Genomic DNA, 72,089 nt, shown 5'->3' on the forward strand with positions numbered 1-72,089 from the left:
CTAGAGATCCAGAAACACCAAACACACCACAGACTACAAACTAGAGATCCAGAAACACCACATACTAAACTAGAGATCCAGAAACACCACAGACTACAAACTAGAGATCCAGAAACACCACAGACTACAAACTAGAGATCCAGAAACACCACATACTAAACTAGAGATCCAGAAACACCACAGACTACAAACTAGAGATCCAGAAACACCACAGACTACAAACTAGAGATCCAGAGACACCACATACTACAAACTAGAGAACCAGAAACACCACAGACTACAAACTAGAGATCCAGAAACACCACAGACTACAAACTAGAGATCCAGAAACACCACAGACTACAAACTAGAGATCCAGAAACACCACAGACTACAAACTAAAGATCCAGAAACACCACAGACTACAAACTAGAGATCCAGAAACACCAGAGACACCAGATTACAAACTAGAGATCCAGAAACACCACAGACTACAAACTAGAGATCCAGAAACACCACAGACTAAACTAGAGATCCAGAAACACCACAGACTACAAACTAGCGATCCAGAAACACCACAGACTACAAACTAGAGATCCAGAGACACCACAGACTACAAACTAGAGATCCAGAAACACCACAGACTACAAACTAGAGATCCAGAAACACCAGACTACAAACTAAAGATCCAGAAACACCAGAGACACCACAGACTACAAACTGGAGATCCAGAGACACCACAGACTACAACTAAGAGATCCAGAAACACCACAGACTACAAACTAGAGATCCAGAAACACCACAGACTACACACTAGAGATCCAGAAACACCACTGACTACAAACTAAAGATCCAGAAACACCACAGACTACAAACTAGAGATCCAGAAACACCACAGACTACAAACTAAAGATCCAGAAACACCACAGACTGCAAACTAAAGATCCAGAAACACCACAGACTACAAACTAAAGATCCAGAAACACCACAGACTACAAACTAGAGATCCAGAAACACCACAGACTACAAACTAAAGATCCAGAAACACCACAGACTACAAACTAGAGATCCAGAAACACCACAGACTACAAACTAGAGATCCAGAAACACCACAGACTACAAACTAGAGATCCAGAAACACCACAGACTACAAACTAGAGATCCAGAAACACCACAGACTACAAACTAGAGATCCAGAAACACCACATACTAAACTAGAGATCCAGAAACACCACAGACTACAAACTAGAGATCCAGAAACACCACAGACTACAAACTAGAGATCCAGAGACACCACATACTACAAACTAGAGAACCAGAAACACCACAGACTACAAACTAGAGATCCAGAAACACCACAGACTACAAACTAGAGATCCAGAAACACCACAGACTACAAACTAGAGATCCAGAAACACCACAGACTACAAACTAAAGATCCAGAAACACCACAGACTACAAACTAGAGATCCAGAAACACCAGAGACACCAGATTACAAACTAGAGATCCAGAAACACCACAGACTACAAACTAGAGATCCAGAAACACCACAGACTAAACTAGAGATCCAGAAACACCACAGACTACAAACTAGCGATCCAGAAACACCACAGACTACAAACTAGAGATCCAGAGACACCACAGACTACAAACTAGAGATCCAGAAACACCACAGACTACAAACTAGAGATCCAGAAACACCAGACTACAAACTAAAGATCCAGAAACACCAGAGACACCACAGACTACAAACTGGAGATCCAGAGACACCACAGACTACAACTAAGAGATCCAGAAACACCACAGACTACAAACTAGAGATCCAGAAACACCACAGACTACACACTAGAGATCCAGAAACACCACTGACTACAAACTAAAGATCCAGAAACACCACAGACTACAAACTAGAGATCCAGAAACACCACAGACTACAAACTAAAGATCCAGAAACACCACAGACTGCAAACTAAAGATCCAGAAACACCACAGACTACAAACTAAAGATCCAGAAACACCACAGACTACAAACTAGAGATCCAGAAACACCACAGACTACAAACTAAAGATCCAGAAACACCACAGACTACAAACTAGAGATCCAGAAACACCACAGACTACAAACTAGAGATCCAGAAACACCACAGACTACAAACTAGAAATCCAGAAACACCACAGACTACAAACTAGAGATCCAGAAACACCACAGACTACAAACTAGAGATCCAGAAACACCAAATACTAAACTAGAGATCCAGAAACACCACAGACTAAACTAGCGATCCAGAAACACCACAGACTAAACTAGAGATCCAGAAACACCAAACACACCACATACTACAAACTAGAGTTCAAGAAACACCAGAGACAACACAGACTACAAACTAGAGATCCATAAACACCACAGACTACAAACTAGAGATCCAGAGACACCACATACTACAAACTAGAGATCCAGAAACACCACAGACTACAAACTAGAGATCCAGAAACACCACAGACTACACACTAGAGATCCAGAAACACCACAGACTACAAACTAAACATCCAGAAACACCACAGACTGCAAACTAAAGATCCATAAACACCACAGACTACAAACTAAAGATCCAGAAACACCACAGACTACAAACTAGAGATCCAGAAACACCACAGACTACAAACTAGAGATCCAGAAACACCACATACTAAACTAGAGATCCAGAAACCCCACAGACTAAACTAGCGATCCAGAAACACCACAGACTAAACTAGAGATCCAGAAACACCAAACACACCACATACTACAAACTAGAGTTCAAGAAACACCACAGACTACAAACTAGAGATCCAGAAACACCACAGACTACAAACTAGAGATCCAGAAACACCACAGACTACAAACTAAAGATCCAGAAACACCACAGACTACAAACTAGAGATCCAGAAACACCACAGACTACAAACTAGAGACCCAGAAACACCACAGACTACAAACTAGAGATCCAGAAACACCACATACTAAACTAGAGATCCAGAAACACCACAGACTAAACTAGCGATCCAGAAACACCACAGACTAAACTAGAGATCCAGAAACACCAAACACACCACAGACTACAAACTAGAGATCCAGAAACACCACATACTAAACTAGAGATCCAGAAACACCACAGACTACAAACTAGAGATCCAGAAACACCACAGACTACAAACTAGAGATCCAGAAACACCACATACTAAACTAGAGATCCAGAAACACCACAGACTACAAACTAGAGATCCAGAAACACCACAGACTACAAACTAGAGATCCAGAAACACCACAGACTACAAACTAGAGATCCAGAAACACCACAGACTACAAACTAGAGATCCAGAAACACCACAGACTACAAACTAAAGATCCAGAAACACCACAGACTACAAACTAGAGATCCAGAAACACCAGAGACACCAGACTACAAACTAGAGATCCAGAAACACCACAGACTACAAACTAGAGATCCAGAAACACCACAGACTAAACTAGAGATCCAGAAACACCACAGACTACAAACTAGAGATCCAGAAACACCACAGACTACAAACTAGAGATCCAGAAACACCACATACTAAACTAGAGATCCAGAAACACCACAGACTACAAACTAGAGATCCAGAAACACCACAGACTACAAACTAGAGATCCAGAAACACCACAGACTACAAACTAGAGATCCAGAAACACCACAGACTACAAACTAGAGATCCAGAAACACCACAGACTACAAACTAAAGATCCAGAAACACCACAGACTACAAACTAGAGATCCAGAAACACCAGAGACACCAGACTACAAACTAGAGATCCAGAAACACCAGACTACAAACTAGAGATCCAGAAACACCACAGACTAAACTAGAGATCCAGAAACACCACAGACTACAAACTAGAGATCCAGAAACACCACAGACTACAAACTAGAGATCCAGAAACACCACAGACTAAACTAGAGATCCAGAAACACCACAGACTACAAACTAGAGATCCAGAAACACCACAGACTACAAACTAGAGATCCAGAAACACCATAGACTGCTAACTAGAGATCCAGAAACACCACAGACTACAAACTAGAGATCCAGAAACACCACAGACTACAAACTAGAGATCCAGAAACACCACAGACTACAAACTAGAGATCCAGAAACAGCAGAGACTACAAACTAGAGATCCAGAAACACCACAGACTACAAACTAGAGATCCAGAAACACCACAGACTACAAACTGGAGATCCAGAAACACCAGTGACACCACATACTACAAACTAGAGATCCAGAAACACCAGAGACACCACAGAATACAAACTAGAGATCCAGAAACACCACAGACTTCAAACTAAAGATCCAGAAACACCACAGACTACAAACTAGAGATCCAGAAACACCACAGACTAATAACTAGAGATCCAGAAACACCACAGACTACAAACTAGAGATCCAGAAACACCACAGACTACAAACTAGAGATCCAGAAACACCACAGACTACAAACTAGAGATCCAGAAACACATCAGACTACAAACTAGAGATCCAGAAACACCACAGACTACAAACTAAAGATCCAGAAACACCAGAGACACCACAGACTACAAACTGGAGATCCAGAGACACCACAGACTACAACTAAGAGATCCAGAGACACCACAGACTACAAACTAGAGATCCAGAAACACCACAGACTACAAACTAGAGATCCAGAAACACCACAGACTACAAACTAGAGATCCAGAAACACCACAGACTACAAACTAGAGATCCAGAAACACCACAGACTACAAACTAGAGATCCAGAAACACCAGACTACAAACTAGAGATCCAGAAACAGCAGAGACTACAAACTAGAGATCCAGAAACACCACAGACTACAAACTAGAGATCCAGAAACACCACAGACTACAAACTGGAGATCCAGAAACACCAGAGACACCACATACTACAAACTAGAGATCCAGAAACACCAGAGACACCACAGAATACAAACTAGAGATCCAGAAACACCACAGACTTCAAACTAAAGATCCAGAAACACCACAGACTACAAACTAGAGATCCAGAAACACCAAAGACTAATAACTAGAGATCCAGAAACACCACAGACTACAAACTAGAGATCCAGAAACACCACAGACTACAAACTAGAGATCCAGAAACACCACAGACTACAAACTAGAGATCCAGAAACACATCAGACTACAAACTAGAGATCCAGAAACACCACAGACTACAAACTAAAGATCCAGAAACACCAGAGACACCACAGACTACAAACTGGAGATCCAGAGACACCACAGACTACAACTAAGAGATCCAGAGACACCACAGACTACAAACTAGAGATCCAGAAACACCACAGACTACAAACTAGAGATCCAGAAACACCACAGACTACAGACTAGAGATCCAGAAACACCACAGACTACAAACTAGAGATCCAGAGACACCACATACTACAAACTAGAGATCCAGAAACACCACAGACTACAAACTAGAGATCCAGAAACACCACAGACTACAAACTAGAGATCCAGAGACACCACAGACTACAAACTAGAGATCCAGAGACACCACATACTACAAACTAGAGATCCAGAAACACCACAGACTACAAACTAGAGATCCAGAAACACCACAGACTACACACTAGAGATCCAGAAACACCACTGACTACAAACTAAAGATCCAGAAACACCACAGACTACAAACTAGAGATCCAGAAACACCACAGACTACAAACTAAAGATCCAGAAACACCACAGACTACAAACTAGAGATCCAGAAACACCACAGACTACAAACTAAAGATCCAGAAACACCACAGACTACAAACTAGAGATCCAGAAACACCACAGACTACAAACTAAAGATCCAGAAACACCACAGACTACAAACTAGAGATCCAGAAACACCACAGACTACAAACTAGAGATCCAGAAACACCACAGACTACAAACTAGAAATCCAGAAACACCACAGACTAAACTAGAGATCCAGAAACACCAAACACACCACATACTACAAACTAGAGTTCAAGAAACACCAGAGACAACACAGACTACAAACTAGAGATCCATAAACACCACAGACTACAAACTAGAGATCCAGAAACACCACTGACTACAAACTAGAGATCCACAGACACCAGAAACACCACAGACTACAAACTAGAGATCCAGAAACACCACAGACTACAAACTAAAGATCCAGAAACACCACAGACTAGAGATCCAGAAACACCACAGACTACAAACTAGAGATCCAGAAACAGCAGAGACTACAAACTAGAGATCCAGAAACAGCAGAGACTACAAACTAGAGATCCAGAAACAGCAGAGACTACAAACTAGAGATCCAGAAACACCACAGACTACAAACTGGAGATCCAGAAACACCAGAGACACCACAGACTACAAACTAGAGATCCAGAAACACCAGAGACACCACAGACTACAAACTGGAGATCCAGAAACACCACAGACTACAAACTAGAAATCCAGAAACACCACAGACTACAAACTAGAGATCCAGAAACACCACAGACTACAAACTAAAGATCCAGAAACACCAGAGACACCACAGACTACAAACTGGAGATCCAGAGACACCACAGACTACAACTAAGAGATCCAGAGACACCACAGACTACAAACTAGAGATCCAGAAACACCACAGACTACAAACTAGAGATCCAGAAACACCACAGACTACAAACTAGAGTTCCAGAAACAGCAGAGACTACAAACTAGAGATCCAGAAACAGCAGAGACTACAAACTAGAGATCCAGAAACACCACAGACTACAAACTGGAGATCCAGAAACACCAGAGACACCACAGACTACAAACTAGAGATCCAGAAACACCAGAGACACCACAGACTACAAACTGGAGATCCAGAAACACCACAGACTACAAACTAGAAATCCAGAAACACCACAGACTACAAACTAGAGATCCAGAAACACCACAGACTACAAACTAAAGATCCAGAAACACCAGAGACACCACAGACTACAAACTGGAGATCCAGAGACACCACAGACTACAACTAAGAGATCCAGAGACACCACAGACTACAAACTAGAGATCCAGAAACACCACAGACTACAAACTAGAGATCCAGAAACACCACAGACTACAAACTAGAGATCCAGAAACACCACAGACTACAAACTAGAGATCCAGAGACACCACATACTACAAACTAGAGATCCAGAAACACCACAGACTACAAACTATAGATCCAGAAACACCACAGACTACAAACTAGAGATCCAGAAACACCACAGACTACAAACTAGAGATCCAGAGACACCACATACTACAAACTAGAGATCCAGAAACACCACAGACTACACACTAGAGATCCAAAAACACCACTGACTACAAACTAAAGATCCAGAAACACCACAGACTACAAACTAGAGATCCAGAAACACCAAATACTAAACTAGAGATCCAGAAACACCACAGACTAAACTAGCGATCCAGAAACACCACAGACTAAACTAGAGATCCAGAAACACCAAACACACCACATACTACAAACTAGAGTTCAAGAAACACCAGAGACAACACAGACTACAAACTAGAGATCCATAAACACCACAGACTACAAACTAGAGATCCAGAAACACCACAGACTACTAACTAGAGATCCAGAAACACCACAGACTACAAACTAGAGATCCAGAAACACCACAGACTACAAACTAAAGATCCAGAAACACCACAGACTACAAACTAGAGATCCAGAAACACCAGAGACACCAGACTACAAACTAGAGATCCAGAAACACCACAGACTACAAACTAGAGATCCAGAAACACCACAGACTAAACTAGAGATCCAGAAACACCACAGACTACAAACTAGAGATCCAGAAACACCACAGACTACAAACTAGAGATCCAGAAACACCACAGACTACAAACTAGAGATCCAGAAACACCACAGACTACAAACTAGAGATCCAGAAACACCACAGACTACAAACTAGAGATCCAGAAACACCACAGACTACAAACTAGAGATCCAGAAACACCACAGACTACAAACTAGAGATCCAGAAACACCACAGACTACAAACTAGAGATCCAGAGACACCACATACTACAAACTAGAGATCCAGAAACACCACAGACTACAAACTAGAGATCCAGAAACACCACAGACTACACACTAGAGATCCAGAAACACCACTGACTACAAACTAAAGATCCAGAAACACCACAGACTACAAACTAGAGATCCAGAAACACCACAGACTACAAACTAAAGATCCAGAAACACCACAGACTGCAAACTAAATATCCAGAAACACCACAGACTACAAACTAAAGATCCAGAAACACCACAGACTACAAACTAGAGATCCAGAAACACCACAGACTACAAACTAAAGATCCAGAAACACCACAGACTACAAACTAGAGATCCAGAAACACCACAGACTACAAACTAGAGATCCAGAAACACCACAGACTACAAACTAGAAATCCAGAAACACCACAGACTACAAACTAGAGATCCAGAAACACCACAGACTACAAACTAGAAATCCAGAAACACCACATACTAAACTAGAGATCCAGAAACACCACAGACTAAACTAGCGATCCAGAAACACCACAGACTAAACTAGAGATCCAGAAACACCAAACACACCACAGACTACAAACTAGAGATCCAGAAACACCACATACTAAACTAGAGATCCAGAAACACCACAGACTACAAACTAGAGATCCAGAAACACCACAGACTACAAACTAGAGATCCAGAAACACCACAGACTACAAACTAGAGATCCAGAAACACCACATACTAAACTAGAGATCCAGAAACACCACAGACTAAACTAGCGATCCAGAAACACCACAGACTACAAACTAGAGATCCATAAACACCACAGACTACAAACTAGAGATCCAGAAACACCACAGACTACAAACTAGAGATCCAGAAACACCACAGACTACAAACTAGAGATCCAGAAACACCACAGACTACAAACTAAAGATCCAGAAACACCACAGACTACAAACTAGAGATCCAGAAACACCAGAGACACCAGACTACAAACTAGAGATCCAGAAACACCACAGACTACAAACTAGAGATCCAGAAACACCACAGACTAAACTAGAGATCCAGAAACACCACAGACTACAAACTAGAGATCCAGAAACACCACAGACTACAAACTAGAGATCCAGAAACACCATAGACTGCAAACTAGAGATCCAGAAACACCACAGACTACAAACTAGAGATCCAGAAACACCACAGACTACAAACTAGAGATCCAGAGACACCACATACTACAAACTAGAGATCCAGAAACACCACAGACTACAAACTAGAGATCCAGAAACACCACAGACTACAAACTAGAGATCCAGAAACAGCAGAGACTACAGACTAGAGATCCAGAAACAGCACAGACTACAGACTAGAGATCCAGAGACTAAAGCAACAACACACCCTATTCCCTACTTGGTCAAAACCCAAAGGATCCTGTCCACCCTCTTTGCTAGAGGGTTAATTTCAGGATTAACTGTAGACAGTAATATTTCATACCTTGGTATCCCAGTCTCTGTGCTACATGGTTCAGTAATAGTAGATAACTGTAGACAGTAATATTAGTAATATACCTTGGCGTCCCAGTCTTTATTTAGGTAGTATATACAGGTGACACATCGCCCGTCTCCGTTCGGGTTGTCCACGTGGCGTACGTATCCGGTCCCGTTGCCTGGGTAACATGCCACCATCGCCTAGACAACAGAACAGAAACAGAGGAAAAGATTAGTCCTGACTCTCCTAAGTATACGTGATAACAGAACTACTCATAACAACATTAAATAGACTAACTCTCATGATTAGCCTAGGAGGAGAAGATTAGTCCTGACTCTCCTAAGAATGTGATCAATTAACTAAATCTCATGATTAGACCTAGGAAGGAGACCCCCACAAACAACCGCTATGGATGTTACACCCTCCGTTATTGATGTTACAGTCTAAAATAGACATTCAAATCTGAAAGATTTCTTGATCAAACTCTATCATAACACATTTGTTGTAATTTGGAATGTTTTAAAAATGTCAGCAGAAGTCATAGTACTTTAGGATTGCATAATTACAGGTAGCCTGAATAGTATACAAGGCCAGTCACCGTGTTAAATACTGTTGAAGTAATACGGCTACAGGTTCACCTGCCTCACCTACAGTGGCTTGCGAAAGTATTCACCCCCCTTGGCATTTTTCCTATTTTGTTGCCTTACAACCTGGAATTAAATTGATTTTGGGGGGTTTGTATCATTTGATTTACACAACATGCCTACCACTTTGAAGATGCAAAATATTTTTTGGTGTGAAACAAACAAGAAATAACACAAAAAAACAGAAAACTTGAGTGTGCATAACTATTCACCCCCCCCCCCCCCCCAAAGTCAATACTTTGTAGAGCCACATTTTGCAGCAATTACAGCTGCAAGTCTCTTGGGGTATGTCTCTATAAGCTTGGCACATCTAGCCACTGGGATATTTGCCCATTCTTCATGGCAAAACTGCTCCAGCTCCTTCAACTTGGATGGGTTCCGCTGGTGTACAGCAATCTTTAAGTCATACCACAGATTCTCAATTGGATTGAGGTCTGGGCTTTGACTAAGCCATTCCAAGACATTTAAATGTTTCCCCTTAAACCACTCAAGTGTTGCTTTAGCAGTATGCTTAGGGTCATTGTCCTGCTGGAAGGTGAACCTCCGTCCCAGTCTCAAATCTCTAGAAGACTGAAACAGGTTTCCCTCAAAAATGTCCCTGTATTTAGTGCCGTCCATCATTCCTTAAATTCTGACCAGTTTCCCAGTCCCTGCCGATTAGAAACATCCCCACAGCATGATACTGCACCACCATGCTTCACTGTGGGGATGGTGTTCTCGGGGTGATGTTAGGTGTTGGGTTTGCACCAGACATAGCGTTTTCCTTGATGGCCAAAAAGCTCAATTTTAGTCTCATCTGACCAGAGTACCTTCTTCCATATGTTTGGGGAGTCTCCCACATTCTTTTTTTCTTTAAGCAATGGCTTTTTTCTGGCCACTCTTCCGTAAAGCCCAGCTCTGTGGAGTGTACGGCTTAAAGTGGTCCTATGGACAGATACTCCAATCTCCAAAGTGGAGCTTTGCAGCTCCTTCAGGGTTATCTTTGGTCTCTTTGTTGCCTTTCTGATTAATGCCCTCCTTGCCTGGTCCGTGAGTTTTGGTGGGCGGCTGTCACGCCCTGACTCAAGGGACTCGTATTGGTTGAGTCAGGGTGTGTATTTTCTGTGTTGTGTGTTTGCTATGTTGGATTTTCTATGTTTAAGATATAGAGTGTGTAGATCTATGTTGGCCGGGGTGGTTCCCAATCAGAGGCAGCTGTAGCTTGTTGTCTCTGATTGGGGACCATACTTAGGCAGCCTTTTGGCACCTGTTAGTTGTGGGATCTTGTTCCGTGTTAGGTATGTTATTTTGTCTACCTTGGACTTCACGTTTCGTTTGTTGTTTTGTCGTGTGTTCAGTACGGAAATAAATATGAATACATATCACGCTGCGCCTTGGTCCGTCTCATCCGTTAACGATCGTGACAGAAGATCCCACCAACCTAGGACCAAGCAGCGGGTTCAGGAGCAAACGCCGGGAATTCAACGGGAGGTTACATTAGTTGATGTCCTCCTCGGTTGGGGGAGAATTTCGGAGGAAGAGGCCGTCCGTTACCGGAGGGCGATGAATGAGGATGAGAGTAGGAGAGGAGAAACGGCGGCAACAGTACCGACGACGGAGACCCGAGAGGCAACCCCAAGAATTTTTTTTGGGGGGGCACAAGGTGTGGACGACGAGGCAGCAGGAGGCAGCGACGTGGCGAATCTGCAGGTTAGGAGAGGAGGCCACCAGGTTACGGGGGCTATTGGTCCAGAGGGAGCAGGAGTTATTTGGTCAGAGGGAGGAGCTACAGGAGGCGATAAGGGAGAAGGAGAGTGTAGAGGCACGGCGAGAGGAGCTGGTTAGGCAGCAGAAGGAGCGGGGGTTTATAAGGGAACCCAGTTCCGCTCCTCGCACCAAGCAAGTGGTGCGTGTCGCCAGTCCGGTCCGGCCCGTTCCTGATCCCCGCACTAAGACAGTGGTGCGTGTTCCCAGTACGGCCCGACCCGTTCCTGCTCCCCGCACTAAGCCAGTGGTGTGTGTTCCCAGTCCGGCACGGCCCGTGCCTGGTTCGGCACCGGTCAGCTGCTCCACTCCGGAGCCAGAGCAGTCCGCTCCACCGGTGCCCAGTTCAGGTCCGGTCAGCTGCTCCACTCCGGAGCCAGAGCAATCCGCTCCACCGGGGTCAAGTCCAGCTCCGGTCAGCGGCTCCACTCCGGAGCCAGAGCAGTCCGCTCCACCGGTGCCTGATCCAGCTCCGGTCAGCGGCTCCACTCCGGAGCCAGAGCAGTTCGATCCACCGTCGTCAGGTCCAGGGGGGGGGGGTACTGTCATGCCCTGACTCAAGGGACTCGTATTGGTTGAGTCAGGGTGTGTATTTTCTGTGTTGTGTGTTTGCTATGTTGGATTTTCTATGTTTAAGATCTAGATTGTGTAGATCTATGTTGGCCGGGGTGGTTCCCAATCAGAGGCAGCTGTAGCTCGTTGTCTCTGATTGGGGACCATACATAGGCAGCCTTTTGGCACCTGTTAGTTGTGGGATCTTGTTCCGTGTGAGGTATGTTATTTTGTCTACCTTGGACTTCACGTTTCGTTTGTTGTTTTGTCGTGTGTTCAGTACGGAAATAAATATGAATACATATCACGCTGCGCCTTGGTCCTTCTCATCCGTTAACGATCGTGACAGCGGCCCTCTCTTGGCAGGTTTGTTGTCGTGCCATATTCTTTCCATTTTTTAATAATGGATTTAATGGTGCTCCGTGGGATGTTCAAATTTTCAGATATTTTTTCAGAACCCAAACCTGATCTGTACTTCTCCACAACTTTGTCCCACCCCTGTTTGGATAGTTCCTTGGTCTTCATGGCGCCGCTTGCTTGGTGGTGCCCCTTGCTTAGTGGTGTTGCAGACACTGGGGCCTCTCAGAACAGGTGTATATATACACTGAGATCATGTGACAGATCATGTGACACTTAGATTGCACACAGGTGGACTTTATTTAACTAATTATGTGACTTCTGAAGGTAATTGGTTGCACCTGATCTTATTTAGGGGCTTCATAGCAAAGGTGGTGAATACATATGCAGTCACGACTTCCTCCAAAGCTTCCTCCTCTCCTTGTTCGGGCAGGCTTCGGCGTTCGTCGTCACCGGCCTTCTAGCCACTGCCGCTCCTCATCTCATCATTCCATTTGTTTTGTCTTGTTTTTTCACACACCTGGTTCATATTCCCCTCATCAGTACCTGTATAAGTGTTCCCTCTGCCCCCCTTGTCTTTGTGTGTGATTATTTATTGTGGAGGTGACGATAGCGCGGTGGATCGTTATATATTTGTATCGCTGGGATATTCACCCGTGTGCTTTGTTTTCTCCAGTGCGCCGTTATACCGCACTGTAGTGTTTTAGGCATTTCTGCGTACCGCTGTATTTGCCGAATAAACAATTTATTCGGCATTCAGTGTCACTCTTGTGGCAAGAGAGGACATTCTGCTGCACGCTGTCGTCAGAGTTCCTCTGGGTCTGGAGGCGGCATGCAGGTCACTCTCGCATCGCCCCAGGTAGCGCAAACCCACACTCGTTCAGAACCCTCTGCTGTGCACTTCACCATACACGTCAACTTCCCTGATTACACGGTAGTTCCCCAGTTTAAGGCGCTGGTCGATTCAGGCACAGCTGGGAACTTTATGGACAGGTCTTTAGCTAATAGTCTATGTATTACATTGGTTCCCCTATCCATTCCATTGCCCATCAAAGCACTTGACAGTCGACCATTAGGGTCAGGTTTTGTTAGGGAGGTTACAGCACCAGTCACGATGATTACGCAGGAGACCCATAGAGAGCAAATCACCTTTTATATTATTGAGTCCCCTGATTTCCCTGTTGTGTTGGGTCTTCCCTGGCTCGCACTACACGACCCCACCTTTTCATGGCCGCAGAGGGTTCTCACGGGGTGGTCGCGAGAGTGTCAGGGTAGGTGTCTAGCTGTTTCCGTTGGTGCAACCACGGTGGAAGGTCCAGACACTACCTCCACTGTGCGCATTCCCCCCAAATACCTCGACTTGGTGCAAGCGTTTTCCAAAACGCAGGTGACCAAATTACCACCCCAATCAGGTGGGGGATAAACCTCCAGTTAGACGCTGTGAAACAGGCTGTCAGGCTGAAACAGAGGCTATGGAGAAATACGTCTCCGAGTCCCTGCGCTAGGGGCTCATACATCCCTCCACTTCGCCCGCCTCCTCGAGTTTCTTTTTCGTGAAGAAGAAAGACGGAGGTCTGCGCCCTTGCATTGATTACTGTGCACTTAATGAAACTACCATTCACTATTCACTATAGTTAACCTCTACCCCTCATCTCCTCTGTTAACGAATCAATGCATGGGGCGCGCTTCTTCATGAAATTAGATCTCCGGAGTGCGTACAACCTGGTGCGTGTCCGGGAGGGGGATGAGTGGAAGACAGCATTCAGCACAACCACGGGGCATTATGAATACCTGGTGATGCCCTACGGTTTGATGAATGCTCCATCAGTCTTCCAGTCCTTTGTGAACGAGGTGTTTCAGGACATGCTTGGTCGCGGTGTGGTGGTCTACATCGATGACATTCTGGTGTACTCCGCTACGCGCACCGAGCATGTGTCCCTGGTTCGCAGAGTGCTGGGCCGACTGTTGGAACATGACCTATATGCCAAGGCAGAAAAGTGTCTGTTCTTTTAACAGTCCGTCTCCTTCCTCGGATACCGCATTACCACCTCAGGTGTGGAGATGGAGGGAGACTGCATTTCAGCCGTGAGTAATTGGCAGACTCCAACCACGGTAAAGGAGGAGCAGCACTTTATTGGCTTTGCCAATTACTATCGGAGGTTTATCCAGGGCTTTGGCAAGGTCGCAGCTCCCATCACCTCTCTTTTGAAGGGTGCACTGCTGAGGCTGACAGGGCTTTTAACCTGAGGGCTCTGTACACCTCAGCCCCGGTACTGGCCCATCCCGATCCATCATTGCCGTTCGTAGTGGAGGTGGATGCGTCCGAGGTAGGGGTAGGCGCTGTCCTATGCCAACGCTCGGGCACACCACCCAAGCTCCGCCCCTGTGCCTTCTTCTATAAGATGCTCAGCCCGGTGGAGCAGAACTATGACGTTGGTGATCGGGAGCTGTTGGCTGTTGTCAGAGCCCTGACTGCGTGTAGGCACTGGCTCGAGGGGGCGAAACAACCTTTCCTTGTCTGGACTGACAACCGTAACCTGGAGTATATCCGGGCAGCGAGGAGGCTGAACCCTCGCCAGGCCAGGTGGGCCTTGTTCGTCACCCAGTTTGATTTCACGCTGTCCTACATACCAGGCACAAAGAACGTGAAGGCAGATGCCCTGTCACGGCTGTACGATACAGAGGAGAGGCCCTGCATTGTGGCGCCGGTAATGTGGGCGGTGGACATAGAGTGGGCGTTACGCACAGGTACCCAGCTGGGCTGCGGTACGTGCCGTCTATTGTCCATGATTGTCTTATCTATTGGGCACACACGTCCCCCTCCTCTGATCACCCAGGCATCGGCCGTACAGTGCGCTGCCTGACCAGGAAGTACTGGTGGCCTACCTTGGCTAAGGACGCTCGGTGAGCGCCCAGAGGAAGGCACCTAGGCACCTTCCAGCGGGTAAGTTACATCCCTTCCCAGTTCCACAACATCCCTAACCGATCTTCCCCTCTCTCAGGGTAAGGCACCTAGGCACCTTCCAGCGGGTAAGTTACATCCCTTCCCAGTTCCACAACATTCCTAACCGATCTTCCCCTCTCTCAGGGTAAGGCACCTAGGCACCTTCCAGCGGGTAAGTTACATCCCTTCCCAGTTCCACAACATTCCTAACCGATCTTCCCCTCCTGCTTTTCTAAAGCCTGCCACCTCCTTCCTCTGCCCGGTCTCCCCACGGCCCTGCAAACTGCAGAAGCCCTGTTTACTCACGTCTTCCGGCACTACGGGGTGCCAGAGGACATAGTGTCTGACCGGGGTCCCCAGTTTACATCCAGGGTCTGGAAGGCATTCATGGAACGTCTGGGGGTCTCGGTTAGCCTGACCTCTGGGTTTCACCCCGAATCTAATTTTTATTTATTTATTTTACCTTTATTTAACTAGGCAAGTTAGTTAAGAACAAATTCTTATTTACAATGACGGCCTACACTGGCCAAACCCGGACGACGCTGAGCCAATTGTGCGCCGCCCTATGGGACTCCCAATCACGGCCGGTTGTGATACAGCCTGGAATCGAACCAGGTGGTCTGTAGTGACGCCTCAAGCACTGAGATGCAGTGCCTTAGTCCGCTGCGCCACTCGGGAGCCCCAATGGGCAGGTGGAACGGGTGAATCAGGATGTGGGTAGGTTCCTGCGGTCCTACTGCCAGGACCGGCCGGGGGAGAGGTCAGTGTTCTTGCCATGGGCCGAATATGCTCAGAACTCTCTCCGCCACTCCTCCATTAACCTGTCTCCATTTCAATGTGTTTTAGGGTTTCAGCCGGTCCTGGCACCGTGGCATCAGAGCCAGACCGAAGCTCCTGCGGTGGACGACTGGTTTTGGCGCGCGGAGGAGCCATGGAACACTGCCCACGTCCACCTCCAGCACACCGTACATCGCCAGAAGGCCAACGCTGACCGTCACCGCAGTGAGGCCCCCGGTCTTTGTACCGGGTGATCGGGTCTGGCTCTCGACCCTCCACCTGCCCCTCCACCTGCCCTGCCAGAAGCTGAGCCTGTGGTTGGTGGGACCGTTCAAAGTCCTGAGGAGAGTAAATGAGGTTATGTATAGGTTACTACTCCCTCCTGATTACCGTATTAACACTTCGTTTCACATGTCTCTCCTCAGGCCAGTGGTGGCTGGTCTGCTCCAGGAGTCTGAGGTGCGGGGGCCCCGGCGTACTCTGTCCGTTCCATTCTGGATTCGAGGCGTCGGGTGGGGGGCCTTTAGTACCTCGTGGAGTGGGAGGGGTACGGTCCGAAGGAGCGGTGCTGGGTCCCGGTGAGGGATGTCCTCGATCCCTCCCTGTTGCGGGATTTCCACCGTCGCCATCCTGGCCGTGTGTCGGGGGGGGGGGGGGTTACTGTCACAACTTCCTCTGAAGCTGCCTCCTCTCCTTGTTCGGGCAGGCTTCGGCGTTCGTCGTCACCGGCCATCTCATCATTCCATTTGTTTTGTCTTGTTTTTACACACACCTAGTTCATTTCCCCTCATCATTACCTGTATAAGTATTCCCTCTGCCCCTTGTCTTTGTGTGTGATTGTTTATTGTGGAGGTGACGATAGCGCGGTGGAGCTTTATACATTTGCTGCGTACCACTGTACCACCTCCTGCCTGACTCCGTCCAAATCACCCACTACATAATGCACGCACCACTTTTCTGTTATTTATTTTTTTTTAAATTTTTTAACAAGTTATTTTTAAAATTTCACTTCACCAATTTGGACTATTTTGTGTATGTCCATTACATGAAATCCAAATATAAAAATCTATTTACATTACAGGTTTTAATGCAACAAAATAGGAAAAACACCAAGGGGGGTGAATACTTTGGCAAGGCACTGTATACGCGTCAGCTACTACAGCGACTGAAATGACTGCAACACTTAACAAAGAGCTGCAGTTACTTTCAGAACAGGTGGCAAGGAATAAGATAGTCCTAAATATTTCAAAAACTAAAAGCATTGTATTTGGGACAAATCCTTCACTAAACCCTAAACCTCAACTAAATCTTGTAATGAATAATGTGGAAATTGAGGAAGTTGTTGTGAATAAACTGCTTGGAGTAACCCTGGATTGTAAACTGTCATGGTCAAAACATATTGATACAACAGTAGCTAAGATGGGGAGAAGTCTGTCCATAATAAAGCGCTGCTCTGCCTTCTTAACAGCATTATCAACAAGGCAGGTCCTACAGGCCCTAGTTTTAATCAGGTCAGGTGCCACAAAGAGGAACTTAGGAAAATTGCAATTGGCTCAAAACAGGGCAGCACGGCTGGCCCTTGGATGTACACAGAGAGCTAACAATAATATGCATGTCAATCTCTCCTGGCTCAAAGTGGAGGAGAGATTGACTTCATCACTACTTGTATTTGTGAGAGGTATTGACATGTTGAATGCACCGAGCTGTCTGTTTGAACTACTGGCACACAGCTCGGACACCCATTCATACCTGGGGTTTATTATGGATCCCCATTAGTTCCTGCCAAGGCAGCAGCTACTCTTCCTGGGGTTTATTATGGATCCCCATTAGTTCCTGCCAAGGCAGCAGCTACTCTTCCTGGGGTTTATTATGGATCCCCATTAGTTCCTGCCAAGGCAGCAGCTACTCTTCCTGGGGTTTATTATCGATCCCCATTAGTTCCTGCCAAGGCAGCAGCTACTCTTCCTGGGGTCCAGCAACATTAAGGCAGTTATATACAGGAAAAAAGAAGAAACCCACACACAGCTCTCGATGGTATCACTGCTCTCGATGGTATCACTGCTCTTTATTCAGCTTTACATATCGGCCTCCAGGCCTTCGTCAGAGCTTTTGAGTAAAGCTTAATAAAGAACAGTGATACCATCGAGAGCAGTGATACCATCGAGAGCAGTGATACCATCGAGAGCAGTGTGCAGCTTCTTCTTTTTCTCATGTTATTCAACTGTTACCAGGCAACTGCAACTAAGATAGCTCAGATGTGTGAGTGCCTTTTGAATTATGAGTTATATACAGTTTAAAATACTACATGACATTATGAGTTATATACAGTTTAAAATACTACATGACATTACATAACACCTTATACAACACATTCAGTGTGTTCCCTCAGGCCACTACTCTACTATCACATATTTACAATACAACATCCATGTGTACGTGTGAGTGTCCCTCAGGTGATGTAGTGCCTTCGGGAAAGTATTCAGACCCCTTGACTTTTTCCTCGTTACAGCCTTATTCTAAAATTTATTAAATAAATACAACTCTCAATCTACACACAATACCCCATAATGACCAAGCAAAAACAGGTTTTTACAATTTTTTGCAAATGTACTAAACATAAAACAGAAATAGTATTCAGACCATTTGTTATTAGACTCAAAATTGAGCTCAGGTGCATCCTGTTTCCATTGATCATCCTTGATGTTTCTACAACTTGATTAGAGTCCACATGTGGTAAATTAAATTGATTGGACATGATTTGGAAAGGAACACACCTGTCTATATAAGGTCTAACAGTTGACAGTGCATGTCAGAGCAAAATCCAAGCCATGAGGTCGAAGGAATTGTCCGTAGAGCTCCGAGACAGGATTGTGTCGAGGCACAGATCTGGGGAAGGGTACCAAAACAATTCTGCAGCATTGAAGGTCCCCAATAACACAGTGTCTTCCATCATTCTTAAATGGACGAAGTTTGGAACCAACAAGACTCTTCCTAGAGCTGGCCACCCGGCTAAACTGAGCAATCGGGGGAGAAGGGCCTTGGTCAGGGAGGTGACCAAGAACCCGATGGTCACTCTGAAAGAGCTCCAGAGTTCCTCTGTGGAGATGGGAGAACCTTCCAGAAGGACAACCATCTCTGCAGCACTCCACCAATCAGGCCTTTATGGTAGAGTGGCCAAAAGGAAGCCACTCTTCAGTAAAAAGGCACATGACAGCCCGCTTGGAGTTTGCCAAAAGGCACCTAAATTCTCTCAGACCATGAGAAACAAGATTCTCTGGTCTGATGAAACCAAGATTGAACTCTTTGGCCTGAATGCCAAGCGTCACGTCTGGAGGAAACGTGGCACCATCCTTACAGTGAAGTATGGTGGTGGCAGCATCATGCTGAGGAAATGTTTTTCAGCGGCAGGGACTGGGAGACTAGTCAGGATCGAGGGAAAGATGAACGGAGCAAAGTACAGAGAGATCCTTGATGAAAACCTGCTCCAGAGCGCTCAGGACCTCAGACTGGGGCGAAGGTTCACCTTCCAACAGGACAACGACCCTAATCACAGCCAAGACAACACAGGAGTGGCTTCGGGACAAGTCTCTGAATGTCCTTGAGTGGCCCAGCCAGAGCCCAGACTTGAACCCGATCGAACATCTCTGGAGAGACCTGAAAATAGCTGTGTAGCGATGTTCCCCATCCAACCTGACAAAGCTTGACAGGATCTGCAGAGAAGAATGGGAGAAACTACCCAAATACAGGTGTGCCAAGCTTGTAGCATCATACCCAAGAAGACTCGAGGCTGTAATCACTGCCAAAGGTGCTTCAACAAGTGTCTGAATACTTATGTAAATGTCATATTTCATTTTTCTATTTTTAATAATTTTGCTTTGTCATTATGGGGTATTAAGTGTAGATTGATGACGGGGAAAAAACGATTTAATCAATTTTAGAATAAGGCTGTAACATAAAATGTGGAAAAAGTCAAGGGGTCTGAATACTTTCTGAATGCACTGTACCCAATAAACTGTCCACTGAGTATTTTAGAAGAAAATATTAGCTAGAACACATGATTTTCAAGATAAACAAACTTCGGCAAAAGTCTAAAGAATACATTTAAGAACTAGCACAGACGGTGATTCTGAAGCTAAGATATGATACATCAATTTCCATCACACCGACAACCGTTATGGATATCATAACGCTGAAAAAGGATACTGACAATGAAAAGAGAGAAACCGATTATAGACCATATAAACGTTACAGAGAAAGTTTCAAGACAATCCAATGTAAGGTCCATGTTTTACAAAAACTTTTCCTAAAAAACATTACGGCCTGTCCCTTATCTTTACCAGACTGTCTATTGGTCTATTGTTTCATGATCATCTACTCTTCAGAACTAATACTGGGGGGTGAATGGAAAAACAAGCTTTGTGAGCCCTTTCTAAAATAAATGAAATATGATTGACTTTAAAGCCTTTGAGACTTTGCATTCTACTCTGCAATGGTCAAAATTCATACAACTTCTTACAGAAACAAAAAAAAAAAAAAAAAGAAATCCTAAACCTTAAGCATCATTATGAACATGGTTTCATTTGGAAATTACGCACTTTATTTGTGGATGCTCAGGTTGACCTTTCCACGAAATCGCCCAAATACATCCACGGCTATTTCAGTGGAAGTTATTCTCTATCTGGGTGGAGTATTCACTGACTAGTGGATGGAACAGCCTCCTCCACACGCCGTTATTCTCTATCTGGGTGGAGTATTCACTGACTAGTGGATGGAACAGCCTCCCCCACACGCCGTTATTCTCTATCTGGGTGGAGTATTCACTGACTAGTGGATGGAACAGCCTCCCCCCACACTGCAGCACACGTCGTTATTCTCTATTTGGGGTGGAGTATTCACTGACTAGTGGATGGAACAGCCTCCCCCACACGCCGTTATTCTCTATCTGGGGTGGAGTATTCACTGACTAGTGGATGGAACAGCCTCCCCCACACGCCGTTATTCTCTATCTGGGTGGAGTATTCACCGACTAGTGGATGGAACAGCCTCCCCCACACTGCAGCACACGCCGTTATTCTCTATCTGGGTGGAGTATTCACTGACTAGTGGATGGAACAGCCTCCCCCACACGCCGTTATTCTCTATCTGGGTGGAGTATTCACCGACTAGTGGATGGAACAGCCTCCCCCACACGCCGTTATTCTCTATCTGGGGTGGAGTATTCACCGACTAGTGGATGGAACAGCCTCCCCCCCACGCCGTTATTCTCTATCTGGGTGGAGTATTCACTGACTAGTGGATGGAACAGCCTCCCCCACACGCCGTTATTCTCTATCTGGGTGGAGTATTCACTGACTAGTGGATGGAACAGCCTCCCCCACACGCCGTTATTCTCTATCTGGGTGGAGTATTCACCGACTAGTGGATGGAACAGCCTCCCCCACACGCCGTTATTCTCTATCTGGGTAGAGTATTCACTGACTAGTGGATGGAACAGCCTCCCCCACACGCCGTTATTCTCTATCTGGGTGGAGTATTCACTGAATAGTGGATGGAACAGCCTCCCCCCACACTGCAGCACATGCCGTTATTCTCTATCTGGGGTGGAGTATTCACTGACTAGTGGATGGGACAGCCTCCCCCACACGCCGTTATTCTCTATCTGGGTGGAGTATTCACTGACTAGTGGATGGAACAGCCTCCCCCACACGCCGTTATTCTCTATCTGGGTGGAGTATTCACTGACTAGTGGATGGAACAGCCTCCCCCACACTGCAGCACACGCTGTTATTCTCTATCTGGGGTGGAGTATTCACCGACTAGTGGATGGAACAGCCTCCCCCACACGCCGTTATTCTCTATCTGGGGTGGAGTATTCACCGACTAGTGGATGGAACAGCCTCCCCCCACGCCGTTATTCTCTATCTGGGGTGGAGTATTCACCGACTAGTGGATGGAACAGCCTCCCCCACACGCCGTTATTCTCTATCTGGGGTGGAGTATTCACTGACTAGTGGATGGAACAGCCTCCCCCACACTGCAGCACACGCCGTTATTCTCTATCTGGGTGGAGTATTCACTGACTAGTGGATGGAACAGCCTCCCCCACACTGCAGCACACGCCGTTATTCTCTATCTGGGTGGAGTATTCACTGACTAGTGGATGGAACAGCCTCCCCCACACGCCGTTATTCTCTATCTGGGGTGGAGTATTCACTGACTAGTGGATGGAACAGCCTCCCCCACACTGCAGCACACGCCGTTATTCTCTATCTGGGTGGAGTATTCACCGACTAGTGGATGAAACAGCCTCCCCCACACGCCGTTATTCTCTATCTGGGGTGGAGTATTCACTGACTATTGGATGGAACAGCCTCCCCCACACGCCGTTATTCTCTATCTGGGTGGAGTATTCACTGACTAGTGGATGGAACAGCCTCCCCCACACGCCGTTATTCTCTATCTGGGTGGAGTATTCACTGACTAGTGGATGGAACAGCCTCCCCCACACGCCGTTATTCTCTATCTGGGTGGAGTATTCACTGACTAGTGGATGGAACAGCCTCCCCCACACGCCGTTATTCTCTATCTGGGGTGGAGTATTCACTGACTAGTGGATGGAACAGCCTCCCCCACACTGCAGCACACGCCGTTATTCTCTATCTGGGTGGAGTATTCACTGACTAGTGGATGGAACAGCCTCCCCCACACGCCGTTATTCTCTATCTGGGGTGGAGTATTCACTGACTAGTGGATGGAACAGCCTCCCCCACACTGCAGCACACGCCGTTATTCTCTATCTGGGTGGAGTATTCACTGACTAGTGGATGGAACAGCCTCCCCCACACGCCGTTATTCTCTATCTGGGTGGAGTATTCACTGACTAGTGGATGGAACAGCCTCCCCCACACGCCGTTATTCTCTATCTGGGGTGGAGTATTCACTGACTAGTGGATGGAACAGCCTCCCCCACACTGCAGCACACGCCGTTATTCTCTATCTGGGTGGAGTATTCACTGACTAGTGGATGGAACAGCCTCCCCCACACGCCGTTATTCTCTATCTGGGGTGGAGTATTCACTGACTAGTGGATGGAACAGCCTCCCCCACACGCCGTTATTCTCTATCTGGGTGGAGTATTCACTGAATAGTGGATGGAACAGCCTCCCCCCACGCCGTTATTCTCTATCTGGGTGGAGTATTCACTGACTAGTGGATGGAACAGCCTCCCCCACACGCCGTTATTCTCTATCTGGGGTGGAGTATTCACTGACTAGTGGATGGAACAGCCTCCCCCACACGCCGTTATTCTCTATCTGGGTGGAGTATTCACTGACTAGTGGATGGAACAGCCTCCCCCACACGCCGTTATTCTCTATCTGGGTGGAGTATTCACTGACTAGTGGATGGAACAGCCTCCCCCACACGCCGTTATTCTCTATCTGGGTGGAGTATTCACTGACTAGTGGATGGAACAGCCTCCCCCACACTGCAGCACACGCCGTTATTCTCTATCTGGGGTGGAGTATTCACCGACTAGTGGATGGAACAGCCTCCCCCACACGCCGTTATTCTCTATCTGGGTGGAGTATTCACTGACTAGTGGATGGAACAGCCTCCCCCCACACTGCAGCACACGCCGCACGGCACGTAGCAGAACCATTAAAACATACTCCCTCTGGAGAGGGGCCAGGAGTCAAACTACCAGCCAGGAGTTTAACCTAGTTTACTCTCTCTTCCTCCTCCGCACGAACACACCTCTCTGTCTCCCGCTCAGTGTCCCTGCAGAGCCCCTTCAGCATAATGAGTTGTACATGTGAGACGTGCAGAGAGCTGTGGTTTACATGGATAACTGGTTGTCTTGGTTACCCTTTCTGTCCCGTTGCCAGATCAACAAACCAAAATGAAACATATTCTAGACTTCCCTAACTTAACTTTTAGACTTTCTGAGCAGACATGCATACTAGCAGACAGGATTAACTAGACAAAGTTGAAATGTGAATATCTGATGTTTGAACCCTTTTTAACCCTTAAACCAGTGTTTTTAAAACAAGACATATGAGCCTTGTGAAATGTGCTCGGCCTAGGTTTCATCTAGCCTTGTTCAACAGATGGGACAGGATCGCTTTACAAATACGGAACAGAAAGATTTACATGATTAGTCTTGGTGTGGTACGAGCCCCGGGAGGCTAGTCTGCTATGGTAATAATAATGTTTCTACGTAACTGGATAGAAGAATATGGACTAACCAGTTTCTGATATCAGCTCAGACAAGGTGCTGCATGGGGGACTGAACCTGAACCCGTCTCTGAGTGTCAGCTCAGCTCAGACAAGGTGCTGCATGGGGGTCTGAACCTGAACCCGTCTCTGAGTGTCAGCTCAGCTCAGACAAGGTGCTGCATGGGGGACTGAACCTGAACCCGTCTCTGAGTGTCAGCTCAGCTCAGACAAGGTGCTGCATGGGGGTCTGAACCTGAACCCGTCTCTGAGTGTCAGCTCAGCTCAGACAAGGTGCTGCATGGGGGACTGAACCTGAACCCGTCTCTGAGTGTCAGCTCAGCTCAGACAAGGTGCTGCATGGGGGTCTGAACCTGAACCCGTCTCTGAGTGTCAGCTCAGCTCAGACAAGGTGCTGCATGGGGGACTGAACCTGAACCCGTCTCTGAGTGTCAGCTCAGCTCAGACAAGGTGCTGCATGGGGACTGAACCTGAACCCGTCTCTGAGTGTCAGCTCAGCTCAGACAAGGTGCTGCATTGGGGTCTGAACCTGAACCCGTCTCTGAGTGTCAGCTCAGCTCAGACAAGGTGCTGCATGGGGGACTGAACCTGAACCCGTCTCTGAGTGTCAGCTCAGCTCAGACAAGGTGCTGCATGGGGACTGAACCTGAACCCGTCTCTGAGTGTCAGCTCAGCTCAGACAAGGTGCTGCATGGGGGACTGAACCTGAACCCGTCTCTGAGTGTCAGCTCAGCTCAGACAAGGTGCTGCATGGGGACTGAACCTGAACCCGTCTCTGAGTGTCAGCTCAGCTCAGACAAGGTGCTGCATTGGGGTCTGAACCTGAACCCGTCTCTGAGTGTCAGCTCAGCTCAGACAAGGTGCTGCATGGGGGACTGAACCTGAACCCGTCTCTGAGTGTCAGCTCAGCTCAGACAAGGTGCTGCATGGGGACTGAACCTGAACCCGTCTCTGAGTGTCAGCTCAGCTCAGACAAGGTGCTGCATGGGGGACTGAACCTGAACCCGTCTCTGAGTGTCAGCTCAGCTCAGACAAGGTGCTGCATTGGGGTCTGAACCTGAACCCGTCTCTGAGTGTCAGCTCAGCTCAGACAAGGTGCTGCATGGGGGACTGAACCTGAACCCGTCTCTGAGTGTCAGCTCAGCTCAGACAAGGTGCTGCATGGGGTCTGAACCTGAACCCGTCTCTGAGTGTCAGCTCAGCTCAGACAAGGTGCTGCATGGGGACTGAACCTGAACCAGTCTCTTTGAGGAACATTCTGAACTCCTCTGTCTGCGCTGTGCATATGGCTTCTTCTGGGTTAAGCTAGGTGCATATGGCTTCTTCTGGGTTAAGCTAGGTGCATATGGCTTCTTCTGGGTTAACCTAGGTGCACATGGCTTCTTCTGGGTTAACCTAGGTGCATATGGCTTCTTCTGGGTTAACCTAGGTGCACATGGCTTCTTCTGGGTTAACCTAGGTGCACATGGCTTCTTCTGGGTTAACCTAGGTGCATATGGCTTCTTCTGGGTTAACCTAGGTGCATATGGCTTCTTCTGGGTTAACCTAGGTGCATATGGCTTCTTCTGGGTTAAGCTAGGTGCATATGGCTTCTTCTGGGTTAAGCTAGGTGCACATGGCTTCTTCTGGGTTAACCTAGGTGCATATGGCTTCTTCTGGGTTAAGCTAGGTGCATATGGCTTCTTCTGGGTTAACCTAGGTGCATATGGCTTCTTCTGGGTTAAGCTAGGTGCATATGGCTTCTTCTGGGTTAAGCTAGGTGCATATGGCTTCTTCTGGGTTAAGCTAGGTGCATATGGCTTCTTCTGGGTTAAGCTAGGTGCATATGGCTTCTTCTGGGTTAAGCTAGGTGCATATGGCTTCTTCTGGGTTAAGCTAGGTGCATATGGCTTCTTCTGGGTTAAGCTAGGTGCACATGGCTTCTTCTGGGTTAACCTAGGAGCATATGTTTCATATACAATTGTAACCGGTGTGAAATGGCTAGCTAGTTAGCGGTGCACGCTAGTAGCATTTCAAATCGGTGACGTCACTCGCTCTGAGACCTTGAAGTAGTTGTTTCCCTTTGCTCTGCAAGGGCCGCGGCTTTTGTGGAGCGACGGGTAACGGTGCTTCGAGGGTGACTGTTGTCGATGTGTGCAGAGGGTCCCTGGTTCAAGCCCAGGTGAGGAGAGGGACGGAAGCAACACTGTTACACAATATCATGCATTCCACCAGGATTTATGGGTGAAGTTATGTCCAAATCCTCCAATATCGTGTCTGTTTTTAACAGTTGATCTCTAAACGTAACCAATGCTGTACTAAGGTACACTATATAAACTAAAGTATGTGGACATCCCTTTTCAAATGAGTGGAATCGGCTATTTCAGCCACACCCGTTGCTGACAGGTGTATAAAAATTGAGCATTAAGCCATGCAAACTCCATAGACAAACATTGGCAGTAGAATGGCCTTACTGAAAAGCCAAGTGACTTTCAACGTGGCACCATCATAGGATGCCACCTTTCCAACAAGTCAGTTTGTCAAATTTCTCAGGAAAATATTAAACCCTAGTGTGTGTTTCTTCTAGTGAGACTTTGGCACAGGGTGTTAGACAATAATTAACATAGCGAGAGCGTCTGAACCAATCGAGGCTCCGGTACAAACAGTTAGGCAGCATGTACGGTTAACAAGCCCGCCTGCACGCACACTTCTGTCAGCTGAGCCTTGTAGCATGTGATCCAGCCAGTCACGTGATCCAGCCAGTCATGATGATGGTGTTAAGTTAACTACACAGCTATACTGCTTGGCAGCAGCAGGCTAGCTACTTCAAGCTCTATCCTATAGATCTTTCTGTCCATATACTGGGCTTCACATTCACTTTTTTTAGACACTGGTCCAAAGTAGGACTGATTTCTTATTTGTCCAAAAGCTGAAGTTACCTAGGTCTAGAGATGTGTAGGATCCCAGGTCTAGAGATGTGTAGGATCCCAGGTCTAGAGATGTGTAGGATCCCAGGTCTAGAGATGTATAGGATCCCAGGTCTAGAGATGTGTAGGATCCCAGGTCTATCTGATGCACATTGCTATAATATTGAAATAGGTCTAGGCCAACTACGCATTTCTTTCATAAGCTTTCCTCTGCTGTAGCCTAAGTTTTCTTTTGCCTCATTATATATTTTTCCCATCTTGTTATTGTTTGCTCAATTTCACTTCTTGTGGTCTAAAATATATATGTCATTCAAAATAAATCTGTGAATGATTACAGCATAAAATCCCACTTTCATACTGATTCCCATTTAAAAGCTGCAACTTTAGGAACCTAAAACTATTTATTAGATTCATTTGAAAAATACTCTTCATACCTTCAATTTGTATTAATGCTTTTTTGATATTTCAGTTAGTACGATTTTGGTTGTCTGGTTCGCAATGGCAAGGAAGGATATATATTTATTTTAGGCCTTGCATGCATGGATCATTCCTGTTTTATAACGCTTTGCTCAACTGTAAGGTTTGTTCACCTTTCTCTTTAGATCTTTATCGTTTCATCGCTCTCGTTAGTACCTTAGGCCTCCCATGTTTGGGGTTATTCTAAAACAACTTAACTTGCTGAGAACTCTGTTAGATTCATTCCCTGTTTGATCATCAAATAGTGCAGCAGGAGAAATCTAACATGCATTAAACTGAGTGTCTTAATATACCAGGTCATAATCATATCAAACGGAGAGGAAATAGAACATATGGCCTCCTACAACAACAAGACACTGGAGTGTCCTCTACAACAACAACAACGACAAGACACTGGAGTGTCCTCTACAACAACAAGACACTGGAGTGTCCTCTACAACAACAACAACACGACACTGGAGTGTCCTCTACAACAACAACAACAAGACACTGGAGTGTCCTCTACAACAACAACAACGACAAGACACTGGAGTGTCCTCTACAACAACAACAACAAGACACTGGAGTGTCCTCTACAACAACAACAACAAGACACTGGAGTGTCCTCTACAACAACAAGACACTGGAGTGTCCTCTACAACAACAACAACAAGACACTGGAGTGTCCTCTACAACAACAACAAGACACTGGAGTGTCCTCTACAACAACAACAACAAGACACTGGAGTGTCCTCTACAACAACAACAAGACACTGGAGTGTCCTCTACAACAACAAGACACTGGAGTGTCCTCTACAACAACAACAACGACAAGACACTGGAGTGTCCTCTACAACAACAACAACAAGACACTGGAGTGTCCTCTACAACAACAACAACAAGACACTGGAGTGTCCTCTACAACAACAACAACAAGACACTGGAGTGTCCTCTACAACAACAAGACACTGGAGTGTCCTCTACAACAACAACAACAAGACACTGGAGTGTCCTCTACAACAACAACAAGACACTGGAGTGTCCTCTACAACAACAACAACAAGACACTGGAGTGTCCTCTACAACAACAACAACAAGACACTGGAGTGTCCTCTACAACAACAACAACAAGACACTGGAGTGTCCTCTACAACAACAACAACACGACACTGGAGTGTCCTCTACAACAACAACAACAAGACACTGGAGTGTCCTCTACAACAACAAGACACTGGAGTGTCCTCTACAACAACAACAACAAGACACTGGAGTGTCCTCTACAACAACAACAACAACAAGACACTGGAGTGTCCTCTACAACAACAACAAGACACTGGAGTGTCCTCTACAACAACAACAACGACAAGACACTGGAGTGTCCTCTATAACAACAACAACAACAAGACACTGGAGTGTCCTCTACAACAACAACAACAAGACACTGGAGTGTCCTCTACAACAACAAGACACTGGAGTGTCCTCTACAACAACAACAACAAGACACTGGAGTGTCCTCTACAACAACAACAAGACACTGGAGTGTCCTCTACAACAACAACAAGACACTGGAGTGTCCTCTACAACAACAACAACAACAACAAGACACTGGAGTGTCCTCTATAACAACAACAAGACACTGGAGTGTCCTCTACAACAACAACAACAAGACACTGGAGTGTCCTCTACAACAACAACAACAAGACACTGGAGTGTCCTCTACAACAACAACAAGACACTGGAGTGTCCTCTACAACAACAACAACAACAACAAGACACTGGAGTGTCCTCTACAACAACAACAACAACAACAAGACACTGGAGTGTCCTCTACAACAACCACAACAACAAGACACTGGAGTGTCCTCTACAACAACAACAACAACAAGACACTGGAGTGTCCTCTACAACAACAACAACAACAAGACACTGGAGTGTCCTCTACAACAACAACAAGACACTGGAGTGTCCTCTACAACAACAACAAGACACTGGAGTGTCCTCTACAACAACAACAACAAGACACTGGAGTGTCCTCTACAACAACAACAACAAGACACTGGAGTGTCCTCTACAACAACAACAAGACACTGGAGTGTCCTCTACAACAACAACAACAACAAGACACTGGAGTGTCCTCTACAACAACCACAACAACAACAAGACACTGGAGTGTCCTCTACAACAACAACAACAACAACAAGACACTGGAGTGTCCTCTACAACAACAACAACAACAACAAGACACTGGAGTGTCCTCTACAACAACAACAACAAGACACTGGAGTGTCCTCTACAACAACAAGACACTGGAGTGTCCTCTACAACAACAACAACAAGACACTGGAGTGTCCTCTACAACAACAACAACAAGACACTGGAGTGTCCTCTACAACAACAACAACAACAACAAGACACTGGAGTGTCCTCTACAACAACAACAACAAGACACTGGAGTGTCCTCTACAACAACAACAACAAGACACTGGAGTGTCCTCTACAACAACAACAACAAGACACTGGAGTGTCCTCTACAACAACAAGACACTGGAGTGTCCTCTACAACAACAACAACAAGACACTGGAGTGTCCTCTACAACAACAACAACACGACACTGGAGTGTCCTCTACAACAACAACAACAAGACACTGGAGTGTCCTCTACAACAACAACAAGACACTGGAGTGTCCTCTACAACAACAAGACACTGGAGTGTCCTCTACAACAACAACACGACACTGGAGTGTCCTCTACAACAACAAGACACTGGAGTGTCCTCTACAACAACAACAACAAGACACTGGAGTGTCCTCTACAACAACAACAACAAGACACTGGAGTGTCCTCTACAACAACAACAACACGACACTGGAGTGTCCTCTACAACAACAACAACACGACACTGGAGTGTCCTCTACAACAACAACAACACGACACTGGAGTGTCCTCTACAACAACAACAACAAGACACTGGAGTGTCCTCTACAACAACAACAACACGACACTGGAGTGTCCTCTACAACAACAACAAGACACTGGAGTGTCCTCTACAACAACAACAACAAGACACTGGAGTGTCCTCTACAACAACAACAAGACACTGGAGTGTCCTCTACAACAACAACAAGACACTGGAGTGTCCTCTACAACAACAACAACAAGACACTGGAGTGTCCTCTACAACAACAACAACACGACACTGGAGTGTCCTCTACAACAACAAGACACTGGAGTGTCCTCTACAACAACAACAACAAGACACTGGAGTGTCCTCTACAACAACAAGACACTGGAGTGTCCTCTACAACAACAACAACAACAACAAGACACTGGAGTGTCCTCTATAACAACAACAAGACACTGGAGTGTCCTCTACAACAAGACACTGGAGTGTCCTCTACAACAACAACAACAAGACACTGGAGTGTCCTCTACAACAACAACAAGACACTGGAGTGTCCTCTACAACAACAACAAGACACTGGAGTGTCCTCTACAACAACAACAAGACACTGGAGTGTCCTCTACAACAACAACAACAAGACACTGGAGTGTCCTCTACAACAACAACAACAAGACACTGGAGTGTCCTCTACAACAACAACAACAAGACACTGGAGTGTCCTCTACAACAACAACAACAAGACACTGGAGTGTCCTCTACAACAACAACAAGACACTGGAGTGTCCTCTACAACAACAACAAGACACTGGAGTGTCCTCTACAACAACAACAAGACACTGGAGTGTCCGCTATAAAAATACACTTCGGCTATTTGCCCAGATCATAAAACATTAGAGGGAGAGAAAAGAAAACATTTTCTGATATTTTGCGCTGCTTTGGTGAGACTAAGCGCCATCTACATTGTTCTCTTGCTTTGAGTAAATATAAACATATTTATTGAAATAGGCTATAGCAAATAGGAATATAAGCAATTTATTCAGAATGTCAACCATGCACTCCCATGCGCTGCCTGATCAAATTCTGATCGGAGTAATTGTTTAATAGTGATTTTAGACTTGTCCATTCAGCCAACTGGTGGTCCTATTTGTTTTACTTGCCCCGGACAAGCCTTAATGGTCGATGATATATTAACCCTCCATATCCCATTTTGATTTGACTATTTCAAATACATAAAGAAGACACCAGGCAACCAAAACTGCTGAGGATTAGAATATATCATATATAATATATATATTACAACGTCAAAGACATCTATTGGTAGGCAAGTGGCTACAAGGCAAACCAACCATGGTGATTATTCCCCTAATCTCAACAGCAAACCAACCATGGTGAGATTATTCCCCTAATCGCAACACGGCTTTAGGGAGCAATATGACGTCATGAGATCTACTTTAGATTACAGTAAATACCAACCAGAGAAGTTGTGTCGATAGTCAATAACTGTAAAGAATAATTAGAAGGATATACATAAAGCAAACCCCTTTCTCCCTTTCCCCTCTCTCCCCCCTCTCCCCCTCTCCTCTCTCCCCCCTCTCTTCCCCCCTCTCTCCTCTCCTCTCTTCCCCCTCTCCTCTCCCCTCTCTCCTCTCCTCTCTTCCCCCTCTCCTCTCCTCTCTTCCCCCTCTCCTCTCCTCTCCCCCCCTCTCTCCTCTCCTCTCTTCCCCCCCTCCTCTCCTCTCTCCCCCCTCCCCTCTCCTCTCTTCCCCCCTCTCTCCTCTCTTCCCCCCTCTCTCCTCTCCTCTCTCCTCTCCCCCCCCCCTCTCTCCTCTCCTCTCTTCCCCCCTCTCTCCTCTCCTCTCTTCCCCCCTCTCTCCTCTCCTCTCTTCCCCCCTCTCTCCTCCTCTCCTCTCTTCCCCTCTCTCTCCTCTCCTCTCTTCCCCTCTCTCTCTCTCCTCTCTTCAATTTCAATTCAATGGGTCTTTATTGGCATGGGAAATGTGGTCTTTATTGGCATGTGTTTACATTGCCAAAGCAAGTGAAATAAACAAACAAAAGTGAGAAGACAAAACAACAAAAACAAAAAAACGATTAGAAATGAACCGTAAACGTTGCACCCAAGGGTTTAAATATTAGACATTTAAAATGTTATCAGCTACGTACAGTGTTTTAACAATGTGCCAATAGTTGTACTACGAATAGTAGGGGAAGATAAACAGGTACATGTTGGTATTTATAATGTTTATAATGTTGTTTGTGCTTCACTGGTTTCCCTTTTCTCATGGCAACGGGCCACAAATCTTGCTGCTGTGATGGCACACTGTGGTATTTCACCCAGTAGATAAGGGAGTTTATCAATGTTTGGATTTGTTTTCAAATTCTTTGTGGGTCTGTGTAATCTGAAGGAAATATGTGTCTCTAATATGGTCATACATTTGGCAGGAGGTTAGGAAGTGCAGCTCAGTTTCCACCTCATTTTGTGGGCAGTGTGCACATAGCCTGTCTTTTTTTGGGGGTTGATTCTTTCCAGTGTATCAAATAGTTATCTTTTTGCCTTCTCATAATTTGGTTAGGTCTAAATGTGTTCTACCCATTTTGTGAATTATTGGTTGGTGAGCTGACCCCAGACCTCACAACCATAAAGGGCAATGGGTTCTATAACTGATTAAAGTATTTTTTTGCCAGATCCTAATTGGGATGTTGAGTTTTATGTTCCTTTTGATGGCATAGAAGGCCCTTCTTGCCTTGTCTCTCAGATCGTTCACAGCTTTGTGGAAGTTATCTGTGGCGTTGATGTTTAGGCTGAGGTATGTATAGTTTTTTGTGTGCTCTAGGGCAACAGTGTCTAGATGGAATTTGTATTTGTGGTCCTGGCAACTGGATCTTTTTTGGAACACCATTATTTTTGTCTTACTGAGATTTACTCTCAGGGCCCAGGTCTGGCAGAATATGTGCAGAAGATCTAGGTGCTGCTGTAGGCCCTCCTTGGTTGGTGGCAGAAGCACCAGATCATAAGCAAACAGTAGACATTTGACTTCAGATTCTAGTAGGGTGAGGCCGGGTGCTGCAGACTGTTCTAGTGCCATCACCAATTGATTGATATACACTGAACAAAAATATAAACGCAACATGTAAAGTGTTGGTCCCATGTTTTCATGAGCTGAGATAAAAGATCCTAGAAATTTTACATACGCACAAAAAGCTTATTTCTCTCAAATGTTGTGCACAAATTTGTTTACATCCCTGTTAGTGAGCATTTCTCATTTGCCAAGATAATCCATCCACCTGACAGGTGTGGCATATCAAGAAGCTGATTAAACTGCATGATCATTACACAGGTGCACCTTGTGCTGGGGACAATAAAAGGCCACTAAAATGTGTTCATTTGTCACAAAACACAATGCCACAGATAACTCAAGTTTTGAGGGAGTGTGCAATTGGCATGCTGACTGCAGGAATGTCCACCAGAGCTGTTGCCAGAGAACTGAATGTTAATTTCTCTACCATAAGCCGCCTCCAACGTCGTTTTTTAGAGAATTTGGCAGTACATCCAACTGGCCTCACAACCGCAGACCATGTGTAACCACGCCAGCAAAGGACCTCCAAATCCGGTGTCTCATTTTGGAGTCACTTTTAATGTGAGTAAGAATAGAACGTTTCTAAACACTTCTACATTCATGTGGATCCTACCATGATTATGGATAGTCCTGAAATAATTGTGAGTGAGGAAGTTAGACGAGGGGAGGGTATGATATTTATGCCTCTGTAACAATGTTAATTTGCTTTGACTAGTGTTCCATTTGTACATGTGCATTTGCGGGGCACAACAAAAAGAGAAACCAAGCCAAGCATCACACCATTCTTCTCCCTAAATTCCCTTTCAATTACTCAATTGTGTTCCATCTGCTCCCTATACACAGTGTGTACACAGTCTCCCGTTAGGCCTACTGAAATAAATGCCTGTAAAAACGGATCTAACTGATAGGATACATAAGCTACATTCATTGCCAAATGATGACAGTTTTATCACAAATTCAAAGTGGACTGGTCGATTGAAGTAGGAAAATATGTGTTCCAACAACGAGCTTCAGTTTTTGAATAATTACGTCCCGTCTATTTTCCACTTAAGCTACATTACTGCTAGAGCCATTTAGAATGAGTTATCCTAGGGCTATCACCCCCCTAAACATAGACAGGTTAGTTATCCTAGGGCTATAACCCCCCTAAACATAGACAGGTTAGTTATCCTAGGGCTATAACCCCCCTAAACATAGACAGGTTAGTTAGCCTAGGGCTATAACCCCCTAAACATAGACAGGTTAGTTATCCTAGGGCTATAACCCCCTAAACATAGACAGGTTAGTTATCCTAGGGCTATAACCCCCCTAAACATAGACAGGTTAGTTATCCTAGGGCTATAACCCCCTAAACATAGACAGGTTAGTTAGCCTAGGGCTATAACCTCCTAAACATAGACAGGTTAGTTATCCTAGGGCTATAACCCCCTAAACATAGACAGGTTAGTTATCCTAGGGCTATAACCCCCTAAACATAGACAGGTTAGTTATCCTAGGGCTATAACCCCCCCTAAACATAGACAGGTTAGTTATCCTAGGGCTATAACCCCCCTAAACATAGACAGGTTAGTTATCCTAGGGCTAGTCTATAACCCCCTAAACATAGACAGGTTAGTTATCCTAGGGCTATAACCCCCTAAACATAGACAGGTTAGTTAGCATAGGGCTATAACCCCCTAAACATAGACAGGTTAGTTATCCTAGGGCTAGGCTATAACCCCCCTAAACATAGACAGGTTAGTTATCCTAGGGCTATAACCCCCCTAAACATAGACAGGTTAGTTATCCTAGGGCTATAACCCCCTAAACATAGACAGGTTAGTTCGCCTAGGGCTATAACCCCCCTAAACATAGACAGGTTAGTTATCCTAGGGCTATAACCCCCCTAAACATAGACAGGTTAGTTATCCTAGGGCTATAACCCCCCTAAACATAGACAGGTTAGTTAGCCTAGGGCTATAACCCCCTAAACATAGACAGGTTAGTTATCCTAGGGCTATAACCCCCCTAAACATAGACAGGTTAGTTATCCTAGGGCTATAACCCCCTAAACATAGACAGGTTAGTTATCCTAGGGCTATAACCCCCTAAACATAGACAGGTTAGTTATCCTAGGGCTAGGCTATAACCCCCTAAACATAGACAGGTTAGTTATCCTAGGGCTATAACCCCCCTAAACATAGACAGGTTAGTTAGCCTAGGGCTATAACCCCCTAAACATAGACAGGTTAGTTATCCTAGGGCTATAACCCCCTAAACATAGACAGGTTAGTTATCCTAGGGCTATAACCCCCCTAAACATAGACAGGTTAGTTATCCTAGGGCTATAACCCCCCTAAACATAGACAGGTTAGTTATCCTAGGGCTATAACCCCCCTAAACATAGACAGGTTAGTTATCCTAGGGCTATAACCCCCCTAAACATAGACAGGTTAGTTATCCTAGGGCTATAACCCCCCTAAACATAGACAGGTTAGTTATCCTAGGGCTAGGCTATAACCCCCCTAAACATAGACAGGTTAGTTATCCTAGGGTTATAACCCCCTAAACATAGACAGGTTAGTTATCCTAGGGCTATAACCCCCCTAAACATAGACAGGTTAGTTAGCCTAGGGCTATAACCCCCTAAACATAGACAGGTTAGTTATCCTAGGGCTATAACCCCCCTAAACATAGACAGGTTAGTTAGCCTAGGGCTATAACCCCCTAAACATAGACAGGTTAGTTATCCTAGGGCTATAACCCCCCTAAACATAGACAGGTTAGTTATCCTAGGGCTATAACCCCCTAAACATAGACAGGTTAGTTATCCTAGGGCTATAACCCCCCTAAACATAGACAGGTTAGTTATCCTAGGGCTATAACCCCCTAAACATAGACAGGTTAGTTATCCTAGGGCTATAACCCCCTAAACATAGACAGGTTAGTTATCCTAGGGCTATAACCCCCTAAACATAGACAGGTTAGTTATCCTAGGGCTATAACCCCCTAAACATAGACAGGTTAGTTATCCTAGGGCTATAACCCCCTAAACATAGACAGGTTAGTTATCCTAGGGCTATAACCCCCTAAACATAGACAGGTTAGTTAGCCTAGGGCTAGGCTATAACCCCCTAAACATAGACAGGTTAGTTAGCCTAGGGCTAGGCTATAACCCCCTAAACATAGACAGGTTAGTTATCCTAGGGCTATAACCCCCTAAACATAGACAGGTTAGTTATCCTAGGGCTATAACCCCCTAAACATAGACAGGTTAGTTAGCCTAGGGCTAGGCTATAACCCCCTAAACATAGACAGGTTAGTTATCCTAGGGCTATAACCCCCCTAAACATAGACAGGTTAGTTATCCTAGGGCTATAACCCCCCTAAACATAGACAGGTTAGTTATCCTAGGGCTATAACCCCCTAAACATAGACAGGTTAGTTATCCTAGGGCTATAACCCCCTAAACATAGACAGGTTAGTTAGCCTAGGGCTATAACCTCCTAAACATAGACAGGTTAGTTATCCTAGGGCTATAACCCCCCTAAACATAGACAGGTTAGTTAGCCTAGGGCTATAACCCCCTAAACATAGACAGGTTAGTTAGCCTAGGGCTATAACCCCCTAAACATAGACAGGTTAGTTATCCTAGGGCTATAACCCCCTAAACATAGACAGGTTAGTTATCCTAGGGCTATAACCCCCCTAAACATAGACAGGTTAGTTATCCTAGGGCTATAACCCCCTAAACATAGACAGGTTAGTTAGCCTAGGGCTATAACCCCCCTAAACATAGACAGGTTAGTTATCCTAGGGCTATAACCCCCCTAAACATAGACAGGTTAGTTATCCTAGGGCTATAACCCCCCTAAACATAGACAGGTTAGTTATCCTAGGGCTATAACCCCCTAAACATAGACAGGTTAGTTATCCTAGGGCTATAACCCCCTAAACATAGACAGGTTAGTTAGCCTAGGGCTAGGGCTATAACCCCCTAAACATAGACAGGTTAGTTATCCTAGGGCTATAACCCCCTAAACATAGACAGGTTAGTTATCCTAGGGCTAGGCTATAACCCCCCTAAACATAGACAGGTTAGTTATCATAGGGCTATAACCCCCCTAAACATAGACAGGTTAGTTATCCTAGGGCTATAACCCCCTAAACATAGACAGGTTAGTTATCCTAGGGCTATAACCCCCTAAACATAGACAGGTTAGTTATCCTAGGGCTAGGCTATAACCCCCCTAAACATAGACAGGTTAGTTAGCCTAGGGCTATAACCCCCTAAACATAGACAGGTTAGTTATCCTAGGACTATAACCCCCTAAACATAGACAGGTTAGTTATCCTAGGGCTATAACCCCCTAAACATAGACAGGTTAGTTAGCCTAGGGCTATAACCCCCTAAACATAGACAGGTTAGTTATCCTAGGGCTATAACCCCCTAAACATAGACAGGTTAGTTAGCCTAGGGCTATAACCCCCTAAACATAGACAGGTTAGTTATCCTAGGGCTATAACCCCCTAAACATAGACAGGTTAGTTATCCTAGGGCTATAACCCCCCTAAACATAGACAGGTTAGTTATCCTAGGGCTATAACCCCCTAAACATAGACAGGTTAGTTAGCCTAGGGCTAGGGCTATAACCCCCTAAACATAGACAGGTTAGTTAGCCTAGGGCTATAACCCCCCTAAACATAGACAGGTTAGTTATCCTAGGGCTATAACCCCCTAAACATAGACAGGTTAGTTATCCTAGGGCTATAACCCCCCTAAACATAGACAGGTTAGTTAGCCTAGGGCTATAACCCCCCTAAACATAGACAGGTTAGTTAGCCTAGGGCTATAACCCCCCTAAACATAGACAGGTTAGTTATCCTAGGGCTATAACCCCCTAAACATAGACAGGTTAGTTATCCTAGGGCTATAACCCCCTAAACATAGACAGGTTAGTTAGCCTAGGGCTATAACCACCCTAAACATAGACAGGTTAGTTATCCTAGGGCTATAACCCCCTAAACATAGACAGGTTAGTTATCCTAGGGCTATAACCCCCCTAAACATAGACAGGTTAGTTAGCCTAGGGCTATAACCCCCTAAACATAGACAGGTTAGTTATCCTAGGGCTATAACCCCCTAAACATAGACAGGTTAGTTATCCTAGGGCTATAACCCCCCTAAACATAGACAGGTTAGTTAGCCTAGGGCTATAACCCCCTAAACATAGACAGGTTAGTTATCCTAGGGCTATAACCCCCTAAACATAGACAGGTTAGTTAGCCTAGGGCTATAACCCCCTAAACATAGACAGGTTAGTTAGCCTAGGGCTATAACCCCCTAAACATAGACAGGTTAGTTAGCCTAGGGCTATAACCCCCTAAACATAGACAGGTTAGTTATCCTAGGGTTATAACCCCCCTAAACATAGACAGGTTAGTTAGCCTAGGAATATATAACCCCCCTAAACATAGACAGGTTAGTTAGCCTAGGAATATATAACCCCCCTAAACATAGACAGGTTAGTTATCCTAGGGCTATAACCCCCTAAACATAGACAGGTTAGTTATCCTAGGGCTAGGCTATAACCCCCTAAACATAGACAGGTTAGTTAGCCTAGGAATATATAACCCCCCTAAACATAGACAGGTTAGTTAGCCTAGGAATATATAACCCCCCTAAACATAGACAGGTTAGTTATCCTAGGGCTAGGCTATAACCCCCCTAAACATAGACAGGTTAGTTAGCCTAGGAATATATAACCCCCCTAAACATAGACAGGTTAGTTATCCTAGGGCTATAACCCCCTAAACATAGACAGGTTAGTTAGCCTAGGGTTATAACCCCCTAAACATAGACAGGTTAGTTATCCTAGGGCTAGGCTATAACCCCCTAAACATAGACAGGTTAGTTAGCCTAGGGTTATAACCCCCTAAACATAGACAGGTTAGTTATCCTAGGGCTAGGCTATAACCCCCTAAACATAGACAGGTTAGTTATCCTAGGGCTATAACCCCCTAAACATAGACAGGTTAGTTATCCTAGGGCTATAACCCCCTAAACATAGACAGGTTAGTTATCCTAGGGCTATAACCCCCCTAAACATAGACAGGTTAGTTATCCTAGGGCTATAACCCCCTAAACATAGACAGGTTAGTTATCCTAGGGCTATAACCCCCTAAACATAGACAGGTTAGTTATCCTAGGGCTATAACCCCCTAAACATAGACAGGTTAGTTATCCTAGGGCTATAACCCCCTAAACATAGACAGGTTAGTTATCCTAGGGCTATAACCCCCTAAACATAGACAGGTTAGTTATCCTAGGGCTATAACCCCCTAAACATAGACAGGTTAGTTAGCATAGGGCTATAACCCCCCTAAACATAGACAGGTTAGTTAGCCTAGGGCTATAACCCCCTAAACATAGACAGGTTAGTTAGCCTAGGGCTAGGCTATAACCCCCCTAAACATAGACAGGTTAGTTAGCCTAGGGCTATAACCCCCTAAACATAGACAGGTTAGTTATCCTAGGGCTAGGCTATAACCCCCCTAAACATAGACAGGTTAGTTATCCTAGGGCTATAACCCCCTAAACATAGACAGGTTAGTTATCCTAGGGCTATAACCCCCTAAACATAGACAGGTTAGTTAGCATAGGGCTATAACCCCCCTAAACATAGACAGGTTAGTTATCCTAGGGCTATAACCCCCCTAAACATAGACAGGTTAGTTATCCTAGGGCTATAACCCCCTAAACATAGACAGGTTAGTTATCCTAGGGCTATAACCCCCCTAAACATAGACAGGTTAGTTAGCCTAGGGCTATAACCCCCTAAACATAGACAGGTTAGTTATCCTAGGGCTATAACCCCCTAAACATAGACAGGTTAGTTAGCCTAGGGCTATAACCCCCTAAACATAGACAGGTTAGTTATCCTAGGGCTATAACCCCCTAAACATAGACAGGTTAGTTATCCTAGGGCTATAACCCCCTAAACATAGACAGGTTAGTTATCCTAGGGCTATAACCCCCTAAACATAGACAGGTTAGTTAGCCTAGGGCTATAACCCCCTAAACATAGACAGGTTAGTTAGCCTAGGGCTATAACCCCCCTAAACATAGACAGGTTAGTTAGCATAGGGCTATAACCCCCTAAACATAGACAGGTTAGTTAGCCTAGGGCTATAACCCCCCTAAACATAGACAGGTTAGTTAGCATAAGGCTAGGGCTATAACCCCCTAAACATAGACAGGTTAGTTAGCCTAGGGCTAGGCTATAACCCCCCTAAACATAGACAGGTTAGTTAGCATAAGGCTAGGGCTATAACCCCCTAAACATAGACAGGTTAGTTAGCATAAGGCTAGGGCTATAACCCCCTAAACATAGACAGGTTAGTTAGCATAAGGCTAGGGCTATAACCCCCCTAAACATAGACAGGTTAGTTATCCTAGGGCTATAACCCCCCTAAACATAGACAGGTTAGTTATCCTAGGGCTATAACCCCCTAAACATAGACAGGTTAGTTAGCCTAGGGCTAGGCTATAACCCCCCCCCCTTAAACATAGACAGGTTAGTTAGCCTAGGGCTATAACCCCCTAAACATAGACAGGTTAGTTAGCCTAGGGCTATAACCCCCTAAACATAGACAGGTTAGTTATCCTAGGGCTATAACCCCCTAAACATAGACAGGTTAGTTATCCTAGGGCTATAACCCCCTAAACATAGACAGGTTAGTTATCCTAGGGCTATAACCCCCTAAACATAGACAGGTTAGTTAGCCTAGGGCTAGGCTATAACCCCCTAAACATAGACAGGTTAGTTAGCCTAGGGCTATAACCCCCTAAACATAGACAGGTTAGTTATCCTAGGGCTATAACCCCTAAACATAGACAGGTTAGTTATCCTAGGGCTATAACCCCCTAAACATAGACAGGTTTGTTAGCCTAGGGCTATAACCCCCTAAACATAGACAGGTTAGTTAGCCTAGGGCTATAACCCCCCTAAACATAGACAGGTTAGTTATCCTAGGGCTATAACCCCCTAAACATAGACAGGTTAGTTATCCTAGGGCTATAACCCCCTAAACATAGACAGGTTAGTTATCCTAGGGCTATAACCCCCTAAACATAGACAGGTTAGTTATCCTAGGGCTATAACCCCCTAAACATAGACAGGTTAGTTAGCCTAGGGCTATAACCCCCTAAACATAGACAGGTTAGTTATCCTAGGGCTATAACCCCCTAAACATAGACAGGTTAGTTATCCTAGGGCTATAACCCCCTAAACATAGACAGTTTAGTTATCCTAGGGCTATAACCCCCCTAAACATAGACAGGTTAGTTAGCCTAGGGCTATAACCCCCTAAACATAGACAGGTTAGTTAGCCTAGGGCTATAACCCCCTAAACATAGACAGGTTAGTTAGCCTAGGGCTATAACCCCCTAAACATAGACAGGTTAGTTATCCTAGGGCTATAACCCCCTAAACATAGACAGGTTAGTTAGCCTAGGGCTATAACCCCCTAAACATAGACAGGTTAGTTATCCTAGGGCTATAACCCCCTAAACATAGACAGGTTAGTTATCCTAGGGCTATAACCCCCTAAACATAGACAGGTTAGTTATCCTAGGGCTATAACCCCCTAAACATAGACAGGTTAGTTATCCTAGGGCTATAACCCCCTAAACATAGACAGGTTAGTTAGCCTAGGGCTATAACCCCCTAAACATAGACAGGTTAGTTATCCTAGGGCTATAACCCCCTAAACATAGACAGGTTAGTTATCCTAGGGCTATAACCCCCCCTAAACATAGACAGGTTAGTTAGCCTAGGGTTATAACCCCCTAAACATAGACAGGTTAGTTATCCTAGGGCTATAACCCCCCCTAAACATAGACAGGTTAGTTAGCCTAGGGCTATAACCCCCCTAAACATAGACAGGTTAGTTATCCTAGGGCTATAACCCCCCTAAACATAGACAGGTTAGTTATCCTAGGGCTATAACCCCCTAAACATAGACAGGTTAGTTAGCCTAGGGCTATAACCCCCTAAACATAGACAGGTTAGTTAGCCTAGGGCTATAACCCCCTAAACATAGACAGGTTAGTTAGCCTAGGGCTATAACCCCCCCTAAACATAGACAGGTTAGTTATCCTAGGGCTATAACCCCCTAAACATAGACAGGTTAGTTAGCCTAGGGCTATAACCCCCCTAAACATAGACAGGTTAGTTATCCTAGGGCTATAACCCCCCTAAACATAGACAGGTTAGTTAGCCTAGGGCTATAACCCCCTAAACATAGACAGGTTAGTTAGCATAGGGCTAGGCTATAACCCCCCTAAACATAGACAGGTTAGTTAGCATAGGGCTATAACCCCCCTAAACATAGACAGGTTAGTTAGCCTAGGGCTATAACCCCCCTAAACATAGACAGGTTAGTTATCCTAGGGCTATAACCCCCTAAACATAGACAGGTTAGTTAGCCTAGGGCTATAACCCCCCTAAACATAGACAGGTTAGTTATCCTAGGGCTATAACCCCCCTAAACATAGACAGGTTAGTTAGCCTAGGGCTATAACCCCCCTAAACATAGACAGGTTAGTTAGCCTAGGGCTATAACCCCCTAAACATAGACAGGTTAGTTATCCTAGGGCTATAACCCCCTAAACATAGACAGGTTAGTTATCCTAGGGCTATAACCCCCTAAACATAGACAGGTTAGTTATCCTAGGGCTATAACCCCCTAAACATAGACAGGTTAGTTATCCTAGGGCTATAACCCCCTAAACATAGACAGGTTAGTTAGCCTAGGGCTATAACCCCCCTAAACATAGACAGGTTAGTTATCCTAGGGCTATAACCCCCCTAAACATAGACAGGTTAGTTAGCATAGGGCTATAACCCCCTAAACATAGACAGGTTAGTTATCCTAGGGCTATAACCCCCTAAACATAGACAGGTTAGTTATCCTAGGGCTATAACCCCCTAAACATAGACAGGTTAGTTAGCCTAGGGCTATAACCCCCCTAAACATAGACAGGTTAGTTAGCCTAGGGCTAGGGTTATAACCCCCTAAACATAGACAGGTTAGTTATCCTAGGGCTATAACCCCCTAAACATAGACAGGTTAGTTATCCTAGGGCTATAACCCCCTAAACATAGACAGGTTAGTTATCCTAGGGCTATAACCCCCTAAACATAGACAGGTTAGTTAGCCTAGGGCTAGGCTATAACCCCCTAAACATAGACAGGTTAGTTAGCCTAGGGCTATAACCCCCTAAACATAGACAGGTTAGTTATCCTAGGGCTATAACCCCCTAAACATAGACAGGTTAGTTAGCCTAGGGCTATAACCCCCTAAACATAGACAGGTTAGTTATCCTAGGGCTATAACCCCCTAAACATAGACAGGTTAGTTAGCCTAGGGCTATAACCCCCTAAACATAGACAGGTTAGTTATCCTAGGGCTATAACCCCCTAAACATAGACAGGTTAGTTATCCTAGGGCTATAACCCCCTAAACATAGACAGGTTAGTTAGCCTAGGGCTAGGCTATAACCCCCTAAACATAGACAGGTTAGTTAGCCTAGGGCTATAACCCCCTAAACATAGACAGGTTAGTTATCCTAGGGCTATAACCCCCTAAACATAGACAGGTTAGTTAGCCTAGGGCTATAACCCCCTAAACATAGACAGGTTAGTTATCCTAGGGCTATAACCCCCCTAAACATAGACAGGTTAGTTAGCCTAGGGCTATAACCCCCTAAACATAGACAGGTTAGTTATCCTAGGGCTATAACCCCCCTAAACATAGACAGGTTAGTTAGCCTAGAGCTATAACCCCCCTAAACATAGACAGGTTAGTTAGCCTAGGGCTATAACCCCCTAAACATAGACAGGTTAGTTAGCCTAGGGCTATAACCCCCTAAACATAGACAGGTTAGTTATCCTAGGGCTATAACCTCCTAAACATAGACAGGTTAGTTAGCCTAGGGCTAGGCTATAACCCCCTAAACATAGACAGGTTAGTTAGCATAGGGCTATAACCCCCTAAACATAGACAGGTTAGTTAGCCTAGGGCTATAACCCCCCTAAACATAGACAGGTTAGTTATCCTAGGGCTATAACCCCCTAAACATAGACAGGTTAGTTATCCTAGGGCTATAACCCCCCTAAACATAGACAGGTTAGTTATCCTAGGGCTATAACCCCCCTAAACATAGACAGGTTAGTTAGCCTAGGGCTAGGGCTATAACCCCCTAAACATAGACAGGTTAGTTATCCTAGGGCTATAACCCCCCTAAACATAGACAGGTTAGTTATCCTAGGGCTATAACCCCCTAAACATAGACAGGTTAGTTAGCCTAGGGCTATAACCCCCTAAACATAGACAGGTTAGTTAGCCTAGGGCTATAACCCCCTAAACATAGACAGGTTAGTTATCCTAGGGCTATAACCCCCTAAACATAGACAGGTTAGTTAGCCTAGGGCTATAACCCCCCTAAACATAGACAGGTTAGTTATCCTAGGGCTATAACCCCCCTAAACATAGACAGGTTAGTTATCCTAGGGCTATAACCACCTAAACATAGACAGGTTAGTTATCCTAGGGCTATAACCCCCTAAACATAGACAGGTTAGTTAGCCTAGGGCTATAACCCCCCTAAACATAGACAGGTTAGTTATCCTAGGGCTATAACCCCCTAAACATAGACAGGTTAGTTAGCCTAGGGCTATAACCCCCTAAACATAGACAGGTTAGTTAGCCTAGGGTTATAACCCCCTAAACATAGACAGGTTAGTTATCCTAGGGCTATAACCCCCTAAACATAGACAGGTTAGTTAGCCTAGGGCTATAACCCCCCTAAACATAGACAGGTTAGTTATCCTAGGGCTATAACCCCCTAAACATAGACAGGTTAGTTATCCTAGGGCTATAACCCCCCTAAACATAGACAGGTTAGTTATCCTAGGGCTATAACCCCCCTAAACATAGACAGGTTAGTTATCCTAGGGCTATAACCCCCCTAAACATAGACAGGTTAGTTAGCCTAGGGCTATAACCCCCTAAACATAGACAGGTTAGTTATCCTAGGGCTATAACCCCCTAAACATAGACAGGTTAGTTATCCTAGGGCTATAACCCCCTAAACATAGACAGGTTAGTTATCCTAGGGCTATAACCCCCTAAACATAGACAGGTTAGTTATCCTAGGGCTATAACCCCCTAAACATAGACAGGTTAGTTAGCCTAGGGCTATAACCCCCTAAACATAGACAGGTTAGTTATCCTAGGGCTATAACCCCCTAAACATAGACAGGTTAGTTAGCCTAGGGCTATAACCCCCTAAACATAGACAGGTTAGTTATCCTAGGGCTATAACCCCCTAAACATAGACAGGTTAGTTATCCTAGGGCTATAACCCCCTAAACATAGACAGGTTAGTTATCCTAGGGCTATAACCCCCTAAACATAGACAGGTTAGTTATCCTAGGGCTATAACCCCCTAAACATAGACAGGTTAGTTATCCTAGGGCTATAACCCCCCTAAACATAGACAGGTTAGTTAGCCTAGGGTTATAACCCCCTAAACATAGACAGGTTAGTTATCCTAGGGCTATAACCCCCTAAACATAGACAGGTTAGTTATCCTAGGGCTATAACCCCCTAAACATAGACAGGTTAGTTAGCCTAGGGCTAGGCTATAACCCCCCTAAACATAGACAGGTTAGTTATCCTAGGGCTATAACCCCCTAAACATAGACAGGTTAGTTATCCTAGGGCTATAACCCCCTAAACATAGACAGGTTAGTTAGCCTAGGGCTATAACCCCCCTAAACATAGACAGGTTAGTTATCCTAGGGCTATAACCCCCCTAAACATAGACAGGTTAGTTATCCTAGGGCTATAACCCCCTAAACATAGACAGGTTAGTTAGCATAGGGCTATAACCCCCTAAACATAGACAGGTTAGTTAGCCTAGGGCTATAACCCCCTAAACATAGACAGGTTAGTTAGCATAGGGCTATAACCCCCTAAACATAGACAGGTTAGTTAGCCTAGGGCTATAACCCCCTAAACATAGACAGGTTAGTTATCCTAGGGCTATAACCCCCCTAAACATAGACAGGTTAGTTATCCTAGAGCTATAACCCCCCTAAACATAGACAGGTTAGTTATCCTAGGGCTATAACCCCCCTAAACATAGACAGGTTAGTTATCCTAGGGCTATAACCCCCTAAACATAGACAGGTTAGTTAGCCTAGGGCTATAACCCCCTAAACATAGACAGGTTAGTTATCCTAGGGCTATAACCCCCTAAACATAGACAGGTTAGTTAGCCTAGGGCTATAACCCCCTAAACATAGACAGGTTAGTTATCCTAGGGCTATAACCCCCTAAACATAGACAGGTTAGTTATCCTAGGGCTATAACCCCCTAAACATAGACAGGTTAGTTATCCTAGGGCTATAACCCCCCTAAACATAGACAGGTTAGTTATCCTAGGGCTATAACCCCCTAAACATAGACAGGTTAGTTATCCTAGGGCTATAACCCCCTAAACATAGACAGGTTAGTTATCCTAGGGCTATAACCCCCTAAACATAGACAGGTTAGTTATCCTAGGGCTATAACCCCCTAAACATAGACAGGTTAGTTAGCCTAGGGCTATAACCCCCTAAACATAGACAGGTTAGTTATCCTAGGGCTAGGCTATAACCCCCCTAAACATAGACAGGTTAGTTAGCCTAGGGCTATAACCCCCTAAACATAGACAGGTTAGTTATCCTAGGACTATAACCCCCCTAAACATAGACAGGTTAGTTATCCTAGGGCTATAACCCCCTAAACATAGACAGGTTAGTTATCCTAGGGCTATAACCCCCTAAACATAGACAGGTTAGTTAGCCTAGGGCTATAACCTCCTAAACATAGACAGGTTAGTTATCCTAGGGCTATAACCCCCTAAACATAGACAGGTTAGTTATCCTAGGGCTATAACCCCCTAAACATAGACAGGTTAGTTAGCATAGGGCTATAACCCCCTAAACATAGACAGGTTAGTTATCCTAGGGCTATAACCCCCTAAACATAGACAGGTTAGTTATCCTAGGACTATAACCCCCCTAAACATAGACAGGTTAGTTATCCTAGGGCTATAACCCCCTAAACATAGACAGGTTAGTTATCCTAGGGCTATAACCCCCTAAACATAGACAGGTTAGTTAGCCTAGGGCTATAACCCCCTAAACATAGACAGGTTAGTTATCCTAGGGCTATAACCCCCCTAAACATAGACAGGTTAGTTATCCTAGGGCTATAACCCCCCTAAACATAGACAGGTTAGTTATCCTAGGGCTATAACCCCCCTAAACATAGACAGGTTAGTTATCCTAGGGCTATAACCCCCCTAAACATAGACAGGTTAGTTAGCCTAGGGCTATAACCCCCCTAAACATAGACAGGTTAGTTATCCTAGGGCTATAACCCCCTAAACATAGACAGGTTAGTTATCCTAGGGCTATAACCCCCCTAAACATAGACAGGTTAGTTAGCCTAGGGCTATAACCCCCTAAACATAGACAGGTTAGTTATCCTAGGGCTATAACCCCCCTAAACATAGACAGGTTAGTTATCCTAGGGCTATAACCCCCCCTAAACATAGACAGGTTAGTTAGCCTAGGGCTATAACCCCCTAAACATAGACAGGTTAGTTATCCTAGGGCTATAACCCCCCTAAACATAGACAGGTTAGTTAGCCTAGGGCTATAACCCCCTAAACATAGACAGGTTAGTTATCCTAGGGCTATAACCCCCCTAAACATAGACAGGTTAGTTAGCCTAGGGCTATAACCCCCCTAAACATAGACAGGTTAGTTAGCCTAGGGCTATAACCCCCCCTAAACATAGACAGGTTAGTTAGCCTAGGGCTATAACCCCCTAAACATAGACAGGTTAGTTATCCTAGGGCTATAACCCCCTAAACATAGACAGGTTAGTTATCCTAGGGCTATAACCCCCCCTAAACATAGACAGGTTAGTTATCCTAGGGCTATAACCCCCTAAACATAGACAGGTTAGTTATCCTAGGGCTATAACCCCCTAAACATAGACAGGTTAGTTATCCTAGGGCTATAACCCCCTAAACATAGACAGGTTAGTTATCCTAGGGCTATAACCCCCTAAACATAGACAGGTTAGTTATCCTAGGGCTATAACCCCCTAAACATAGACAGGTTAGTTATCCTAGGGCTATAACCCCCCTAAACATAGACAGGTTAGTTATCCTAGGGCTATAACCCCCCTAAACATAGACAGGTTAGTTAGCCTAGGGCTATAACCCCCCTAAACATAGACAGGTTAGTTATCCTAGGGCTATAACCCCCTAAACATAGACAGGTTAGTTATCCTAGGGCTAGACTATAACCCCCCTAAACATAGACAGGTTAGTTAGCCTAGGGCTAGGCTATAACCCCCTAAACATAGACAGGTTAGTTAGCCTAGGGCTATAACCCCCTAAACATAGACAGGTTAGTTATCCTAGGGCTATAACCCCCTAAACATAGACAGGTTAGTTATCCTAGGGCTATAACCCCCTAAACATAGACAGGTTAGTTATCCTAGGGCTATAACCCCCTAAACATAGACAGGTTAGTTATCCTAGGGCTATAACCCCCTAAACATAGACAGGTTAGTTATCCTAGGGCTATAACCCCCTAAACATAGACAGGTTAGTTAGCCTAGGGCTATAACCCCCTAAACATAGACAGGTTAGTTATCCTAGGGCTATAACCCCCTAAACATAGACAGGTTAGTTAGCCTAGGGCTATAACCCCCTAAACATAGACAGGTTAGTTATCCTAGGGCTATAACCCCCTAAACATAGACAGGTTAGTTATCCTAGGGCTATAACCCCCCTAAACATAGACAGGTTAGTTATCCTAGGGCTATAACCCCCTAAACATAGACAGGTTAGTTATCCTAGGGCTATAACCCCCTAAACATAGACAGGTTAGTTATCCTAGGGCTATAACCCCCTAAACATAGACAGGTTAGTTAGCCTAGGGCTATAACCCCCTAAACATAGACAGGTTAGTTATCCTAGGGCTATAACCCCCTAAACATAGACAGGTTAGTTATCCTAGGGCTATAACCCCCTAAACATAGACAGGTTAGTTAGCCTAGGGCTAGGCTATAACCCCCTAAACATAGACAGGTTAGTTATCCTAGGGCTATAACCCCCCTAAACATAGACAGGTTAGTTAGCCTAGGGCTATAACCCCCTAAACATAGACAGGTTAGTTATCCTAGGGCTATAACCCCCCTAAACATAGACAGGTTAGTTATCCTAGGGCTATAACCCCCCCTAAACATAGACAGGTTAGTTATCCTAGGGCTATAACCCCCCTAAACATAGACAGGTTAGTTATCCTAGGGCTATAACCCCCCCTAAACATAGACAGGTTAGTTATCCTAGGGCTATAACCCCCCTAAACATAGACAGGTTAGTTATCCTAGGGCTATAACCCCCCTAAACATAGACAGGTTAGTTAGCCTAGGGCTATAACCCCCCTAAACATAGACAGGTTAGTTATCCTAGGGTTATAACCCCCCTAAACATAGACAGGTTAGTTATCCTAGGGTTATAACCCCCCTAAACATAGACAGGTTAGTTATCCTAGGGCTATAACCCCCCTAAACATAGACAGGTTAGTTAGCCTAGGCTATAACCCCCCTAAACATAGACAGGTTAGTTAGTCTAGGGCTATAACCCCCCTAAACATAGACAGGTTCTACACTTAAAATACGCAAAAACAGTTTGATAAAGACAGAGTGTATTGTCATCAGAATCATTAAGTCTAGGCCTACTCAACAAACATATGTTGTCACTAATTCATCACCATGCAGTGTTCAATGTGGATTGTTAATTCATTTACAAAATTCCAAAGAACAGGCAGAATGAAATAAATCGAACAATACCCCATAATGACAAAGCGAAAACAGGTTTTTACAACATTTTTGCTTATTTATTACATATAACTAACAGAAATACCTTATTTACATAAGTATTCAGACCCTTTGCTATGAGACTCGAAAATTGAGCTCAGATGCATCCTGATTCCATTGATCATCCTTGAGATATTTCTACAACTTGATTGGAGTCCACCTGTGGTAAATTCAATTGAATGGACATGATTTGGAAAGAACCCGATGGTCACTCTGACAGAGCTCTAGAGTTCCTCTGTGGAGATGGTTGTCCTTCTGGAAGGTTCTCCCATCCACGCAGATGAACTCTGGAGCCCTGAAACAGACTTTAAGAACATACAGGCTATGTGCCCACTGGCCACAAAATGAGGTGGAAACTGAGCTGCACTTCTTAACCTCCTGCCAAATGTATGACCATATTAGAGACACATATTTCCTTCAGATTACACAGATCCACAAAGAATTAGAAAACAGCCTTTATTATTTTGGGACTTCTGAGTGTAATGTTTACTGTTAATATTTATTGTTTAATTCACTTTTGTTTATTATCTATTCCACTTGCTTTGGCAATGTTAACATATGTTTCCCATGCCAATAAAGCCCTTACATTGAAATTGAATTTTGAGAGAGAGAGAGAGAGAGATATGGAGAGCGAGAGAGAGAGATATGGAGAGAGAGAAAGAGGGAGAGAGAGGGAGAAGGTATAGAGATGGAGAGAGAGAGGAGGTAGAAAGAGAGAGAGAGGAGAGAGAGACGAGGTAGAGAAAGACGAGGTAGAGAGCGAGAGAGAGACGAGGGAGAGAGAGACGAGGGAGAGAAAGAAACGAGGTAGAGAGAGAGACGAGTTGAGAGCGAGAGAGAGACGAGGTAGAGAGCGAGAGAGAAACGAGGTAGAGAGCGAGAGAGAGCGAGACGAGAGAGAGAGCGAGACGAGGTAGAGAGAGAGAAACGAGGTAGAGAGCGAGAGAGAAACGAGGTAGAGAGCGAGAGAGAAACGAGGTAGAGAGCGAGAGAGAAACGAGGTAGAGAGCGAGAGAGAGCGAGACGAGGTAGAGAGAGAGATGAGGTAGAGAGAGAGAGAGCGGCGAGGGAGAGAGAGACGAGGTAGAGAAAGAAACGAGGTAGAGAGAGAGACGAGTTGAGAGCGAGACGAGGAAGAGAGACGAGGTAGAGAGAGAGAGAAGATGTAGAGATCGAGACAGATGTGGCAGGTAGACAGAGAGATGGAGAGAGAGAGACGAGGTAGAGAGATGAGAAAAAGACGAGGTGGAGAGATGAGAGAGAGGAGGTAGAGATGGAGAGAGAGGTAGTAGAAAGAGGTAGAAAGAGAGAGAGATGTGGTAGGTAGACAGAGATGGAGAGAAGGTAGAGAGAGAGAGAGAGACGAGGTAGAGAGAGACGAGGTAGAGAAAGAAACGAGGTAGAGAGAGAGCGAGACGAGGTAGAGCGAGCGACGAGGTAGAGAGCGAGAGAGAGACGAGGTAGAGAGCGAGAGAGAGACGAGGTAGAGAGCGAGACGAGGTAGAGAGCGAGTCGAGGTAGAGAGAGCGAGACGAGGTAGAGAGAGCGAGAGAGACGAGGTAGAGCGAGCGACGAGGTAGAGAGCGAGAGAGAGACGAGGTAGAGAGCGAGAGAGAGACGAGGTAGAGAGCGAGACGAGGTAGAGCGAGAGAGAGACGAGGTAGAGCGAGCGACGAGGTAGAGAGCGAGAGAGAGACGAGGTAGAGAGCGAGAGAGAGACGAGGTAGAGAGCGAGACGAGGTAGAGCGAGAGAGAGACGAGGTAGAGAGCGAGAGAGAGACGAGGTAGAGAGCGAGAGAGAGACGAGGTAGAGAGCGAGTCGAGGTAGAGAGAGCGAGACGAGGTAGAGAGAGCGAGAGAGACGAGGTAGAGAGCGAGAGAGAAAGGTAATATTAGGTCATATTAGGTGATCTAGCTAGCTAGCCAATTAGATAATATGCCTGAACACATGGTTTATGAATGTAAAATGCGGTCCGCTATAGGATACAAGAAATGTACAAGAAATGATGCGCTGGTAATATGGGCCGGATCTTTAATATAATAATGGGCCGGATCTGTAATATGGGCCGGATCTGTAATATGGGCCGGATCTGTAATATGGGCCGGATCTGTTGACGTGGCTGGGCTAGAAGCAAGCCGTTTTCGCTGTAGTAATGGAACAAACATGAAGATACCGAATCTGCACTCACTCTTGTTTTTAGGAAACAAAAAAAGGTACAGTGGACCCTAATCATTACAACAATTATCTGGGAGACTTTTTTCATAGATGCAAAATAAAACTCCTGGTCGTCCAGCAAACTATTTGGTCGCACTTTAGAGCCCTGATCCATTCTCTGTCACACGACCCACACTGCCGCCCACTCCGTCACGCTGCTACCGCCCACTCCGTCACGCTGCTACCGCCCACTCCGTCACGCTGCTACCGCCCATTCCGTCACGCTGCTACCGCCCACTCAGTCACGCTGCTACCGCCCACTCAGTCACGCTGCTACCGCCCACTCCGTCACGCTGCTACCGCCCACTCCGTCACGCTGCTACCGCCCACTCCGTCACGTTGCTACCGCCCACTCCGTCACGTTGCTACCGCCCACTCCGTCACGCTGCTACCGCCCACTCCGTCACGCTGCTACCGCCCACTCCGTCACGCTGCTACCGCCCACTCCGTCACGCTAATGCCCAGTGTTCTACTACCCGCACGGTTGGAACATACTGCCAAATTCTCTAAAACGCTGTTGGAGGCGGCTTATGGTAGAGAAATAAACACTAAATTCTCTGGCAACATCTCTGGTGGACATTCCTGCAGTCATCATGCCAATTGCACGCTCCCTCAAAACATGAGACATCTGTGGCATTGTGTTGTGTGACAAAAATGCACATTTTAGAGTGGCCATTTATTGTCCCCAGCACAAGGTGCACCTGTGTAATGATAATTAATTAGCTTCTTGATATGGAACCTGGCGCAGACGAAGATGGCGGCCTCGCGACTACCTCTTAGGAAACTTTGCAGTATTTTGTTTTTTTATGTATAATTTTTTACATTGTTATCTCAGAAAGTGTTTTGTATCATTACATACAGCCGAGGAAAACTATTGGATATCAGAGCGGCGGTAACTTGGGATATTCTGTCGAAATCGGTCCAGCCAGAGGGGTTCTCAGTTCTTCGCGCAGACAGGAATAAATATCTCTCCGGGAAGCAGAAGGGCGGAGGTGTGTGTTTCATGATTAACAACTCATGGTGTAATTGTAGTAACATAGAGGAACTCGAGTCCTTCTGTTCACCCGACCTAGAATATCTCACAATCAAATGCCGACCGTATTTTCTCCCAAGATAATTTTCTTCGGTTATAGTCACGGCCGTGTATATCCCCCTCAAGCTGATACCACGACGGCCCTCAAAGAACTACGCTGGACTTTATGCAAACTGGAAACCACATATCCTGAGGCTGCATTTATTGTAGCCGGGGATTTTAACAAAGCAAATTTGAGGACTAGGCTGCCGAAGTTCTATCAACAAAATCGACTGTTGTACTCGCTCTACCAAATTCCTCGACCATTGCTATTCAAACTACCGGGGTGGCTACAAGGCCCTCCCCGCCCTCCTTTCGGCAAATCTGACCACGACTCCATTTTGCTCCTCCCTTCCTATAGGCAGAAACTCAAACAGGAAATACCCGTGCTAAGGACTATTCAACGCTGGTCTGACCAATCGGAATCCACGCTTCAAGATTGTTTTGATCACGCGGACTGGGATATGTTCCGGGTAGCTTCCAAAAATAATTTAAACGAATGCACTGAAACGGTGACTGAGTTTATCAGGAAGTGTATAGGTGATGTTGTGCCCACTGTGACTATTAAAACCTACCCTAACCAGAAACCGTGGATAGACGGCAGCATTCGCACAAAACTGAAAGCGCGAACCACCGCATTTAACCATGGCAAGGTGACTGGGAATATGGCAGAATACAAACAGTGTAGCTACTCACTCCGCAAGGCAATTAAACTGGCAAAACATCAGTATAGAGACAAAGTGGAGGCGCAATTCAACGGCTCAGACACAAGACGTATGTGGCAGTGTCTACAGACAATCACGGACTACAAAAAGAAAACCAGCCACGTCGCCGACACCGACGTCTCGCTTCCAGACAAGCTAAACACCTTCTTCGCCCGCTTTGAGGATAACACAGTGCCACTGACGAGGCCCACTACCAAGGACTGTGGCCTCTCCTTCTCCGTGGCTGATGTGATTAAGACATTTAAGCATGTTAACCCCCGCAAGGCTGCCGGCCCAGACGGTATCCCTAGGCGCGTCCTCAGAGCATGCACAGACCAGCTGGCTGGTGTGTTTATGGAAATATTCAATCTCTCCCTTTCCCAGTCTGCTGTTTCCACATGCTTCAAGATGGCCAATAGATCCACAGACGATGCAATCGCCATCACACTGCCCTATCCCATCTGGACAAGAGGAATACCTATGTAAGAATGCTGTTCATTGACTATGGCTCAGCATTCAACACCATAGTACCCTCCAAGCTCATCATTAAGCTTGAGGCCCTGGGTCTGAACCCCGCCCTGTGCAACTGGGTCCTGGACTTCCTGATGGGCCGCCCCCAGGTGGTGAAGGTAGGAAACAACATCTCCACTTCGCTGATCCTCAACACAAGGGTGCATGCTCAGCCCCCTCCTGTCCTCCCTGTTCACCCATGACTATCCTAAGCCAGGTTGAACAGCACTATCCTAAACCAGGTTGAACAGCACAATCCTAAGCCAGGCTGAACAGCACAATGCTAAGCAAGGCTGAACAGCACTATCCTAAACCAGGTTGAACAGCACTATCCTAAACCAGGTTGAACAGCACAATCCTAAGCCAGGCTGAACAACACAATCCTAAGCAAGGCTGAACAGCACAATCGTAAACCAGGCTGAACAGCACTATCCAAGCCAGGTTGAACAGCACTATCCTAAACCAGGCTGCCAGTTACAACAGATCAGTTCTGCACCGTCAGCATCTTTATGCAAACAATAACAGATGAACTCAGAACAGAAGCATGTGAGATCATTTCAGGAACTAGAGCAAGTTGGTGTGAAACTTCTTGATTGTGTCCCAAATGGCATCCTATTTCCTAGCCTATAGTGGACTACTAGACCCATAGGGCCCTGGTCAAAAGTATTACAGGTGTAATATAGCTGTGGATTAATGGTGAATAAACTCAACTTTAACACATACTAAAGTATGTGGACACCCCTTCAAATTAATGGATTCGGCTATTTCAGCCATGGCCGTTGCTGACAGGTGTATAAAATCGAGAACATAGCCATGCGATCTCCATAGACAAAAATTGGCAGTAGAATGGCCTTACTGAAGAGCTCAGTGACTTTCAACGTGGCACCATCATAGGATGCCACCTTTCCAACAAGTCAGTTCGTCAAATGTCTGCCCTGCTAAACCTTCCCCAGTCAACTGTAAGTGCTGTTATTGTGAAGTGGAAACGTCTAGGAGCAACAACGGTTCAGCCGCGAAGTGGTAGGCCACACAAGCTCACAGAACGGGACCGCCGAGTGCTGAAGCACGTAGCACGTAAAAATTGTCTGTACTCGGTTGCAACACTCACTCCCGAGTTCCAAACTGCCTCTGGAAGCAACGTCAGCATTAGAACTGTTTGTTGGGAGCTTCATGAAATGGGTTTCCATGGCAGAGCAGCCGCACACAAGCCTAAGATCACCATGCGTAATGCCAAGCGTCAGCTGGAGTTGTGTAAAGCTCGCCACCATTGGACGCTGGAGCAGTGGAAACGCGTTCTCTGGAGTGATGAATCATGCTTCACCATCTGGCAGTCTGACGGACAAATCTGGGTTTGGCGGATGCCAGGAGAACGCTACCTGCCCCAATGCATAGTGCCAACTGTAAAGTGTGGTGGAGGAGGAATAATGGGCTGGGGCTGTTTTTCATGGTTTGGGCTAGGCCCCTTAGTTCAAGTGAAGGGAAATCTTAATGCTACAGCATACAATGACATTCTAGACAATTCTGTGCTTCCAACTTTGTGGCAACAGCTTGTTTCAGCATGACAATGCCCCCGTGCACAAAGCGAGGTCCATACAGAAATGGTTTGTCGAGATTGGTGTGGAAGAACTTGACTGGCCTGCACAGAGCCCTGCCCTCAACCTCATTGAACACCTTTGGGATGAATTGGAACGGCAACTGTGATCCAGGCCTAATCGCCCTACATCAGTGCTACTAATCACTAATGCTTGTGGTTGACTGGAAGCAAGTCCCCGCAGCAATGTTCCAACATCTAGTGGAAAGTCTTCCCAGAAGAGTGGAGGCTGTTATAGCAGCAAAGGGGGACCAACTCCATATTAATGCCCATGATTTTGGAATGAGATGTTCGACAGGCAGGTGTCCACATACTTTTGGTCATGTAGCGCACGCTTACCATGGTATATCATTTACATTACATTTACATTTTAGTCATTTAGCAGACTAAGAGCGACTTACAGGAGCAATTAGGGTTAAGTACCTTGCTCAAGGGCACATCGACAGATTTTTCACCTAGTTGGCTGGGGGATTACAACCAGCGACCTTTCGGTTACTGGCACAACGCGCTTTACCACTAAGCTACCTGCTACCTGGTTGAATGAATGTATGGACCTGTTCCATACTGTAGTCATGCATGGTACAGGCCTATAGGCTGAAATACATGATGTATACAGGCTATGTGACGACTTAGGAAACATTGTGATTTAATTAAAAGATGCATAATGCAGAAATCGCTCCGCCATTTCCTGGTTGCTAAAATTCTACTAGTTCGACTAATTTCAGTTTATGTGACAAAACAAATCAAGTATAGTGTAGAGAATCATTGTGCTATCTAAACAAAAGCTGTTAAATAAATGTAACATCAGCTGAAAATGCAATATTTTTGCTTATGTACAAATCCGAAAGTAAAAGACACTAAAACTAAAAACTTAATGGGGTACATAGAAACAGCCTCTTAAGACTCGCCTTCAATGAGAATGACAGATATATACAATTCTATGTGAATTTGGTCGGGTCGGCCAAAGAGTTTCATATCGCAGCTTTAACTTAACCTGGCTACTTACTTTAGTCCTTCCATTTATTGTAAAGTTTCCCAGCTGACCGTTACAATGTCTGACCAGATCATCCATACGGCTCATGAGGAAGCGGATCTTCTCACAGCCGGCCTCTCGGCCCTCGATCCATGTGATCTTATCCCCCCTAATGTCTTTAGTGGAGTCACTTTTCTGACTGACCAACTGACCGTCGGTAAACTTCCCGGTTTTATGCAGCACCTTGACATCCTCCAGGATGGCCAGCCCCGTTTCCCCGCCGAGGAAGTTGTCAACTACACAGATCCCATGCTTAGTCATACACGGGACTATGTACTCCATGGCGAGTTTCTGAGGCGTGGACCGGGTGGTGGTTTGTCCGTTGGGTTTGGTATTGTTATTAGACCCGCCTGGCTGATCGACCGAGGACCCCGAGCACTCTGCGTTAGTTATAAAACCTTTCATTCTAGTCTCTCCGCTCCGAGATGCGGTGTTGTCGGGTTCGACGCGTGTCTTCAGCTCCGCTGGTGGTCCTTTTTGTGGCGGTAGTGTCTGTCCCTCTGTCCCCCCATCCCCAGACGGTACCCGACGTTCAGCAGGCTTCTGGTTTGAAACCTGCGACTTCGCCTCAGATTCTTTACAGAGGAGTTTGTGCATTTTCCAGTGCTGCTTCTGGTGTTCCTTGCTGCAGTAGAACGAGTTCCGACACCGGCTGCACTTGAGGAGATTCTCCATTTTCCCACAAAGTTCACAATACTGTCTTTCCCGCTCCAAGTCCAGAGCAGTCTGGGCTCCAGTCTCATGTTTAGTCTCCATGTTTGCAGTTGGAAGTAACGTTTGTTAGCTAGTGTGTTACGGTGTTTAAATCCAATCCTTTACACCGCTACTGAGAAGTTTGGAAGTGATCCACACACAGCTCCAGCCCAGCCTGCCACGCCACACAGAGTGAAACGGAAAAGCAGCTCCCGACGATTTAAGACCCGATAATTTCATCACACGTATTCCGCTGTTTACTTTATATTACACGGTAATAGGAGTGTCGGTGCGTTCGAACCCAACATTTCGATAAGACTGGTCGTCGGGACGTTTTGTAGCGAGGAGCAAGCTATCGGTCCGTCTTACTACGCTCTCCCTCTCTCTGGGGCGTATTATTTACCCAGAGTCTGTTGCAAAACCTTTCTTAAACGGAAGCGAACAAAATAGGGCGGGACATACCTGAATTTGTCCAATAGAAACTCTAGTTTAGTTGCAAATCGGATTGGAATTGTTTACACATCTGGGCTGCGTTCAGTACGTTTTTACGTTCTGGAACGTTCAATTGAACGGAAATGGTGCTGTACTGAACGACAAGTTGGGGAACACAGTCAGCATGGCCACTGCCCTTTAAATACGTCACTCATTGCTTCAAGCCACACCTCGCCACACCCACCACATTGGAGAAAATGTACCTCAAAGTATGTTCAAGAACGTACAATAACGTTTTGGAGAAACGTCGTTAAATACAAACCGTTCCACAACGTAGCAAACGTTCAAGCGAACTGAACGCACCTATGATGTCGGCAACGAAACCCTGCCTACTGGTCCAATGTCAGCAGCTGGGCCTCCTCCCTCTAAACCTGCAATGTGTAACGTTTTGGGAGACCCGACCAAATTCACATAGAAATGTGCGGTATAAATGTGTCATTCATTGAAAACAAGTTAAATATGCGGTAGATCTGTTCTATGTCCTATATTTCTATGCTTTCCGTTCATAAGTTTCATTTTGCATCTTTTACTTTTCAAATCAAATCTAACTTGATTTGTCACATGCGCCTAATACAACAGGTGTAGACCTTAACATGAAATGCTTACTGACAAGCCCTTAACCAACAATGCAGTTCAAGAAAGAGTTAAGAAAATATTTACTAAATAAACAAAAGTAAAAAATAATACAAAGTAAAACAATAAAATAACAATAACGAGGCTATATACAGAGTGTACCGGTACCTAGTCAATGGGCTGGGGAACAGGTTAGTCCAGGTAATAACGAGGCTATATACAGGGGGTACCGGTACCGAGTCAATGGGCTGGGGTACAGGTTAGTCGAGGTAATAACGAGGCTATATACAGGTTGTACCGGTACCGAGTCAATGTGCTGGGGAACAGGTTAGTCCAGGTAATTTGTACATGTGGGTAGGGGTAAAGTGACTCTACATAGATAACAGACAGCGCGGGGGTCTTGGCGCTCCGGTACCGCTTGCCGTGCGGTAGCAGAGAGAACAGTCTATGACTTGGGTGACTGGAGTCTTTGACAACTTTTAGGGCCTTCCTCTGACACCGCCTGGTATAGTGGTCCTGGATGGCAGGAACCTTGGCCCCAGTGATGTAATGGGCCATACGCACTACCCTCTGTAGCGCCTCATGGTCGGATGCCGAGCAGTTGCGATACCTGGGGGTGATGCAACCGGTCAGATTGCTCTCGATGGTGCAGCTGTAGAACTTTTTGAGGATCTGGGGACCCATGCCAAATCTTTTCAGTCTCCTGAGGGGGAAAAGGTGTTGTCGTGCCCTCTTCACGACTGTCTTGGTGTGTTTGGACCATGATAGTTTGTTGGTGATGTGGACACCAAGGGACTTGAAACTCTCAACCTGTTCCACTACAGCCCTGTCGATGTGAACGGGGGCCTGTTCGGCCCTCCTTTTCCTGTAGTCCACGATCATCTCCTTTGTCTTGCTCACATTGAGGGAGAGGTTGTTGTCCTGGCATCACACTGCCAGGTCTCTGACCTCCTCCCTATAGGCTGTATCATCATTGTCGGTGATCAGGCCTACCACCGTTGTCGTCAGCAAACTTAATGATGGTGTTGGAGTCGTGCCTGGCCATGCAGTCATGGGTGAACAGGGAGTACAGGAGGGGACTGAGCACGCACCCCTGAGGGGCCCCCGTGTTGAGGATCAGCGTGGCAGATGTGTTGTTGCCTACCCTTACCACCTGGGGGCGGCCCGTCAGGAAGTCCAGGACCCAATTGCAGAGGGAAGTGTTCAGACCCAGGGTCCTTAGATTAGTGATGAGCTTGGAAGGCACTATGGTGTTGAACGCTGAGCCTGACCAGCCTTTCAAAGCACTTCATGGCTACCAATGTGAGTGCTACGGGGTGCTACTCTGTCTCCCTTGTGGCGCAGTGGTCTAAGGCACTTGCTGTGCCACTAGAGATCCTGGTTCGTATCCAGGCTCTGTCGTAGCCGGCTGCGACCGGGAGACCCATGGGGCGGCGCACAATTGGCCCAGCGTCATCCAGGGTAGGGGAGGGAATGGCCGGCAGGGATGTAGTTCAGTTGGTAGAGCATGGTGTTTGCAACGCCAGGGTTGTGGGTTCGTTTCCCACGGGGGGCCAGTATGAAAAAAATAAAAAATAAAATGTATGGACTCACTAACTGTAAGTCGCTCTGGATAAGAGTGTTTGCTAAATGACTAAAATGTAAAAAATGAAATAATTTAGGCAGGTTACCTTCGCTTCCTTGGGCACAGGGACTATGGTGGTCTGCTTGAAACATTTAGGTATTACAGACTCGGTCAGGGAGAGGTTGAAAATGTCAGTGAAGAAACTTGCCAGTTGGTCCGCGCATGCTTTGAGTACACATCCTGGTAATCTGTCACTGGGCAGCTCGCGGCTGGGTTTCCCTTTGTAGTCCGTAATAGTTTTCAAGCCTGCCACATCCGACGTGCATTAGAGCTGGTGTAGTAGGATTCAATCTTAATCCTGTATTGACGCTTTGCCTGTTTGATGGTTCGTCTGAGGGCATAGCGGGATTTCTTATAAGCGTCCGGATTAGTGTCCCGCTCCTTGAAAGCGGCAGCTCTACCCTTTAGCTCAGTGCGGATGTTGCCTGTAATCCATGGCTTCTGGTTGGGATATATACGTACGCTCACTGTGGGGACGACGTCGTCGTTGCACTTATTGATGAAGCCGATGACTGATGTGGTGTACTCCTCAATGCCATTGGATGAATCCCGGAACATGTTCCAGTCTGTGCTAGCAAAACAGTCCTGTAGCTTAGCATCTGCGTCATCTGACCACTTTTTATTGACCGAGTCACTGGTGCTTCCTGCTTTAGCTTTTGCTTGTAAGCAGGAATCAGGAGGATAGAGTTATGGTCAGATTTGCCAAATGGAGTGCGAGGGAGAGCTTTGTATGCATCTCTGTGTGTGGAGTAAAGGTGGTCTAGAGTTTTTTTTTCCTCTGGTTGCACATTTAACATGCTGGTAGAAATTAGGTAGAACGGATTTAAGTTTGCCTGCATTAAAGTCCCCGGCCACTAGGAGCGCCACTTCTGGATGAGCGTTTTCCTGTTTACTTATGGCCTTATACAGCTCATTCAGTGCAATCTTAATGCCAGCATTGGTTTGTGGTGGTAAATAGACAGCTATGAAAAATATAGATGAAAACTCTCTTGGTAGATAGTGGGTCTACAGCTTATTACCTCAGGCGAGCAATACCTCAAGACTACCTTAATATTAGACATCGTGCACCAGCTGTTATTGACAAATAGACACACCCCCCACACCTCGTCTTACCAGACGTAGCTGCTCTGTCCTGCCGATGCACAGAAAACCCAGCCAGCTCTATATTATCCGTGTCGTCGTTCAGCCACGACTTGGTGAAATATCTTATAGTTTTTAAAGTCCCGTTGGTAGGATATTCTTGATTGTAGATAATCCAGTTTATTTTCCAATGATTGGCCAGGTTTAGTCCCTCGCAGCCCGACCTCCGCCCCCTTCTTCATCCCCTCCGGCCCGACCTCCGCCCCCTTCTTCATCCCCTCCGGCGCCACCAGCTTCAAACAGCTGAAAATACAATATTTTTGTTTATGGAAAATATATTTCACAGCGGTTTAGATGGTACAATGATTCTCTACACTATACTTGCTTGTTTTGTCACATAAACTGAAATTAGGCAAACTATTAGAATTTTAGCAACCAGAAAATGGCGGAGCGATTTCTCCATAGTGCATCTTTAAATCCAGCAGAAAAAAAGAGGAAGGATTTAATTCACAGTAAACAATATATTTCTGGCAACAAAACAAAAAAAGTAGCCTACACTTCTACAACTCGTAGCACACCTAAAATACTGACTTTGTTAAGGGGCAAATTATATATTCTATTCTACTGGTTTTGTTCCTATTTCATTATAAAAATATAAAATAAAAATGACTAAAATGTAAATGTAAATGTAAATAGCCTATGCCCCAAAACACCAGTACACCAGTAGAATGTTCTCTCATCCAGAGTTAGATCTTTCTATTTAAAAGGCAACTGTAAGCCCAACACCGAGACTACAAAATAATAACATTATCTCCTCAAAATCTCATCTCTGTTTTTATAAGAATAGGCCTACATAGTAATAATAAATAATAAATAAATATTAATAAAAAGTGCATAACATAATTTGACATTTTGAAGGCTGTGCATAGAAAAAAGAACCTTCTGTGCACCATGTTAAATAAAATAAAATCAAAGGTTATTGGTCAGATTTAAAGATGTTATCGAAGGTGCAGCAGTAACACCTCGCAACACAATACACACATAATAAAAAAATAAAAAAATAAATTAAGAAATATCAGAAAAAACAATGTCAGATTCCAGAATATACAGTGGGGAAAAAAGTATTTAGTCAGCCATCAATTGTGCAAATTCTCCCACTTAAAAAGATGAGAGAGGCCTGTAATTTTCACCATAGGTACACGTCAACTGTGACAGACAAATTGAGAAGAAAAAAATCCAGAAAATCACATTGTAGGATTTTTAATGAATTTATTTGCAAATTATGGTGGAAAATAAGTATTTGGTCACCTACAAACAAGCAAGATTTCTGGCTCTCACAGACCTGTAACTTCTTCTTTAAGAGGCTCCTCTGTCCTCCACTCGTTACCTGTATTAATGGCACCTGTTTGAACTTGTTATCAGTATAAAAGACACCTGTCCACAACCTCAAACAGTCACACTCCAAACTGCACTATGGCCGAGACCAAAGAGCTGTCAAAGGACACCAGAAACAAAATTGTAGACCTGCACCAGGCTGGGAAGACTGAATCTGCAATAGGTAAGCAGCTTGGTTTGAAGAAATCAACTGTGGGAGCAATTATTAGGAAATGGAAGACATACAAGAGCACTGATAATCTCCCTCGATCTGGGGCTCCACGCAAGATCTCACCCCGTGGGGTCAAAATGATCACAAGAACGGTGAGCAAAAATCCCAGAACCACACGGGGGGACCTAGTGAATGACCTGCAGAGAGCTGGGACCAAAGCAACAAAGCCTACCATCAGTAACACACTACGCCGCCAGGGACGCAAATCCTGCAGTGCCAGACGTGTCCCCCTGCTTAAGCCAGTACATGTCCAGGCCCGTCTGAAGTTTGCTAGAGTGCATTTGGATGATCCAGAAGAGGATTGGGAGAATGTCATATGGTCAGATGAAACCAAAATATAACTTTTTGGTAAAAACTCAACTCGTCGTGTTTGGAGGACAAAGAATGCTGTGTTGCATCCAAAGAACACCATACCTACTGTGAAGCATGGGGGTGGAAACATCATGCTTTGGGGCTGTTTTTCTGCAAAGAGACCAGGACGACTGATCCGTGTAAAGGAAAGAATGAATGGGGCCATGTATCGTGAGATTTTGAGTGAAAACCTCCTTCCATCAGCAAGGGCATTGAAGATGAAACGTGGCTGGGTCTTTCAGCATGACAATGATCCCAAACACACCGCCCGGGCAATGAAGGAGTGGCTTCGTAAGAAGCATTTCAAGGTCCTGGAGTGGCCTAGCCAGTCTCCAGATCTCAACCCCATAGAAAATCTTAGGAGGGAGTTGAAAGTCTGTGTTGCCCAGCGACAGCCCCAAAACATCACTGCTCCAGAGGAGATCTGCATGGAGGAATGGGCCAAAATACCAGCAACAGTGTGTGAAAACCTTGTGAAGACTTACAGAAAACGATTGACCTGTGTCATTGCCAACAAAGGGTAAATAACAAAGTATTGAGAAACTTTTGTTATTGACCAAATACTTATTTTCCACCATAATTTGCAAATAAATTCATTAACAATCCTACAATGTGATTTTCTGGAGAAAAAAATTCTCATTTTGTCTGTCACAGTTGACGTGTACCTATGATGAAAATTACAGGCCTCTCTCATCTTTTTAAGTGGGAGAACTTGCACAATTGGTGGCTGACTAAATACTTTTTTTCCCCACTGTACATTGAACAAAAATAAACACAACATGCAACAATTTTAAAGATTTTAGCGAGTTACAGTTCATATAAGGAAATCAGTCAATTGAAAGAAATTAATTAGGCCTTAATCTAGGGATTTCACATGACTGGGAATACAGATATTCATCTGTTGGTCACAGATACCTTTAAAAACAAGTACGGGCGTGGATCAGAAAACCAGTCAGTAACCTGTTTGACCACCATTTCCCTCATGTAGCGTGACACATTTCCTTCACATAGAGTTGATCAGGCTGTTGATTGTGGCCTGTGAAATGTTGTCCCACTCCTCTTCAATGGCTGTGTGAAGTTGTTGGATAAAGGCGGGAACTGGAACAGGATGTCGTACACGTCGATCCAGAGCATCCCAAACATGCTCAATGGGTGACATTGTGTTCGCTGTCCGTAGTTTATGCATGCCCATACCATAACCCCACCGCCACCATGGGGCACTCTGTTCACAACGTTGACATCAGCAAACCGCTCGCCCACACGATGCCATACACGCTGTCTGCCATCTGCCCGGTACAGTTGAAACCGGGATTATTCCGTGAAGAGCACACTTCTCCAGGGATTTTCTTTATTTTTACTATTTTCTGCATTGTAGAATAATAGTGAAGACATCAAAACTATTAAATAACACATATGGAATCATGTAGTAACCAAAAAAGTGTTCAACAAATCAAAATATATTTTATATTTGAGATTCTTCAAAGTAGCAACCCTTTGCCTTGATGACAGCTTTGCACACTCTTGGCATTCTCTCAACCAACTTCACTCGGAAGCCCATAGTTTTGATGTCTTCAATATTATTCTACAATGTAGAAAATAGTAAAAATAAAGAAAAACCCTTGAATGAGTAGATGTGTCCAAACTTTTGACTGGTAAATATATATATATATATATTAGGGGGTAGATCAGCTTTAATATTGCAAATAGATTGTAGCTTCCATCAATGTAATTGTCTGCATCATTTCCAATCCGCTATATATTTTTTGGGTAAATATATAGCCTATTATTACTGTGTCTGTAATGTTGGTGCTGTGTAGTCTGATCCTGTAATGTTGGTGCTCTGTAGTCTGATCCTGTAATGTTGGTGCTCTGTAGTCTGATCCTGTAATGTTGGTGCTCTGTGGTCTGAACCTGTAATGTTGGTGCTCTGTAGTTGAACCTGTAATGTTGGTGCTCTGTAGTCTGAACCTGTAATGTTGGTGCTCTGTAGTCTGATCCTGTAATGTTGGTGCTCTGTAGTTGAACCTGTAATGTTGGTACTCTGTAGTTGAACCTGTAATGTTGGTGCTCTGTAGTCTGATCCTGTAATGTTGGTGCTCTGTAGTTGAACCTGTAATGTTGGTGCTCTGTAGTCTGATCCTGTAATGTTGGTGCTCTGTAGTCTGATCCTGTAATGTTGGTGCTCTGTAGTTGAACCTGTAATGTTGGTGCTCTGTAGTTGAACATGTAATGTTGGTGCTCTGTAGTTGAACCTGTAATGTTGGTGCTCTGTAGTCTGAACCAGTAATGTTGGTGCTCTGTAGTCTGATCCTGTAATGTTGGTGCTCTGTAGTTGAACCTGTAATGTTGGTGATCTGTAGTCTGATCCTGTAATGTTGGTGCTCTGTAGTCTGATCCTGTAATGTTGGTGCTCTGTAGTCTGAACCTGTAATGTTGGTGCTCTGTAGTCTGAACCTGTAATGTTGGTGCTCTGTAGTCTGATCCTGTAATGTTGGTGCTCTGTAGTCTGATCCTGTAATGTTGGTGCTCTGTAGTCTGAACTTGTAATGTTGGTGCTCTGTAGTCTGAACCTGTAATGTTGGTGCTCTGTAGTCTGACCCTGTAATGTTGGTGATCTGTAGTCTGATCCTGTAATGTTGGTGCTCTGTAGTCTGATCCTGTAATGTTGGTGCTCTGTAGTCTGAACCTGTAATGTTGGTGCTCTGTAGTCTGAACCTGTAATGTTGGTGCTCTGTAGTCTGATCCTGTAATGTTGGTGCTCTGTAGTTTGATTCTGTAATGTTGGTGCTCTGTAGTCTGAACCTGTAATGTTGGTGCTCTGTAGTCTGAACCTGTAATGTTGGTGCTCTGTAGTCTGACCCTGTAATGTTGGTGCTCTGTAGTCTGATCCTGTAATGTTGGTGCTCTGTAGTCTGATCCTGTAATGTTGGTGCTCTGTAGTCTGATCCTGTAATGTTGGTGCTCTGTAGTTGAACCTGTAATGTTGGTGCTCTGTAGTCTGATCCTGTAATGTTGGTGCTCTGTAGTATGAACCTGTAAAGTTGGTGCTCTGTAGTTGAACCTGTAATGTTGGTGCTCTGTAGTCTGAACCTGTAATGTTGGTGCTCTGTAGTCTGATCCTGTAATGTTGGTGCTCTGTAGGCTGAACCTGTAATGTTGGTGCTCTGTAGTCTGAACCTGTAATGTTGGTGCTCTTTAGTCTGATCCTGTAATGTTGGTGCTCTGTAGTTGAACCTGTAATGTTGGTGCTCTGTAGTCTGATCCTTTAATGTTGGTGCTCTGTAGTCTGAACCTGTATTGTTGGTGCTCTGTAGTCTGATCCTGTAATGTTGGTGCTCTGTAGTCTGAACCTGTAATGTTGGTGCTCTGTAGTTGAACCTGTAATGTTGGTGCTCTGTAGTCTGATCCTGTAATGTTGGTGCTCTGTAGTTTGATCCTGTAATGTTGGTGCTCTGTAGTTGAACCTGTAATGTTGGTGCTCTGTAGTCTGAACCTGTAATGTTGGTGCTCTGTAGTCTGATCCTGTAATGTTGGTGCTCTGTAGTCTGATCCTGTAATGTTGGTGCTCTGTAGTTGAACCTGTAATGTTGGTGCTCTGTAGTCTGATACTGTAATGTTGGTGCTCTGTAGTCTGAACCTGTAATGTTGGTGCTCTGTAGTCTGATCCTGTAATGTTGGTGCTCTGTAGTCTGATCCTGTAATGTTGGTGCTCTGTAGTTGAACCTGTAATATTGGTGCTCTGTAGTTGAACCTGTAATGTTGGTGCTCTTTAGGCTGATCCTGTAATGTTGGTGCGCTGTAGTCTGATCCTGTAATGTTGGTGCTCTGTAGTCTGAACCTGTAATGTTGGTTTTCTGTAGTCTGAACCTGTAATGTTGGTGCCCTGTAGTCTGATCCTGTAATGTTGGTGCTCTGTAGTTTGAACCTGTAATGTTGGTGCTCTGTAGTCTGAACCTGTAATGTTGGTGCTCTGTAGTCTGATCCTGTAATGTTGGTGCTCTGTAGTCTGATCCTGTAATGTTGGTGCTCTGTAGTTGATCCTGTAATGTTGGTGCTCTGTAATCTGATCCTGTAATGATGGTGCTCTGTAGTCTGATCCTGTAATGTTGGTGCTCTGTATTTCAACCTGCAATGTTGGTGCTCTGTAGTTGAACCTGTAATGTTGGTGCTCTGTAGTTGAACCTGTAATGTTGGTGCTCTGTAGTCTGAACCTGTAATGTTTATTGCTCTGTAGTCTGATCCTGTAATGTTGGTGCTCTGTAGTTTGAACCTGTAATGTTGGTGCTCTGTAGTCTGAACCTGTAATGTTGGTGCTCTGTAGTCTGATCCTGTAATGTTGGTGCTCTGTAGTTGAAACTGTAATGTTGGTGCTCTGTAGTCTGATCCTGTAATGTTGGTGCTCTGTAGTGTGAACCTGTAATGTTGGTGCTCTGTAGTCTGAACCTGTAATGTTGGTGCTCTGTAGTCTGATCCTGTAATATTGGTGCTCTGTAGTTGAACCTCTAATGTTGGTGCTCTGTAGTCTGATCCTGTAATGTTGGTGCTCTGTAATCTGATCCTGTAATGTTGGTGCTCTGTAGTCTGATCCTGTAATGTTGGTGCTCTGTAGTTGAACCTGTAATGTTGGTGCTCTGTAGTCTGATCCTGTAATGTTGGTGCTCTGTAGTCTGATCCTGTAATGTTGGTGCTCTGTAGTTGAACCTGTAATGTTGGTGCTCTGTAGTCTGATCCTGTAATGTTGGTGCTCTGTAGTCTGAACCTGTAATGTTGGTGCTCTGTAGTCTGATCCTGTAATGTTGGTGCTCTGTAGTTGAACCTGTAATGTTGGTACTCTGTAGTTGAACCTGTAATGTTGGTGCTCTGTAGTCTGATCCTGTAATGTTGGTGCTCTGTAGTTGAACCTGTAATGTTGGTGCTCTGTAGTCTGATCCTGTAATGTTGGTGCTCTGTAGTCTGATCCTGTAATGTTGGTGCTCTGTAGTTGAACCTGTAATGTTGGTGCTCTGTAGTTGAACCTGTAATGTTGGTGCTCTGTAGTTGAACCTGTAATGTTGGTGCTCTGTAGTCTGAACCAGTAATGTTGGTGCTCTGTAGTCTGATCCTGTAATGTTGGTGCTCTGTAGTTGAACCTGTAATGTTGGTGATCTGTAGTCTGATCCTGTAATGTTGGTGCTCTGTAGTCTGATCCTGTAATGTTGGTGCTCTGTAGTCTGAACCTGTAATGTTGGTGCTCTGTAGTCTGAACCTGTAATGTTGGTGCTCTGTAGTCTGATCCTGTAATGTTGGTGCTCTGTAGTCTGATCCTGTAATGTTGGTGCTCTGTAGTCTGAACTTGTAATGTTGGTGCTCTGTAGTCTGAACCTGTAATGTTGGTGCTCTGTAGTCTGACCCTGTAATGTTGGTGATCTGTAGTCTGATCCTGTAATGTTGGTGCTCTGTAGTCTGATCCTGTAATGTTGGTGCTCTGTAGTCTGAACCTGTAATGTTGGTGCTCTGTAGTCTGAACCTGTAATGTTGGTGCTCTGTAGTCTGATCCTGTAATGTTGGTGCTCTGTAGTTTGATCCTGTAATGTTGGTGCTCTGTAGTCTGAACCTGTAATGTTGGTGCTCTGTAGTCTGAACCTGTAATGTTGGTGCTCTGTAGTTGAACCTGTAATGTTGGTGCTCTGTAGTCTGAACCTGTAATGTTGGTGCTCTGTAGTCTGATCCTGTAATGTTGGTGCTCTGTAGGCTGAACCTGTAATGTTGGTGCTCTGTAGTCTGAACCTGTAATGTTGGTGCTCTTTAGTCTGATCCTGTAATGTTGGTGCTCTGTAGTTGAACCTGTAATGTTGGTGCTCTGTAGTCTGATCCTTTAATGTTGGTGCTCTGTAGTCTGAACCTGTATTGTTGGTGCTCTGTAGTCTGATCCTGTAATGTTGGTGCTCTGTAGTCTGAACCTGTAATGTTGGTGCTCTGTAGTTGAACCTGTAATGTTGGTGCTCTGTAGTCTGATCCTGTAATGTTGGTGCTCTGTAGTTTGATCCTGTAATGTTGGTGCTCTGTAGTTGAACCTGTAATGTTGGTGCTCTGTAGTCTGAACCTGTAATGTTGGTGCTCTGTAGTCTGATCCTGTAATGTTGGTGCTCTGTAGTCTGATCCTGTAATGTTGGTGCTCTGTAGTTGAACCTGTAATGTTGGTGCTCTGTAGTCTGATACTGTAATGTTGGTGCTCTGTAGTCTGAACCTGTAATGTTGGTGCTCTGTAGTCTGATCCTGTAATGTTGGTGCTCTGTAGTCTGATCCTGTAATGTTGGTGCTCTGTAGTTGAACCTGTAATATTGGTGCTCTGTAGTTGAACCTGTAATGTTGGTGCTCTTTAGGCTGATCCTGTAATGTTGGTGCGCTGTAGTCTGATCCTGTAATGTTGGTGCTCTGTAGTCTGAACCTGTAATGTTGGTTTTCTGTAGTCTGAACCTGTAATGTTGGTGCCCTGTAGTCTGATCCTGTAATGTTGGTGCTCTGTAGTTTGAACCTGTAATGTTGGTGCTCTGTAGTCTGAACCTGTAATGTTGGTGCTCTGTAGTCTGATCCTGTAATGTTGGTGCTCTGTAGTCTGATCCTGTAATGTTGGTGCTCTGTAGTTGATCCTGTAATGTTGGTGCTCTGTAATCTGATCCTGTAATGATGGTGCTCTGTAGTCTGATCCTGTAATGTTGGTGCTCTGTATTTCAACCTGCAATGTTGGTGCTCTGTAGTTGAACCTGTAATGTTGGTGCTCTGTAGTTGAACCTGTAATGTTGGTGCTCTGTAGTCTGAACCTGTAATGTTTATTGCTCTGTAGTCTGATCCTGTAATGTTGGTGCTCTGTAGTTTGAACCTGTAATGTTGGTGCTCTGTAGTCTGAACCTGTAATGTTGGTGCTCTGTAGTTGAACCTGTAATGTTGGTGCTCTGTAGTCTGATCCTGTAATGTTGGTGCTCTGTAGTGTGAACCTGTAATGTTGGTGCTCTGTAGTCTGAACCTGTAATGTTGGTGCTCTGTAGTCTGATCCTGTAATATTGGTGCTCTGTAGTTGAACCTCTAATGTTGGTGCTCTGTAGTCTGATCCTGTAATGTTGGTGCTCTGTAATCTGATCCTGTAATGTTGGTGCTCTGTAGTCTGATCCTGTAATGTTGGTGCTCTGTAGTTGAACCTGTAATGTCGGTGCTCTGTAGTCTGATCCTGTAATGTTGGTGCTCTGTAGTCTGATCCTGTAATGTTGGTGCTCTGTAGTTGAACCTGTAATGTTGGTGCTCTGTAGTCTGATCCTGTAATGTTGGTGCTCTGTAGTTGAACCTGTAATGTTGGTTTTCTGTAGTCTGAACCTGTAATGTTGGTGCTCTGTAGTCTGATCCTGT

The 72,089-nt window shown here is 45.2% G+C and overlaps 1 protein-coding gene across 1 annotated transcript; it reads right to left on the reverse strand.

The window, feature by feature from the left end:
* Positions 1 to 9,647: 9,647 nt before the first annotated feature.
* LOC311134488 (egl nine homolog 1-like) lies at positions 9,648 to 59,394 on the reverse strand (the record flags this gene model as incomplete). Its single annotated transcript, XM_084168180.1, has 2 exons — positions 58,264 to 59,394; positions 9,648 to 9,779 (listed from the first exon to the last, which is right to left on the reverse strand). The coding sequence occupies exons 1-2, from the start codon at positions 59,044 to 59,046 to the stop codon at positions 9,648 to 9,650; spliced, it is 915 nt and encodes a 304-aa protein (XP_084024306.1). The 5' UTR covers positions 59,047 to 59,394.
* Between the last annotated feature and the right edge of the window lie 12,695 nt (positions 59,395 to 72,089).

The sequence above is a fragment of the Coregonus lavaretus genome, assembly GCF_964263955.1.
Source record: "Coregonus lavaretus genome assembly, chromosome: 1".
Lineage (NCBI taxonomy): Eukaryota > Metazoa > Chordata > Actinopteri > Salmoniformes > Salmonidae > Coregonus > Coregonus lavaretus.